Source organism: Euprymna scolopes, chromosome 44 (assembly GCF_053919585.1).
Source record: "Euprymna scolopes isolate OS-2025 chromosome 44, ASM5391958v1, whole genome shotgun sequence".
Taxonomy (NCBI): Eukaryota; Metazoa; Mollusca; class Cephalopoda; order Sepiida; family Sepiolidae; genus Euprymna; species Euprymna scolopes.
This window is the reverse complement of record NC_136525.1, coordinates 6,605,000-6,677,088: the sequence shown is the minus strand read 5'-3', so window position 1 is coordinate 6,677,088 and position 72,089 is coordinate 6,605,000. Positions and strand designations below refer to the sequence as shown.

The 72,089-nt window shown below is 34.0% G+C and overlaps 2 protein-coding genes across 4 annotated transcripts; one reads left to right on the top strand and one right to left on the bottom strand.

Annotated features, from left to right (window-relative positions):
• Positions 1–14,661: 14,661 nt before the first annotated feature.
• LOC145268661 (DNA-directed RNA polymerase I subunit RPA12-like) lies at positions 14,662–26,159 on the bottom strand. Of its 3 annotated transcripts, none has more exons than XM_080124146.1 (5): positions 26,006–26,159; positions 23,091–23,235; positions 20,023–20,123; positions 17,506–17,615; positions 14,662–14,838 (listed from the first exon to the last, which is right to left on the bottom strand). In XM_080124146.1, exons 2-5 carry the CDS (start codon positions 23,212–23,214, stop codon positions 14,814–14,816), a joined length of 360 nt encoding a protein of 119 aa, XP_079980272.1. In that variant the 5' UTR covers positions 23,215–23,235; positions 26,006–26,159; the 3' UTR covers positions 14,662–14,813. The 3 variants fall into 3 exon arrangements, with proteins under 3 accessions (XP_079980272.1, XP_079980273.1, XP_079980274.1); XM_080124147.1 differs by lacking the exon at positions 26,006–26,159 and adding an exon at positions 25,800–25,944; XM_080124148.1 differs by lacking the exon at positions 26,006–26,159 and adding an exon at positions 24,902–25,057.
• A 23,299-nt stretch (positions 26,160–49,458) lies between these two features.
• Positions 49,459–55,106, top strand: LOC145268660 (uncharacterized). Its single transcript, XM_080124145.1, has 2 exons — positions 49,459–49,617; positions 52,750–55,106. Exon 2 carries the CDS (start codon positions 52,773–52,775, stop codon positions 53,508–53,510), a length of 738 nt encoding a protein of 245 aa, XP_079980271.1. The 5' UTR covers positions 49,459–49,617; positions 52,750–52,772; the 3' UTR covers positions 53,511–55,106.
• The last annotated feature ends 16,983 nt before the right edge of the window (positions 55,107–72,089 follow it).

The window sequence follows — 72,089 nt, the reverse complement described above, 5'->3', positions numbered from 1 at the left end:
TATAATAAAGTTTTTCTAAATTGCCACAATTAAATAAGCTCAATAAAAATGGAATCGCACGTTCAGAGCACAGATATACTTGTGTATGTCGAATTTCTGGGAGAAAATTTAAAGTTTTTTTTTTTTTCGGGGGGGGGGGTCGACTTATGCGTAGGTAATGTTTTTAGAAATGTTGTTAAAGAGCGACTTGGCACTCAATCATAACAGAAAATGCTATTTTGTTTGTGTACTTGGTATATACCGGTAATCCTAGTAATTAATCGCACTCCTTCCGAACCCCACTGCAGTGTTTGCCAGCATGTAAGCACATGCGCGGTTTTTCAGTGGGAGACTTAATAATAATTGGAATAGCTCTAGCAATGTTCATTCTCTAAATGTGGCTATAGGTCTACAATTTAAGGTTGAAAAACAATAAAAAGAGTTTTTCAGTGGGAGGCTTAATAATAATTGGAATAGCTAATGACTAAAACTGCTACTTTAGCACATATTCAAACATTACCGTTGGAATGATATAATCATGGGCTTTCCTGTTGATTTAGATATGAGGGATATATATCATGGTCTCTTCGTGAACTCTTCATTACGACGTATGAGATTTTTACCATTTAACCTCGTGTGTGAGTCACAGATGACATTTTTTTTTTTTTCCGCATAAATGTTTTTTATTTACACATTTTTTTTTACATATTTTATTTTTACACGTGCTGCATTTTTCGTATTGCCATTGAAGCGTGTGGACCTCCGTTCATTACAATCAATCACAGAGGTTTTGATGACACTGGGGTTTATTTAAGCAACTAAAAGATTGCTTTTTAATTTGTCCTTGTACCTAAGTAATGGTCGGACTACTGTCTGGTGACCACTGTCAAGTTGACTGTACATCAACAATTTCTGGAAATTCTTCTTTCTTGCATACGCAACACATGACCAGAGAGAAGAGAGAGAGAGAGAAAACATCCAGCAAAATGTGCGGGGGCAGAGAAGGTAATCGAAACCGTTGAAAACGATAAATGTCGCCGAAACGATTTTAGTGTCATCGATCTCAAATGGCGCTTAACGTTGAATTTTTTATGATGATTGGTTATTGATTTTGGTTACCTGGGACAATACTTGTTCTTTTCTATTTTTGTCGATGTTAATTACTAAATAGTAGAAATAGATTATATATAATCGGTCAACGGAAATCAATTAGCACATACGTGGGTAAAATAAATAATATGAGAAAGGACTTCATACCATCAATATCACACATTGTGAAAAGGTCAGCATTTGTAATCCTATTGCTTAAGTCATGTGACCTGCTAACATCACAGAATGAAGTACAGGGTGACAGGTGACCCCCCCCCCCCAAAAAAAAGGGCCCCAACTATAATTAGGCCCCGTTTCTTAGTGTTTTGTCAGAATAAAATGAAACTTTGGTCATAACTAGTTTATTATATTCAAAACATCACATCAAAACACTAGGGTCTTTGGCCTTTTTTTTCTCCATTCTACAGCATATGTTCTAGATGGCCTCCATTTAGTTTTTTTTTTCTGGGGTGGGGGGGGGTCACCCTGTAGAAGACTACAGTAATCATTATTACGGAAATGGGTTATTTTCCAGTTTCAATTCTCAAAGAAAGTGACGACGAGAGATTCATAAAACTAATCCAAAAGATAAAGAATTATTTTACATTGCTAGTATGAAAGAGAGAGAAAGAGGCAGATAAGAGGGGAGATAGATATAGTAATAAAAAAGGGGGGGGGGCATACATATAGCAGGAGAGGAAGACAGAGTATAAGAGAAAGAGACAGAAAATACTAGAAAAGAAAAACTATATAAAAAAAAAAGGTGACAAGAAAATAAATGAAAATAAATTCAAAAACAGTGGGAGAGGAGGAGGAAGAAGAACGTGGGGTCAGGTAGGATAAGGCGGGGTATGCCACACAACCAATCTAAAGATGTAATCAGTGTAGTATATATTTTCGAGTCTAAGCTGACCCCACCCTCTTCCTATTTCATAAATTTCTGAACCTCACGCCAAGGGCAGATAATCAACATATGGTGAAACATGATGCAGTGAGAGGGGGGGGGAGATAGCGTGAATTCCTACAATCAAAAAAGATTTTTGTGAAATTTGGAAATGCTCCTAAGGAGTATAGAGAGAGTTGGAAGAGAAGCAAAGGGGAAACAAAGAGAAGGACAGAGAAGACCACAGGACTGACTATTACGGAAATGGGTTATTTTCCAGTTTCAAAGAAATTGACGAGAGTTTCATAAAACTGATCTAAGAGTGACTGTATTTTATTTTCCGAAAGATAAAGAATTATTTTACGCTACTGGCTTTGTCCAGTCGTAAAATATGTTAAATATATTTTAATTAATGCAAATTTTGTATTATTACAGAGCCAATTCTCTATTCGAGATATCTATATATATATAAAAATCTATCTATCTATCTATATATATATAAAAAACGACAATAAAAAATCTAAATTTATAAGCGATAAAAATAAACAGTAAAATTAATCCAGGATTTATGCCAAAACGGTTAAGGCACCAGACTGTGGTAAACATGGTCTGAGGTTCGATCCCTAGAAACAGTTGAACTACGCTGACGAGAGGTAACGACCTCGAAACACGCGTGTACGTAGATTACTGTTTTTAAAAATAATAAATAAGTAAAAATGTTATATACGTCCAAACAAATCAAAAAGGGCGACTTTCTAAGTAAATAAAAAAATGAGCTCCGAGGCGGAGCCAATATTAACCGTGTGTATCGCTTGAAAAAACAACAATAACAAATATATATATATATATATATATATATATATATATATATCATGGACTCTCCATGAATTTTCAATTTTGAATTATAAGATTCTTACAACTTTGTCTATTTAACTTTGTGTGCGAGTCGCAGATGATATTTCAGTCCAGCCAATGATCTACAAAGAAGTCCACAAAATGTGCAAGAGTGTGGCTTGTTGAAGTATATAGCTGGGACGACGAACAATACTTCATTACTTTCCTTAGTTTTTTAGTATTTTTTTTTTCATAATGCCATTGAAGCATATAGACTTTGTTCATTACAGTCAATCACAGAGGTTTTGAGGACACAGGTTTATTTCAGCAGCTAAGAGATTGCTTTTTAATTTGTTTTTTACTTTATTTCTTTCCCTAGTTTTTTTATTTTACACATTTTTTTATTTCACATTTTTTTTATTTTACACATTTTTTTTATTTTACACATTTTTTTTATTTTACACATTTTTTTTATTTTACACATTTTTTTATTTTTTCCAATTAAATTGTTTTATTTACACATTTATTTTTTTTCCAAATTATTTGTAAATATGTTTTACAGAAACATTTTCACAGAAAAAAAAAAAAACTATATTAAAAATCAGGTTACAAATATTTTTATTTATTATATTTAAAAATAATATTTTTTTAATGAAAAAAATTGTGTGACAATAAATTGGTACAAACAAGAAGTCATGGAAAGTAATTGGCCGAATTATCTAACGTTATCGACTTCCTTTGACGTGTAATAAGATTCAAAACAGGAAATGGCTCGAGAAAGTTAATATGCCGGTTTGCCTATATTATACACGCGCACACACACACATGTATGTGCATAATTCAATGTTATATGAGAAAAAACTCAAGTGCTCAATTACTTGTGTAAGAGCATATATATTTTTATTTCAACATACACTTGGCCCAGATCAAAGTGTAATATCTGTTCTTCGGATGCGGCACTTCCATTTCTCGTTCTTTTAGTGGAGGAGAAATCCTTCACGACTGAGGCAATTTTTATTTTTGGACCTTTTCTCCACTTTAAAAAACGACCCTGGTGTCTAACTCTATCCCGTGAGGAGGCATTGTAAACTCAGCCCGTAGGGCTAAAAAAATGACGCGCCATCAATGAAGAAAAGAGAGCCAAGGATAAAACTCTGTGTGTGTGGGGACCTCTTCAGGCGCTATTGCTTATGCAAAAGTTTATTGCCTGAAGAGATCTCTAGTTACTTGCAACTAGCTGATCAAAACATGCTCATGAATATGTAGCGATATTAATGTTTTTTTACATAAGAATTAATGTCGCTACACGTTCATGAGCATGTTTCGATAAACTTTTGTATAAGCAATATCGCCTGAAGAGGTCTCTAGTTACTTTTAACTTAATGACAGAAACATACTCATGAATGTGTAGTGACATATAAATGCTTATGTAAAATTAATAAAAAAGTATATCTTGCCCTTCTTCGGTATTGAGCACTCTTGTTTTAGCCTCATTAAAACTTCATTATTTGCTTTACCTCTGGAAAATATTAACCTGGAATTGTGTGTGTGTGAATAGCAGTATTTCAAGGTTTTATTTATATTAACGATCAGTTCTTTCAATGTATCAAAACTTTAGTACATTTTTTTACATGTTGAAAGAACTGATTACAATAAATAAAACCTTGTATCTTGGAATATACCTAGACTGTTATTCATTTATGTCTGCTCTATTGTTATATTTAACAAATATTGAGCTTCTAAACAAAAAAAGATTGGTCAAAAAGTGAAATATATTCGCAAAAAAGAATTTTCACAAAACAAGCACGCACACATACATACATACATATATATATACTAGACTACCCATGACCCGTTGGGTCAGTATGTTATATTAGCTATGGAATTCATGTATGAGCATGACACTTGTGACGTAAAGAAAATAGGTTTTTTTTTTTTTACATAACAGAAACATTTCTATGAAAGTCGTGTAAAGTTATCTATTTTTCCAAATAATCGCTCAAAAAAGCGAAAATTAAACATGATTTTCCTACGAATCGAATGCCAACGAAAGTCATTTAGCAGCGAAAATGCACATGAACCTACCGATGAGAAATATAAGAATGAAAAACCCATATTGGAATCCTGCAACCAAGTTATAGAAACTTAAAATCTAAAAAAAAAATAATTAATAAAACCTAAAGCAAAAAAATAAAACCTATATAAATAAAATAAAATAAAACTAATATTGAAACAGATTAGTAAATGTGTCAACAAATTCACCGTTCTCACACAATTATTTTGTATCTAGAAATGTAAACAAAGAAGGAAAAGGGATGGATGGAGAGTAGTAGTAGTAGTCTTGGCTTTACTACATTTGTTCTTATGTTTGTCAACGGGTTAAAGTTGTTTTGTTGTAAGGAAATAGCAACAGTATAGTTGTAATAAAGAATAGTTGCAAAACACCCACTCTTCCCATGTTAAATAATAATTTTGAAATAATAACGTTAATATTTCAGTGCGCAGGTCAAAATCTGCAAAAGAAGCGATTTGTGTTTATTTGTTTACGTTGTTATGGGTTAATTTTTATGCGCGCATGCACAATCGGATGTCGTAAGCCAGAAAGTGGGTTACAGCACTCGTTACGAGGTCATTTGAGTTTTATAATTATATAGATAATTTGTTTATTATACAAACATTGGTTACAAATGTGCATACATGTTTCAGTAGAATCACAATTCAAGGATACCACTTCATCAGACCAAAAAAAAAAGACCGATATTCAAACATATATCTGTGGAAAAAAATTTTTATTTTTAAATGTTATTTCACTTATTATTCATACGAATTCTTTAATTTATCAAGCATATAACAAATAAATGACAAAAGTCTATATTCCAAATGTTGGCCATCTTACAATTTATTCTTTTAATTTGATTTTGTGCTACAAAACAGGTGCTTTCAAGAATTGTGAATATCAACGTACTTGAAGGAATAAATTGCAAGATGGTCAACATCATGAAATTTGGAATATAGACTTTTGTCATTTATTTGTGTGTGTGTGTATATATATATATATATATATATATATATATATGTTTACTCAATACGTGAGTAGAGCTTAGTGGTAGTATGAAAATATATTTATGGCAAGGAAGCTACACAGAGGCATCCATGTTTTATTTTTGGAGTTTACTTACCACAACTATATATATATATATATTATATATATATATAATGTGTGTGTGTATTCCAGCAGATAATCTAAAGGAGTTCAGTTCAGTTTTAAGGCTAAAGAAATGTAGGAAATAAATAAATTAAAAAAAATATGGTTAGAACTGTGTTTCCGTGAAACTGACGGTACCAATGGAAGACCAAACTAATGTAGAGTATACGTTGAAATAATAAAGAAATATAAAATATTAATTTTTTTTTTTTTTGAAATGTATAAATAAAATAAACTGCATGGTTAAAATAAAATTGAGTTTTTAGTGTTTCTCTGAAACTGACAGTATTGAGGGAAGATCAGACTTATGTATATTTTCCATTGATAGATGATTTTTAACTGTTATTTGTACAGCAGCGTTGCTTTCAACCAAGCCTTTATCAGATGATGACTCTGGGTTCAGTCATGGTTTCTGGGCCGAAACATCATTACCACTATCTCAGAACGCTCCAGCAGTATCTCACGACACTACCGGACTTTGTATGGTTGCTATATCCATGTTGATACAGATACATTCTTTCTTTCTTTTTTTACAGAGAAGTCCCCACTTATCAAGGCCCAGAGGCCACTCGAGGATAAAGGTTAATGAGTGTACAGTAGTCAATGCGACAATGTCGTAGTAATCGTTAGTAGTGGAAATTTGGTAAATTTGTTAACTTAAAGGAACGGCTCATCAAGAACTTGTTTACATTGGACTTGAAGACGACCATATTGTAGTCAGCTGGAAAGCAGGCAAACGGAACAGTTCCACAGGCGTGCGGTTCTAAGAAAAAAAGCTTTGTTCATGGAATCTACGTTTAGGCTTAGGCACAGATAAAGAGCAGGGGAAATTATTGATAGTGTTTTCTGCTAGAAAAGTGTTTTCCATGGAAGTTTGGCAAGAGAGGACCGTAGATTGGAGCTCAGACGAGCACTTGCCATGAAAATGACAATTAAGCAGACAAGCTTGCAACGTCTCTTCTATGATAAAGAGGTTGCAGGGAAGAGAAAAGGGAATCACCTATTAGGTTCCGAAGTCTATTTTGAACTCTGTCAAGGCAGGATAAGCTGCTTCTAGCAGCTCCTGCCCAGATGTGGCAACAGTACTTCATCCTTGGACGTACCTGGTTTTTATATAGGCAGAGAATTGTATCAGCAGTGAGATATCTACTGAAGCGTTAGAGTAATCTCACCATTTTTCCAGCGACCTTGACAACGGATGTGACATGTGATGAGAAGTGATTCCTCTATGAGAACCAGCAACGTTCAGAACAGTGGTTGTATGCCAGAGAAGCTCCACAACACTTCCCGAAGCCGAAATTGCACCAAATAAAAGTTATGGTGACTGTTTGGTGGTCTGCGGCTGGTCTCATCCATCACAACTTCTTGAATCCAGGCAAAACGATTACAACAGAAGTATTGCCGACAAATCAACGAAATGCACCAGAAACTCCAACATATGTGCCCGAGATTGGTCAATATGAAGGGACCAATTCTCCTCCATGACAATGCTCGCCTGCATGTTGCTCAACTGACCCTACAGAAGGTGAATGAATTGGGCTACGAGACTCTGCCTCATCCGCCATATTCACCAGACCTCTCGCCCACCGATTATCACTTTTTCAAGCATCTCAACAACTTCCTCTGTGAAAAATGCTTCAAAAGCAGATATGATGCCAAATCGAAGTTCAAAGACTTCATCACTTCCAGAACTCCGGATTTCTATGTTAATGGGATAAATAAAAGTGTTTATCGTTGGCAAAAATGTATCAAGTCTAATGGTTCTTTTTTCGATTAATAAAGTTTATGAAAGGAGTTATGATCTTAAAAAACACATTTTTGCACCAAACTAATAATTTATGCAGTTTTTGTATTTATTAACACAGAGTCAATTCTCTATCGGTTTATTATATTGTACCCAATATATTGTAGTGATTTCAAATGTTTAAAAAGTAAGAATATGCCTTGGGTCCCATCAGCTAGAATCAAAACCAAAATATATAGCTTTACCATCTGAGCTAAGTCAATACACATACAAAAATAAGATAGACACCCTCGACAAACCCAACAGGCAGCTAAATCCCACCCCCACACAGTAGAGATCCCTAGATGTAAAAGATCTTTCTACTCCAGTAGTTTCTTCCCCAGAACCGCTAAACTCTGGAATTCCATTTCAGGTCGCTGCTTTCCCAACTGTACTGACATGCAGAAGTTCAAGTGTAACGTGAACCGACATCTTGCTGCCCAAATCCCAACATAGTACCCCAGTAGTTGTGGCCCCTGATAGTAGCCCCCTACACCAAAGTGGCAATGTGCCTTGTTTGGGGTGAAAATGTAAAAAAAGTATATTTGCACATGCATAGAAGTAATATGTTTAGTCGACTTATGCCTGCCTAGTTCCTTTTTTTTTTTTTTTTAAACTTGGACGCAAGTAATTAGATAACACCGTACAGAGAGGAATTTTAAGACAGTTGACCAGTTGAGAGGCTATTCGGGAAACTTGACCAGCAGAACTGTGTGAACTGAAGAGCAAGAGAAAACGTCTGATGCTTAAACGAAGGAAAAGTTATGTTAAATAAATCGAAAAATAATTTTTTTTTGTAATTCATTTTGCTTCGTAACGCTGTTCTTTTCTCTAACGGACCCAAACGTTGTATGTAGCGATAGTTGCAAAGGAAATTAGAACTTCGACACAAACTTTCGTAGTGAAAGAAAAAACTTATTTATTTTCTTCTTTACCATACCAGTCGCCGAGAATCAACACCAGTACGTTTTCTTTTTCTGAACGCCAAGTCGGTTGGCTTTCAGTACACGGCACCAGATACTGTTGATTGTCATTACGTTACAACAGACACTTCTGGCTATCATTAAACGGCACCAGACATTGCTGGTTGTTAGTTGGTCGGTTGTTTTACGGCATATCAACCCTTTTCAGGTTATTTAATGCCGAATCCAGTATTTTGAAGAACAATTTTTTAATAGAATATATTTGTTGTTTTCAAGTCGGTTTCTATTCAACCCATAGTTGGGACCCTAACAGGTACTACCACTCTGCGTCAGAGTGGACCTGGGAGCAATGGCAATTAAAAGATGGCTCCACACTCCTCAAAGCCCGCAAGCTGGGGCCTCACCATCGGATATAGTTTAAGGTCATATCCAGGACCCATTGTTGGTTGTCATTACACGGATGTTCACAACTGCAATAAATAGATGTATAAAAACATTTCCCACATACAGAAACTACACAGTTACAAATATAAAACAGAAATATTACTGCACTTACAATCAACCATACAGCTATGATTATAGATACTCTTGCAACATTGTTCTTTTCTCTAATGGATCCAAACTTATGTAGTGATAGTTGCAAAGGAAATTATAGAACTTCGACACAAACTTTCCAGGTGGAAGAAAAAATTATTTATTTTCTTTTTTACCAAACCAGTCGCTGACATGTATTTAACACCAGTATGTTCTTTTTTTTTCTGATCATTATGTCTCCTGCTTTGAATACACAGCAGAAAACATGGCTGGCTGTCAGTCAAAGGGGTAAGAGGAAGAGACGTGGCATGCTTATCGAGTGTAATTTTGCACTCCTCACACGTCTTTCTTTTTTCTTCTCCTATTCCTTCCTTTTTCCTTCTCTTCCTTCCTTTTTTATCGCCTCTTCCTTTTTTCTTCTCTTCCTCCCTTTTTCCTTCTTTTTTCTTCTCTTCCTCCCTTTTTCCTTCTTTTTTCTTCTCTTCCTTCCTTTTTCCTCTCTTCCTCGTTTTTCTTTTTCCTTCTTTTTCTTCTCTTCCTTCCTTTTTCCTCTCTCCTTCCCCTCTTTTTCTTCTCTTCACACCTGAGAGTATCCTGTACCTCTACAAGGTCAGCATTTGCCCATGCATGGAGTATTGTTGCCACATCTGGGCTGGTGCGTCTACCAGTCTCTCCATCTTAGATAAATTCCAAAAAAGAGTTGTCAATCTAATCGGTCCCACTTTGTCAACTAAGCTCCAACCCCTGTCACATCACCGCAATGTTGCATCACTGTGCCCGTTTTACAAATATTTTAATGAAATGTTTTCTGATGAACTCGTGCACTTGTACCCCCTCGACGTACATATCCCCGACAAACCCGCTTAGCAATAAGATCTCACTCCTTCACTGTTGTTGTCCCTAAATGCCAGAAAGATTTCTATTCTAATAGTTTTTTCCCTCAAACGGCTAGACTTTGGAATTCCCTTCCTGCTGCCTGCTTCCCTGGCTGTATTGATATGCAGAAGTTTAAATGTAACAAAAACAAATATCTTGTTTATCTTTCCTAGACATGACCCCAAATAGTAGCCCCTTACATCCAAGTGGCGATATGCTTTATAAGGGGTGAACAGGACTAAAAAAGAAAAAATATATATACATATAGTAATTTATAAAATATATATGGCGATTAAGCTACACTGAATATTCGGCGTTTCATCCACTCTAGGACTCCTCAGGCTTATGCGTGAATTCTGTGGTTGTTTATCGTTCGCACATAAGCCTTAGGAGTCCTAGAGTGGATGAAACGCCGAATATTCAGTGTAGCTTAATCGCCATATATATTTTATAAATTACTAACTAGCTCTACCTACGTATTGAGCACTTTTGAAGTAAATACTTAAAGTTTACGCATAAATCTATACTTTCGTATATTAATTTTATGTGAGTAAATGAAGTAGTTATATATATATATATATATATATATATACATATGATGAAAATAATGGAAATAGTATTCCGACAAAATAGAGAAAATAAAAAAGGGAGGAACAAACCGTATTATGTGTTCACCAGGTGAACACATAATACGGTTTGTTCCTTTTTTATTTTCTCTATATATACATATATATATATATATTATAAATCCATATTCCTGTTTGTTCACAATGACATCATAGAATGCTATGATGTCATGTATGACATCATATACTATATGACGTCATAGAAACTGATATCATACATGACATCATAGCAGATGACGTTTTCTTTGACATCATCTGCTATGATGTTTTTATCAGTAATCATGAAAAAAAATATCGTCTTATTAAGACTCAGAATCCAGGATAATATAAAAAAATTATCCCATCATTAATATGTATATATATTCCAGCCATATGTATTTAAATTTATACACCTACTAGCAGGCCACCTGGCACAGACCAGTTGTACAATACGCATAAACATTATATTTTAATTTATGCAGAAACTGAGACATGTGCATGAGAGTCTTATGTTTTTTCAAAACAGGTAACTTATTTTTAAAAAAAAATACTTGAGCTGAGATCGAAACCAAAACCTAAATACAGTGAGTCAAGTACGATAACCATTAGGTCAGCTTGCCAGGGTCTTTACAAGTGTTTTCAAACCCACTTATTCTGAACATGAGGTGAACAATTCGTGCGTGCATGGTCGGGAAACAGTTGACAAACAGATAAAAATCCGATGATTCCCCCACCCCACCCCCATGTACTAATTTTTTAAATTTTGACCCCCCCCTCCCTTAGCAGGCCTTTTTTTTTCAGATGAAAACTGATTAAAAAGTTTTTCCACATGTCTGAATACCTTATATATCAAATTTCAAGTCTGTAGATAAAAAATTCGTTGAGTACATAGATTGAGAATTGTCCTCACACACACACACACACACACACACTCACACACATACACACACTCACACAAACATTCTCACTTTTACAGATATATTAGCAGTCTGCCTGGTGTTGTCCAGTCGTAAACTACACATAAATATATTTTAATTCATGCAGGAACTGTTTTGTTCACTTCTTGTAAGTAAAAAGAAAATACTCAAGCTGAGATTGAAACCAAAACCCAAAGACTTTAAGTCAAGTACGATAACCATTAGGCCAGCTTGACATGAAATTTACAAAGTGTTTTCAAAAAATCTTATTCTTAACATAAAGAAGCTGCCATGTTTCTCTACCACGCATGTGCAGTTGTGAAACAGTTGACAAACATGTAAAAATCCAACGACATCCCCTACCAATTTGCTAATTTTTACCCCTTAGCAGCCCTTTGTTCCGTATGAAAACCAATTAAAATGTTTTCCATATCTCTGAATATGCTACATATTAAATTTGAATCCTGTAGATCAAAAATCAATTGAGTATGTAGGTTGAGAAGTATCCTCATGAACACACACACACACATTCTCACTTTTATATATATATATATATATATATATATATATATATATATATATATATATATATATATATAAATAAAAATTACAATTAAATTTACCAAAATGATCCAAGATGGTAAAATTAAAGTATATTATAAATATTACAGAATTAATATTTATAAAGTTATCTCTTTTTTTTTTTTTTTTTTTTTTTTTTTTTTTTTTTAAAATCATATTTCGGCAGTAGAGCGAAAAGCATATCTTATTTTTCTTTTATTAATGTTATTGGAATTTTTTCCTTTCTTCCTTGTACACATTTTTGTGAATTTTTCCATGGATTTCTGCCTTTGGATTATTATGGACCATCTTCTTCCAATTACGGGATTTTGGGATTTTACTTGTGCAAATGGAAATTCAATTAACTTTCTTGAAATTATATACTTGGATTTTACCGTCACTGGATTATTTATCTTCCACCAGACTATCCATTTTCATAAAAAAATAAGACTGAAATTAAACAAAGAACAAGTGAATTTATTGGAAGCCTAGAAAAATCATGGATTACAACAGAAAAACGTGAGCATGAAAAGTAATATGGTTAAGCTTAAACATGGAAAAGTAAAGGACTGGAAAAGAAAAGAACAAGATATTCTAGTAAAAAATATACTAAATTTATAACTTAAAATATTGCAATAGTAAGAATTTTTTTTAATTCAATTTATAGCATTATATAATCAATTCTTAATGCTGCAATATTTTAAGTTATAAATTTATTATATTTTTTACTAGAATATCTTGTTCTTTTCTTTTCCAGTTTTAACAATTAGTCCTTTACTTTTCCATGTTGAAGCTTAACGATGCTACTTTTCATGCTCACATTTTTCTGTTGTAATCCATGATTTTTCCAGGCTTCCAATAAATTCACTTGTTCTTTGTTTAATTTCAGTTTTATTTTTTTGCCCCCATAAACATAACACACACACACATATGTAAGGCACTCGTCTGCTTTCAATAAAATCCCCCCAATTATCTCCCTTTCATGCTTTCTGTTTCACTTGTTACTTCTCTTTTCGCGACAGCAGTGAATTAGTAGCAACAGTAAATATACTTTAATATTTATTTCACTGGGAACAGACGTTCAATTTGTAAAAAAAAAAAAAAAAACAAAGCTCAGTTTATTAACTGTGCAATTATTCTTGGCGCTAATGATCTGCCCTACGGGGATAAAAATAAAAACTGTAGAGAAGTATATATATTTATATATATATATATATATATATATATATATATAAAAATATCAGTAAATATATTTTAATATTCGAAAATTTGAAAAAAAAAAAACAAAAAACAAACAAAAGAAATTCAATTTTATTTTAATAAATAGTTTTGAACTCATCTGGCCTTTCAACCGTTAAATCTGAAAGTCTTAATATCGAGTGCTTTTCAAACAGTTGATTTACTAATATATATATATATATATATATATATATATATACATACATACACTTCACTTTAATATTTATTTCAATAAAATCCCCCCAATTATCTCCCTTTCATGCATTCTGTTTCACTTGTTACTTCTCTTTTCACGACAGCAGTGAATTAGCAGCAACAATAAATACACTTTAATATTTATTTCACCAGGAACAGACATTCATTTATACATATTGTACAAAATGAAAGCTCAGTTTATTTACTGTACAAGTATTTACTTATATTAATAATTTATTTATTGCGGACTATTATTTTCATCTTTATTAGTTGTTGTTTCATGGTGTTTCGGACAACTATTCCTCTGGCCTTCGTCAGGTGGTAACCGTGACGGATAGGAACTTCGAATCTCCTAACTGCATTCTCAGCAATCACTGCCATCCGTAGTTGTTGTCGTCTCACCACGTTTTGGCCAAGTAAGCCTCTGGACGGCTTTGGGTAGGATTGAAACCGCTATCTTCAGACAATGCTCATCTGGAACTGTAGAGATTCAACGTCTCTATCAACTGCACCACGGGCCCCGAAGAGGCGATCAAGGTTGGATTTTTTTTTATCTTATAAATCCACGTTTATTTATTATCTGATCTTCCATGGTCGGGTCCGTACCAAACGGTATATATATTGGCGCAGTTGATAGAGACGTTGAATGGCAGTGAGTGCTGAGAATGCAGTTAGGAGATTCAAAGTTACTATCCGTAACGGTTACCACCTGACGAAGGCCAGAGGAATAGTTGGCCGAAACGTTGTGAAACAACTAATAAAGATGAGAATAATAGTCCGCAATAAATAAATTAATATAAATAATACTCATCTCAATAATGAATTCCAATTGAAATAATACATAATAATATATATATTTAATTTTTTATGTATATTCTTAGCACTAATGAGCTGCCCTACTGGTATAAAAATAAAAACTACAGAGAAGTATATATAAAAATATCAGTACAGGCTGAAACAATTGTATGTTTATATGGTAAATAAACTGAACCTTTTTTGGACGAGTATAAAAATGAGTACATTCACAGTGAAGCAGTATAATATAAAAAAGGTTTTTATAGCTCTAGTATTGCACTATTGAGCTATTTTACATGAACTGTGTTTGTGATAATATTTATATTTGAATACAAAATTGAAAAGTTTTATTCAAGTATATATATGTATACATAAATGAAAGTTCTTTTGAAGTATCAGGAGTATTCGATTTCTTGATTTCTGAAAAAACAAAACAAAAAAAAACAAGGATTATCACAAGTTGCAGGAAATTATGTGACAAAAATATAATATGTAATTTTCTTTGTTCAAATTTTTTTATTTAATTTTTACTTTTTTTATTTATATTTTATTAAAAATTTTTTTTTTAATACTGACAAACACTAGTGTTTTATCTTTTCGGGAATCATCAGTATAGGGAGTCACGATTACTGTCGGTCGAGGGATTCAAACCCAGCCACAAAGCCATCTCTGACTTCATTGGTAAGAAACATACCCCTCAGCCAGTGTGAACCACATCAAAAATGTAGTTGAAATTCACATTTATGAAGCGTAAATATCATTCAAGTAGGTCTAGAGTGATCAAACGATTCTAACATCTCTTTTCCAAACTATATTTGTATTAAAACACTTCAGACTTCTTTACTTCAACACAGTATAACAAAAATACTTGGAAACATTATATAACAATCGGAAAACACCGAAACAATTATGCTGATCCATATATACAAAAGGCAAAATGTGTGTGTGCATTTTTTTGTATGTCTGGCAAAGGGTTTTTTTTTGGGGGGGGGCATTGATTCTTAAAACTTTTTATATGCTACCTAGACTATAATATCTTCGATTTACGAAACGAGGTCATCTCTATCTTTTATTTGAACGACTTTTACGTGGTAAAAAATTCGCGCTGTGATTTCATTTCTCTATGGCGTGATGTTTGACCCAGAAAAGTATACGTTGACGTTCGTTTAACCACCTGCTTTTTTAACCGTTTAATTTCAAATATTCTCACTTCTCACCCCTCATAGTGTCATGGTAAGTTATCAGGCTTTCTTTTCCGATTTCACCTCAAGGCGACGGGTTTGAGCCTACGAAAATTTTTTTTTTTTTCTTTTGCACCTCCAAACACCCAGACAACGTCAGGCACCCCCACTGGTCTATAATATAAATCTCACCTGTCTGTTTAAATGTATGTATGCTTGCATGTCTGCCTAAAACTTTCAACAGAAACAACGTATTTTCACAAGATCGGTATTGTTTTGAAGCACGACCCTTCGGACGACAAATATTGAAAAATTGGCTAAAAACATTAATTCCTTCACTCTCAACTGGGCACTTTTCTACAGGGAGGGGTACCTTTTTTGCTGATATTTTTGAAAGTCATCCCTTCTTTTCGATTAACCAGTGTTTATTCGTCACTTCTGATTTGGCGATGGACGCAACAGCAAAGACGTCACTTTTTTTTTTTCATGTTCTTTTCCTCTTTCATGGTACGGGTTCGAGCCTGCCTGCCTACTACCACTTTTTTTTTTTTTTGCTCAACACACACCTCCAAAAACCCAAGCAATGCCAGGCATCCAGGCTAGTTATTTTATAAACAACTAGTTGGGAGGCACCTGGGGGGATGGGGGGGGGTAGCTTTGCCGGAGCGTGAAATAAGCTTAAATATGATATTTTACTTTATCCAGATTTCATATATATTATTATATAGTCGTGATTTCAAAAGTAAAAAAAAAACATATTTAGGTGCCATCAGCTAGAATTGAAACCGAAACTCTAGCATTCAAGGTTGGTAACATTACTATTGTACCAATGTTACATGCATAAAAAGTGATTAAAAATTAAAAATAAACTAAGATGAACGTACTAAATGTTTAAAAAAAATTTTTTTTTCAATTTTGACCCATTTTTGACCCCCCCCCCTTAAAAACAATTTTAAACTGGCTAAAGACCCATAAAAGAACGATTCGTAAAAAATCCAATCATTTGAGGCCCCAAGCGCTGCTCTGCAACTTTTAGTTTCGGAGGAGATAGAGTTTGAAAATATGGAGTTAGAGAGACAGACAGACATATAGCTGTTTATATATTAGATTTCTAACAAATAAATATTCGAACCAATGTAATGTAATGTAGTTTTCATTTGTAATTTTATCCACTTATTTTCTTCTATCTATACTCCTATAAATTTCTTTTTGTTCTGTGTATTGATATTCATATTAGAAACCCTTTTTTCTATTTAGTTATTTATTTGCTTCCCCACTGAGCAAATTAGGCACAAGGCCGTTTTTTAATGTGGAGAGTGAGGGGAGAGGGACCAGTTCCCCCGAGAGGGAACTGGATAGTGACAATTGGTGTGAAGGGTTTCCCCTACATTGACCAAAACTGATTGCTCAAAAGCAATGGTCTGATATGTGGAGTTGCCCCCACATATTACTTTAATTGCAGTATCTGCCAGAACAGATACTACACTTTGATAACAGAAAAAAGATCTTGGCCCGAAGGTCAAGAAGACAAAAGGCAAACCTTTTTCTGTTTATTTAAAAAGGAAATACAGTTTTGTTATATATGGTTTGTAGAAGTTCATTCACTAGCAAAAGATCTTACTAATTTGCATATTCTTTTCAACTTTCATTTTAATTAATTTCCTATTAGTTTTTTCGGTTTTCTTATGCGATGATCATCTTTAGTTAACTATTACGTGTAATTATATTCATGCAGATATTCTACATGATTTATACTTGCGTAATATTTGCGTTAAAAGTTTACAGTAAACAAATTTTGCCTATCATCTAAGAGCTATCCGAGGAAATTTGTCTTTCGGTACATCTTTTTTTCACTTTCACTGTTCATCCCTATTCTAATAATAAATAGAAAATGGAGGGAACATACCTGCACTCGGGACACGTGTAGAAAACTGTCTGCCCTTCATCAGCTGATCGGGTTTGCTGGGTAGCAAAGATCATCTCTTCATGGCCACAGTTTGAACATTTACGATCAACCTGGAAAAAAAAAATAAAGAAATACGACTTTGAGAAACAAAATAGAATGATTGCTTGTGCATTTTACCTCTTCCCTTTTCTTTAACTGAATGTATATATACAGGGTGTCCACAAAGTCTGGCTACATTATGTAGCCAGACTTTGTGGGCGCCGTGTAGATTATGTAGCCAGACTTTGTGGGCACCGTGTAGATTATGTAGCCAGACTTTGTGGGCACCGTGTAGATTATGTAGCCAGACTTTGTGGGCACCGTGTACATTATGTAGCCAGACTTTGTGGACACCCTGTAGATTATTTAGCCAGACTTTGTGGGCACCGTGTACATTATGTAGCCAGACTTTGTGGGCACCCTGTAGATTATGTAGCCAGACTTTGTGAGCACCGTGTACATTATGTAGCCAGACTTTGTGGACACCCTGTAGATTATGTAGCCAGACTTTGTGGGCACCGTGTACATTATGTAGCCAGACTTTGTGGACACCCTGTAGATTATGTAGCCAGACTTTGTGGACACCCTGTAGATTATGTAGCCAGACTTTGTGGGCACCGTGTACATTATGCAGCCAGACTTTGTGGGCACCGTGTAGATTATGCAGTCAGACTTTGTGGGCACCGTGTAGATTATGCAGCCAGACTTTGTGGACACCCTGTATATATGAAATAAAATGGAGGTGGAAGGACCTGGATACTCAACGTTTCGCCCGATTTATGCGGGCTTCTTCAAGAGATTTCATATCGTTGGATTTAATCCAGCCCAACAATCATATATATATATATATATATATATATATATTTATATATATATTTATATATATATATAAGCGGGGAGGGGGGGGGGGCGTTGCCGGATCATAAAAAAAAAAAAACAGGACTTGGGTGCCATCAGCTAAAATCAAAAGCAACATTCTTTAAGCAAAAAAGAAAAAAAAAAAATCACGCGTGAACTCACATAACTTAGTAAGCGAACGCTTTTATCAATAGACCCCCAAAAATAAGCAAAACAAAAGAGACAAATTTTTGTCAATACTTATTGACATCCGACAAATGTGACATCTGTAAAATGTAGAATGTAAACCAGAAAGAGGAAGAAAGAAAAAACAGAAAAAGAGAAATAAAAATAAAATGAGAGAGAGAGAGAGAGGAAGAAAGAAAGGGAAATAAAATCCTTGCCCCTTACTCTTACCCCCAATTTCCCAATTGCTCTCTCTCCTGAATTTTCCAACTTTCTCCTTCTGAACTGCCCTATCTGCCCCCTACCCATTCTACCTATAATACCCATTCCATCATGAATGACCAAGTTAACATTTCCCGAGAGAGGCAAGAAAAAAAGAAAGGTAAAGTGAGAGAGAAAGAGAAATCAAATCCGGCCTTAAAAAAATAAGGAGGTAAGGTCCTAGCAGATTTCAACCAAAAAATGGAAACACTCTAGTGTTGGGATGATTAATCAAAATCGAAAAAAATCAGGACTTTTGGGGGTATCGGAATCAGAATGCATATTTTCCGATGCCAAAAACGATTCTTTTAATTATCTTTTTTATTTGATTTTGTGTAAGACAAAACTTTCCATCCAGCCAGCCAGCCAGCCAGCCAGCACGGCCACAGCCAAGATTGAACTTACTACATGAATTTGTAGTGCAATTGAAATCTTGTTGGTAGCTGAATACTTGATGCTTCGCCAAGGATATTTTTTATCGTGACGCCATCACTAGATGAGTTGCCTACTACGGCTTAAGAAGTTCCCATCTAGCCTCAAGAGAAGGATAGACCGCGCTAGTTTCTCAACCTGGTATTTTACTTTGCAGTACATAAAGCACCTCGCCTTCCCAAATGGTCACCCATCTGGTACTGGCCAGGCTCAACGTTGCTTAACCTCGGTGATCTGGCGAGAACCGATGTGTCAACGTGATTGTGCCATAAAATTTCTGTAGCAAGTAACAATAATGAAATAATAAATATTTGTGATTTAAAATGACCAGTAAAACTAAAATCTATAGATGACCCCCCACCCCCACCCCCCACCCACACAAATTTGTTTTTTACGCTTGAGAAAATTTATGCACATTTAATATGTGCCTTTTACGGTGATTGAGAAAAAAAATAACTTTGTAATAAAATATTTAAGAGATTTTTTTTTTAAATATCGGAATCAGAATTCTATCATGGATTTAATATGGAATCGGTAATTGTATCGGAATAAGAACAAAAAATGCTGAAATCATTCCATCACTAAAAGACTCACATTTATCAAATAAGAAATGAAAATCAATTTTTCTGGGGGGGGAAAAAAAAAAAAAAAAAAAAAAAAAAAAATAGAATTCTGCTTAACAACAAAGAACTCACACGGCCTATATATATGTGTATGTGTGTGTGCGTTTTTGTTTTTGTTTTTTTTGTTTTTTTTACTTACCTTTGGACCAGACATATCCTTGGCTTGTGCAGATTTTGTGGTGGGCACTGTGTCTTCCTCATGAAATATGTGCCATGAATGACTTTCTATTCCATCAAATGCTAAAAGAACACAAAAAAAATGTAAGAAATTTTTAAAGATATTATCGTAGAAGAAGGCCGCTGAAAAAATGGTGGGATCTTTCTATGGATTCGGTAGATATCTCACTGCTGATGCAATTCTCTATCTATAATCTATATAAGAGCCAGGTACGTTCAAGGATGGAATACTGTTGCCACATCTGGGCAGGAGCTGCTAGAAAGGACTTGTCCTGCCTTGATAGAGTTCAAAATAGACTTCGTAGCCTCATAGGAGATGTCTTTTTCTTTTCCTTGCAACTTTTTATTTTGTTTTGTTCATTTGTCATTTTGCTTTGTACATCTAAAAACATTTAATTACAACCAGAATGTGGCAAACGGTACCAAGGCTTAACAAAACACAAACGCTGAAACATAAAAAGTTATAATTAGGGCAACCCAAAAATTGCATTTATTAATCAAGTTGAATAATTAAACAAAGAAATTATATAAATAAATTTCATAAAGTTTTCTTTCCTTGGTGATTGGAGCACAGGGAGCTGCAGGTGCTAGTATCATTGCAAACAAAAAGTAAGTCCAGGGAACTTCTGCCATTACTGATCAAGGGAAGTGTTTATCAGGCGTGTGTATATATCTTGTTTGTTTTCAGTACGATTCACACTGAAGAGGGATGGGCACCGCCAGGCTATTCTTGCCAAAGACATGCTGCATGAAATAATTCAGCATCCCCCCCCCGACCCCGGAGGGTTAAGGGGCACGTCCTTGTCCACACTAGAAGTCCAGCTAACGTCAAGAAAATAAATTTTTTTTTTTTTTTTTACATGAAGATCACCACTTATCAAGGCCCGGAAGCCACTCGAGGTATAAGGGTTAAATTAACACATAATCATGCTTTTCATTTTACACATAGACAAAACCAAGCTTCTCTCTTCATATCATCAACATTCTGATCCACATCTGGCATCAATTGAAATGAATGGCTCTCGTCTTCAGGAGGCCTCAAGTTTTGACAAGCTTCTTGGCTTGACCATTACTCCTGATCTTAAATGGAACACGTACATCAAATCTGTTGCCAAGGCCGCTGGAAAAATGGTGGGATCTTTCTATCGATCCGGTAGATATCTCACTGCTGATGCTATTCTCTATCTATATAAGAGCCAGGTACGTCCAAGGATGGAATACTGTTGCCACATCTGGGCAGGAGCTGCTAGAAAGGACTTGTCCTGCCTTGATAGAGTTAAAAATAGACTTCGTAGCCTCGTAGGAGATGTCCTTTTCTCTTCCTTGCAACCTCTATCTCACAGAAGAGATGTTGCGAGTTTGTCTCTAATGTATCGTTATTTTCATGGAAAGTGTTCGACTGAGTTTCAGTCTATGGTCCCCCGTCGCCAAACTTTCACAAGAAACACTCGTCTAGCTGAAAACTATCAATAATTCCCCCCACTCTTTATCTGTGCCTAAACCTAAACGTAGATTCCATGAACAAAGCTTCTTTCTTAGAACTGCACGCCTGTGGAATTGTCTTCCGTTTTCCTGCTTTCCGGCTGACTACAATATGGTTGTCTTCAAGTCTAACGTAAATAAGTTCTTGATGAGCCGTTCCATATAAGTTATCAAATTTACCGAATTTTCATTACTAATGATTACTATATTTTCCAATTTCTACTGTACACTCTTTAACCCTTATCCTTGAGTGGCCTCTTGGCCTTGATAATGTGGTGATGCCTGCGTAAAAAAAAAAAAAAAGCTAAAATAGCAGGGAGGTGACTGTTATTAGATATTCAGGAGTTATTCCCCTTCGACTGCTCATACTAGTCTACTCACACTACTCCTCTTATAGCAATCTTCCACAATGTAAGATACATTAGGCACTACTATCCATACATTAACTTAACTTTCAACGTCATTAGAGGACGCCCGTATCTCTCAACTGAGGCATGGAAGCACAAAATAGAAACAATACCCTCGCTTTTCTTCAAAATTGCTTACTTTATATATTTGGGAAAAATATTAAGATATTTTGTGTTAACATATTTGTTTTAAAATATGTTTATTAACAGAAACAATGAATGTGTCGCGAAATATGGTTTTTAATATGTAAACTTTTTTCATCAATTTTAATAAAATATTTAAAAAAAAAAAAAAAAATTAAATGACTATACAGAATTTTTTTTTTTTTTACCCCACAATTCTCTCATGCCATAATTTAATACTTTGTTGAATTTTTTTTAAACATATTGTAGTGAGTTTGAGGTAGTAGTGCTTAGTTCCTGTTTAAAAGTAGATGGGATGAACCCTAACCCCTCCCTGCACTCCATAAATTTAGTAAAATCAATTTTATTTACTAGAAACTAGTCCTGGGACGATTAATTGGAATCGGAATTGGAAATCAGAAAAATTATTTTGACGATTCAGAACCAGTATCATAAGAATTTGTGCCAAAACGATTCTTTTGATTATTTTTTTGGTCCCCCGACAAAAGGAGTGTGTACCTATAAATTCACCCTTCTCCATTCGTCCATTCGTCAGTCCGCAATTTTCTCAATAACTACGCCTTGGAATTTTTGTGAAATTTTGCACAAACATTAAACATGATATGAGTAAAAAAAGTAACAGAACGGATTTTTCGGGAAAACTCCAGTCCTTCCCCTAGGGGTGCATTTCGGGTTAAAATGGACACTTTTGTGCTTATTAATAAAAAAATTGATGCCTTGGATTTTTAAAAAGTTTCTGAAAAGTTATAACTAACTGATTTCTATATAATTTTATTTGTCTATACTTTGCAATAACTCTTGGGTGTTCCCTAGAATAGCTAGACTTTGGAATTCCTTTCCTGATACCTGCTTCCCAAACTGTACTGATATGCAGAAGTTCAAATGCAACTTAAACCAACATTTTAATCTTTCTTAGGCATGGTGCCAATTAGTAGCCTCTTACGTCCAAGTGGTAATATGCCATGTTTGGGGTAGAAGGTGAATAAAAAAAACTTACCTGTAGCATTTATTTTAAACTGACAACGTTTACAAGCTACTTCATAACCCAAACCAGGGAGGGGTAGCACGGTGCCACAATTTGGGCAAAAATCTGGTTCACACTTGAAAAATTTTTCAGACATTGTCTTGCAATTATTGATAATCTGAAAAGAGAAAATTTTGTGTTAGACATGGGTATTATTACAGAAATTCTAATTGTTATTGGTCATACTGGAATAAACCATATAAATGTTTTAAAAAAAAAAAAAAAAAAAAAAAAAAAAAGAAGAAAGAAAGGTACTTATCCAAAACCTAACCAAAGTTTGTGTCTGTATTTTCCCTGCATGGTTACGTAAGCAACCAAAAAAAAAAAACTGACGCAAAGACTACCGGAGACGATAAAATTAAAACACTGACCACAAAACTGCAAGAAACTAAATAATTGTACAAAATACTGTTAGAAACTCACTACTCAATATATGTTACCGTGATATAGGCCGACATATATTCGGTGGGTTTCTAACAGTATTTTGTATAATTTGTTTGTTTTAACTCATTTTCCAAAACTGTGTTCTACAGCAAGCATACCGCCATTTTTCTTTTCAAACTATATCGATAAACACTGTATGATCTTCGAACCGATTACACATAATTTTCCCAGATAGGTAGAAGAGTAATTTATTTTGCCTTTGATAACATTTATTTGTTACATATTTGATTTTTTGACAACTTTTTCGAATCTATATGTATAGTAACACGAACCCCAAAAAGGTATAAACAATAACAAATAAATGTTACCAAAGGCAAGATAAGTTATTCTTCCACCTAATTGAACAAGTTTTTATTTGTGCAGAGAAAGTACCGTACTGTTTTTTAGATAGTATTTTTCAAGTTAAAGTTAAGTTATATGGTATCTTTCGGGTGCTAGTGCACTTACTGATCACTGGAACTCTCTGCCGCTTGCCTGTTTCCCACCTGACTACAACTTGGACGTCTTCAAGTCCAACATAAACAAACTCCTGACAAACCGCCCCCTTAAGTAACACACTCTATCAAAAAACCCATTACTACAATACTATCTCATTGATTACTGTACACGCAATAACCCTTATCCATGAGTGGCCTTCGGGCCTTGATAAGTGGTGTCCCCCATGTAAAAAAAGAAAAAAAAAAAAAATTGTATTTCCAAGTTTAATATGTTTTTTTACTCAATTGTAAGGTTAAAGTATAGAATAGGTGAAAAACACCTCCCCATGTTAAGAATGGCTTTTTAAATAATAACATTATTTCAGCACGGATCAATAAGTGAACTAGTACCATCTTTTGTTTATTAAATTGTTAGATGAAAGTACAAAATAGTTACAAAACACCTTCTCTTCCCCTTAAGAATCGGTTTCTAGATAATGTCATTATTTCAGCACAGTACATTCTCTGCATAAATACTTTTATTTTAAAGTATTTATTTTCTTTCGTAAACATGTACTGTTAAGACTTAAGTTAGAACAGGCAAAAAAAAAAAAAAAAAAAAAAAATGGCTGACATGAGATGGTCATCTGGAGAGGGGGTCCCGATAATCGCTCCAAAATCTAAAATTTAACAATTGATGCTTCCATTCAGTCTTGAAAGACAAAGGACCCCCCCCCCTGTAGGGGCAGCTGTGCGTGTAATTGCGAGGCAACGGTTGCCCAATAATCACCATCCACACCTCTCCTGAATCGGTTTGAGTCCAGTGGCAAGGAGAAGTGCAGGATGACTGGAAACAATGCCGAGATAAGCGGAGAGCATATACAACACCTGGAAGTTCCAAATAGTCACCAATTTAGTACTGACTGGGTTCAACGTTGCTTAACTTCGATAATCTAACGGGAACCGGTATGTCAACGTGATTATGCCGTATTAAACAATGCTCTGAAAGAAAAGTATTTTTGAGAGGGTTGTATTACTGTACACATAGATTCGAAAAAGTTGTCACAAAACAAATATATGACAAATAAATGTTATCAAAGGCAAGATAAGTTACTTTTTCTACCCAACTGGATATGTTTTTAGTGTTTTTATTCAATGTCACATGTTTATTCAGCTCGAAAAACATATGGTTTACCGATGTATTGGAAAATTTAAAATGGCGCCCGACTCTCTCTTTGACACGGTAAGTTTGAGAAAAGGAGTTAAAAATAAAAAATATGCAAAACACTGTTAAAATCCCACCGAATATATGTCAGCCTATGTCACAGTAACATATTGAGCGAGTTTCTAATCGTATTTTGTCTAATTTTTTATTTATACCTCTTTTCCCCAAACTTACCGTGTCAAAGAGAGAGTCGGGCGCGGGCGCCATTTTAAATGTTCCATTGTATGTTTTTCGAGCTGAATAAACATGTTACATTGAATAAAAACACGAAAAATATATCCAGTTAGGTAGAAAAGTAACTTATCTTGCCTTTGATAACATTTATTTGTTATATATTTGTTTTTTGACAACTTTTTCGAATCTATGTGTACAGTAATACAAACCTGTTTTTTTTTTTTTTTAACGACCTGATCCAGCGCCAGCGTAGTATCAACACCTACAACCTCCCCATGTTAAGATGGCTTTCAGTATAAACACCCCAAACCTCGAAAGCCGTTCTTAACATGGAGTGTTTATTCCGAACGCCGTTCTTAACATGGGGAGGTGTTGATACTACGTTGGGGTCGGTCGTAAAAAAAAAAAAAAAACTTTTCTCGCCTTATTATCTGTACTGGATAATGCCCTTCCCCTTGATTTGCTTTTGCAAACTGCCCCCTCTTGTGTTATTAACTGTGGCGAAATAATCAAATGCGTCAGAAATCACACTCGTCCGTTTAAACACGTGTGTTAGTTTTTCAATTTGCATTTCGCTGTAAGCAATTCAATTAAAAATCGGAAACAAAGTTTTTTGTTTTTTTACTTACTTATTTCTTCTTAATGGTAGAAAGAGATTTTATTCTCTCAGTAATTTTCAAATTTTAAAAGATTTTCATTTGTGAAACTAAACTTAAAACGAAAATATAAATTAAAAAAAAGGAGGACAAATTTTTATTGACACCGGATTTTGTTTGCAGCGACATCTATACACAAACAGAACAAAAAATTCCATAAAGGGAGATAACTCGTTTTTTTTTTTTTTTTTTTTTTAAAGTTCCCCCTAACCTGACTATATTTTGCATACTAATTTTTCATTTTTTTTGTAAAATAAAAAGATATATATATAATGTTAAAAGTCCACGTATGCTTCTAGGATAGTGATTTAAAGGTTATGAGGGGTTTTTGAAGCATGAAAAACGATGTTACTTTTTGTATTTAATATTTTTATGATTTTTTATATTTCAAGCGGACCTCATCCTTCAAAAAACCCTCATAACCTTTATATATATATATATATATATATATATATATATATATATATATATATATATATGTGTGTGTGTGTGTGTGTACACATATATATTTATGCATACGTCTATGTATATGTATGTACTTTTGGAAATACACATGTATTTTTATAATTTATCATTTCGGGTTTGTATTACTGTACACATAGATTCGAAAAAGTTGTCAAAAAACAAATATATAACAAATAAATAGTGTTTACCGATGTATTGGAAAATTCAAGATGGCGCCTGACTCTCTTTAACACGGTAAGTTTGGGAAACGGTGTTATAAATAAAAAAAACTAGACAAAATACTGTTAAAAGTCCACCGAATATATGTCAACCCATGTCACGGTAACATATATTGAGCGAGTTTTTAACAGTATTTTGTCTAGTTTTTTATTTATAACACTTTTTCCAAACTTACCGTGTTAAAGAGAGAGTCAGGCGCCATCTTGAATTTTCCAATACATCGGTAAACACTATGCTTTTCGAGCTGAATAAACATGTTATATTGAATGAAAACACGAAAAATATATCCAGTTTGGTAGAAAAGTAACTTATTTTGCCTTTGATAACATTTATTTGTTATATATTTGTTTTTTGACAACTTTTTCGAATCTATGTGTACAGTAATACAAACCCAATGTTTCTTTTCTGTGTCTTACGTTATACATTAGTACATTAGGGGTCATTTCGAGTTAAAAGTTTATTTACTGCACTCATCTGGACTAGAGAAAATCATGATTTAAATGTGTATGTCTCGTCTAAATAACTAACGATAAATATCCAATATGGCCGACCAGACGGGTGATCAAAAAGTCAGATCGACGTACCGGAAAAAGAAAAGAGACCAAATTGACAACTTTACGCTTTTCGGATTATTTTATGTTTTATTTTCTTGGTGGATATTTTTTGGTCGGTTTTTTATGGGGGGTGGGGGTGGAGAGGAGGGTTTTTTTTTTTGTTTTGCCAGAGATTATAGTTATAGGTAAAAACATTAGAAACACTTCAAACATTTGAGAAGGCACTTAAACCATAAAAAATAACGGTAAATAAGTATCAAAATTATTTTTGTTTTGCTTTGTTCTAAGTTCAAGCCAAATTGAAATTTGTATTTGTTACGTTTGAATAAAAAATAATTATTAAAGCAAAAACAGTCGCGTTCTCGTTGAGTAAGCTTGTTTTTTTTATTCAAGAAAATAAAAGAGACTCATTTTTGTTTAGAAGTTGTCAATTTCATTTCGTTTTCTGGTACGCTCGATCTGACTTTTTGATCACCCGTCTGGTCGGCCATATTAGATATTCACCGTTAGTTATAGACGAGACATACACATTTAAATCATGATTTTCTCTAGTCCAGATGAGTGCAGTAAATAAACTTTTAACTCGAAATGACCCCTAATGTACTAATGTATAACGTAAGACACAGAAAATAAACATTTATAATGCGTACACAGCTTTATTTTCTCATAGAACCTCAATACGCTCTCAAGGGATTTTACCAATCGGATGCATTTAGTTTTTACTTTTACTTATTTTATAGTTTTTCATCACTATTTTGCTTCCATACGAATTACTCTATATTTTATCTTTGATTTTGTTATTCTAATTATATTTATTTATTTTAATCTAATTCTATTTCCATACTTGTTGATTTTCTATCTCGCATTTGGTATACATTTTTTATTACTTTCCAAATATTTATCATTTTATTTTTAATTGGAATTCATTGAGGGTGAGTATTATTTATTAATCTTATTTATTGCGGACTATTATCCTCATTTTTATTAGTTGTATCACAACGTTTCGGCCAACTATTCTTCTTGTCTTCGTGTCGCAGTTGATAAAGACGTTGAATCTCTACAGTTCCAGGTGAGAATTGTCTGAAGATAGCGGTTTCAATCCTACTGAAAGCCGGCCAGAGGCTTACTTGGCCAAAAACGTGGTGGGACGACAACAACTACGGAAGACAGTAATTGCAGTGAATGCAGTCAGGAGACTCATAGTTCCTATCCGTTGCGGTTACCACCTGACGAAGGCCAGAGGAATAGTTGACCGAAACATCGTGAAACAACTAATTAAAAATGAGGATAATTGTCCACAATAAATAAAAATCAATAAATAAAAATTAATAAATAAAATTAATAAATAATACTCATCTCAATAAATTCCAATTAAATAATATAAGAAATTCACTGTTTGAAAATAATTCGTTGAAAGGCCAGACGAGTGAAAATAAATGATTTTTAATAAATATTTCGTGAGGCAACAAATAAAAGATGCGGATAATCGTCCGCAATAAATAAAAATTGATTCATCATTTTTGGTGCTTCTACACTTTATCGCCGAAACTGGAGACACCATTTTATTTCGAGCACCTGTCGATTAGAATCAGAGGGAGAAATCAGTATTTTAGACTATAACCAAAGTTGTAAATAAATAACAAAAAAATTAAACTAGATAAACTTCCGGAAAGAACTATGAAAAAAAAACGTAAGTAAAGTGAAAGAGAACATATATCCATAATTGTTTAATTGGAAATGTTTCGATTTGATTAATGAAAACGGGAAAGTTTTTCATTTAATTTTAAGTTAATTTATTCTTTCCGGAAGCAATCGTTCTCCAGTTTATTTATTTATTTATTTATTTATTTTGTTATTTATTTATTTTGTTATTTATTTATTTATTTATTTCATGCTTCGGCCATAGTTTAAAATATTGATTTCTCCCTCTGATTTTAACGGCAGCTGCTCGAAATAAAATGGCATCTCCAGTTTCGGCGATAAAGTGTAGAAGTACCTCATTTTTTTTTTTATAAACTTTTTTTTTTTTTTTTTTTTTACATGGAGGTCATCACTTATCAAGGCCCAGGAGCCACTCGGGGATAAGGGTTATTGTGTGTACAGTAATCAATGGGATAGTATCGTAGTAATAGTTAGTATTGGGGGTTTGATAAGGTGTCATTACTTAAGGGACGGTTCCTCAGGAATTTGTTTGTGTTGGACTTGAAGACATCCAAGTTGAATTCGGCTCGGGGGGGGGGGGAAACAGGCAAGCGGCAGAGAGTTCCACCGGCATGCAGTTCTAAGAAAGAAGCTTTGTTCATGGAATCTACGTTTTGATTTAGGCGCAGTTAAAGAGTGGAGAAAATTATTTACAGTGGTTTCAGCTAGTCGGGTGTTTTTCGTTTTACTATGACTTTACTATTTGAGTATTTTATTTTTTAATCGGGGTGTTACATGATAAGGGCTGTCCCCTTTTCATGTAAGTATAAAAATGGAGAATTTAGTTTAAAATGAAAATGAAATAGCATAGGCGGAATTCGAACCTCGTAATCTAGGTGTAGAAATAGATTACGTGTGAGAATTTAAAAATGTAAAACAAACATTTGTTTAGAATATAGATAAATATTTCAAGGAAAGAATGTTAACTATCAAGTTTGTTATGAAATTTTAAATTGAATGAATGCAGCTTATAAGATAATGTTTTTAACATATTGAATATAGGTTAAAATTCCTTTTGTAGAAATAGGAAAAGTTTTGGACACGTATGTCCAGGACACGTGGAAGAATGCACATGTTTTAACATGTGTATGACGTCACGGAAAATAGAAAGTTCTAGGAATAGAGAAAAAACTTTAGAGTTAGTCAGTCAGTGAAGAAACTCGGAGAGAGACAGTCAGGCGTCTAGGAGCGAGACGTCACTTCAAGGAAAAATGTGAGACTTTGAATTCTTGGTGATGGAACACGGCCGTGTGACGAAATAAACCATCAAGTGTTTTTTGTAAAGCTCGTCTTGTGTCTTATGATTCTTACGAAAAGGTAAAGTCCAATTTGTATTATATATTTGTGTTATATGTCTTTACATACACGTCTCAATATCATCATGTCCGAACTGTCTGAACACTCAAAGAGCTTTCTTCTTCTTCCATTCAACACAATTAAGGAATGAACTTTTAATATATAAGAATCTCTCCTAACATGAACAATCTATCTAAAAGTCTCTACAACAACATCTCTCTCTCTCTCTCTCTCTCTCTCTCTCTCTCTCTCTCTCTCTCTCTCTCTCTCTGAGTCCTTACAACACATCTCTCACTAAGAAAAAGCATCACTTCTAATAAGACTCTCTCAATGAAACCCCGATATGCAACAGGAGTTCCTGTTTTTTGTTTTTTTACAAATGGAAAAATAAAAATGAATAAATAAGGAAAGACGCTTCTGAAGAAGAAAGTATACAATGTAAATATCGAAGAAAGGAAGACATTTTTATTTGGATTTAATTATTCATGTTTCATTGTGTGAACTTTTTTGTTTTTTTTCTTCTTGCTTTCTTTTATTGCCTCAGGCAGATTTAATTAAAATCTTGTAAAGAATTGTTTTGGGGAGAAAGGGAAGGTATGTAACAGTGCATATGAGTGCGTGGGAAAGTATCAGCGGCAGCGAAAAATGACTGACTTGCGAAGAAATTAGCAGACGCACCAGTAGCTGAAAAATGCGCGTATGCAAATTAGGAAGTGCCTTCGCAAGAAGAAAAAGAAGAAAAAAAAAGGAGAAAATATGCACCACATGGGTGGGAGAAGCACGGTGATACATCGGAGAAAATGGATGTGTAAAGTCGAGGACAAGAATGGGCCGGCTGTGCCCAGCATGTGGTCGGAAGAAAGAGCAACACCTGCCAGGCTAAAATGGACATGTGGCAGCCAGTGACTTTTTAAGTGGTGCTGAAAGTAATGGAAATAAAAACGTTTTGTTTAAAAAAAAAAAAAAAAATAGCCAATCCGGATTTTAATTTATTTCCTTTGTTTGTATGCAACGGCAACGTTACAGTTCTGGTGACTAAAGAAGGTAGTTTTCGGATCAAAATGTTGCAGAAAACTACGAACAATGCTTTAATAATCTAAAAGAAAAAAGTTATAAATCAACCACGGTGATATGTTCAAGTAATAAATATTGACATTAAAATAAATTACAATGTTTAAAAATGTCCATTTCTACAAATTAGCAAAACGCTTTGACACCGGCTTGGTAAACATCAAAATCTAATCTAGAAATCTCACACCTAATAATTCTTCGTCAATTCGAGAAATGGATTAAAATGATGTTTTAAAAATACACAGGAAATAAAAATTTCCAGGCTTTCTCGTATGAGCACTTTTATTGCTAGTGCACACAGGAAACTTACAGTCTCCTTCAAAGTAAGCTCCTCCTGTTGCAACACACTTGTAGTGCCGTCCCAACAACACGTGAGTGTGTCAATGACCCTGGTCACAGCTTCCTTCATCTTCTCAATTGTCATAACAGGTTTTCCTTGAGCTTGGGGAATAACCAATAACATCGCAGCCTCTTTCCTCTTCTCAATTGTCTCATAATGACAGCCTCTAATGCTTTCCTTGAGCTTAGGGAATAATGAAAAGTCACAGGGAGCAAGTTCTGGATTATAGGGAGGGTGAGGAACTTTCTTGATGCACATCTAGGTTTAATAGTCTGTGATATTCTCCGAGCACCCTTGGGATAAACTTTGAACAAATCTTTCACATTTATAGTTCCTCACGAATAATTGTGTGTACAGTTCCCACACTGACATCAAACTGTACACTTATTGTCTCTACAGACACACGAGGGTCCTTATCCATGAAATTCTTTATTTGGCCAATCATCTCTAGTGTTCTGACTTCCTTATTCCTCTCATACTTCTCATCATCCCTCTCAAACTCCCTGCCTTCCTTGAATCTTTTATGCCACTCAAAAACCGATACTCGATTCGTGCAAGATGGTCCAAAAGCAGTCTGAAGCATTCCATATGTTTCTATTGCATTTTTTCCATATTTTAAACAGTTCAGGGAATAACCAAAAGTCACAGGGAGCAAGGTATGGGCTATAAGGCGGGTGAGGAACTGTCTTTATGTCCATCTTGGTCAAGTAGTCTGTGACAAGCAAGTATGGAGCACCCTTGGGGCAAACTTCCTCAAAAAATATTTGTGTGTACATTTCCCACGCTGACACCAAACTGTGCACTTATGGTCTCCATAGACACATGACAGACGGAGGAAGAAAAAAGTGTACACCAGGCGAGATGGACGATGGCAAGAGACTTTTAAGTGATGCGGAGACGGGGAAAGTAACAGTAATAAGAACTTTTATTAAAAAGGAAAAAAAAAAAAAAAATGGGTTATGTTTTTTTTTGTTTTGTTTTTTTTACATGGTAGCCACCACTTATCAAGGCCCAGAAGCCACTCAGGGATAAGAGTTATTGCGTGTACAGTAATCAATGGGATAATATCGTTAGTGATGGAGATTTGATAACGTGCCTTACTTAAGGGAGCCGTTTATCAGGAATTTGTTTATGTTGGACTTGAAGACATCCAAGTTGTAGTCAGGTGGGAAACAGGCAAATGGAAGAGAATTCCACAGGCGTGCACTTCTAAGAAAGAAGCTTAGTTCATGGAATCTACGTTTTGATTTAGGCACAAATAAAGATTGGGGAAAATTATTGACAGTGGTTTCAGCTAGACAGGTGTTTTTCGTGAAAGATTGGCGAGGCGGGACCAGAGATTGGAGCTCAGACGAGCACTTGCTATGGAAATAACGATAAAACAAAGACAGGCTCGCAACGTCTCTTCTGTGGGAGAGAGGCTGCAGGGAAGAGAAAAGGGCATCCCCCACTAAGCCACGAATAAAATAGTGAATAAAAGGAGAAAGGAAGTTTTAAACACACCGGAAGTTGGCACAAGTAGCTATGGAAGCACAAAATCGATACAATTTTCAATTATATTTTATGTTTATTTTTTTTTTTTTTTATCTCCTTATAATAAAAATATGTAAAAATACGTAAACTTTTTTTATCAATTATTTTTTTTATTCTTTAATCACATAAAAAATTTAAAAAAATAAAAAAGATATGTGATTAAATTTTTTTTTTAAAAATGGATAAAAAAGTGCATGTATTTTTTATATATTTTTATGAATTTTATAAATTTTTTGTTAATATATTTTATCAAACATATTTAAGTTTTGTGTTTGTGGTTTTTTTTGGGTTTTTTGTTTTTAAATGTATTTTATTATTTAAACCTGTGTAATCTTTTACGATCTTTGCTGCCAAGTATGTTCTATCTGTAACCCCTGCCAAAACAAGAGATGCAATGTGTAGGGGAAAAGAAGTTTGGCGTTCTGACGATAACAGAGATCACCATGAGTAAACCTTGGTGAACCAATATCGCCATCAATGAAGTGCCACGGAAATTCAAGCTGGATTCTGGGGCAGGTGACTGTGATTCCAAGTTAAGAAGAGACCTACCAGATTTCTCGGATACCCATAAAATTCTTCATGGTCCAAGACATATTCCACTCAAAGTGACTGGAGTGGTTACTGCAACTGTCTCGCATTAAGAGCTTTCAACAGAACAGCGGATATTTATTATCCCCAATCTCGAGGAGCCATTGTTAGGAAGGCCAGCCATCAAAGCACTTAAGCTCGTAAATGTCCACCCAGACTTGCATACTGCCAGCAGCCAGAAATGACCATTCGACCCAAAAAAAGAAATGCCAGACCTATTCACAAAATAATAAAAAAAAGGAATAAAACAAAATGACACCTCCTTCTTGTTTAAAATGCACCGCATTTATTTTTCAACAAAAATAAGATGAACAAGCAAAGATCCGATGGGTAAAAGTTCTTGAGAAATAAATCATTATGATTAGAATGTTAGATGAAAGTCCTTTGTTGAATTAATAAGGTTAGAAGGTGAAAGTCTTGTGTGAAAATAATGTCCTTATTTCAAGGTTTGTGTTTTAACTGGCAAAGTTTGCCTTATTCAAAAGTCCCATGAGGAAAGTAGTCCGTTGTTATTAATTCTTATAGAAAATGTACGGAATGGGTGCATGCGTGCATAAGTGTGTTTTTGGAGTGCCCGCGTGGCGTGTGTAATTGTGGTTTCGATAGCTTGAAAGCGATGACGAAATGAAAACGAGAGGTATGTTCTCGTATCACGTCGGAGCGAGAAGAAAAGAAGAAGGAAGCGAAAAAGGAGGGAAGAAAGAATGTTTGATGCGTTTAAATACTTTTTGGACCGGCTCCAAAACAAGATTACTACTGCTGATATTTTGGTTTTTGGAAAAGCGTTAAACAGACAATCTTCTAAATTTTCTCATTGATCGCTTGTGTCATGTGATACTGTCGTCAACTACGTCCGCCAGAAATATGTCCATTTTACTTTAGTTGTTGTGAGAAAAGTGTGTGGGCATATTTGAAATTATGTCGTTGCTGGAAGAACTTATTTTTTGTGCAAAATGCGCAGGGAAATTGAAATGAATAAACGTTCATTTATTTGCACGCGAGCATGTGTGTGTGTGTGTGTGTGTGTGTGTGTGTGTGTGTGTGTGTGTGTGTGAGAGTGTGAGTGTGAGTGACTGCACAAATGAAAATGTTGGCGTGGAAAAGATATGCGATTAAAAGATTTTAAAAATTGATAAAAAGATATGCGATTAAAAAAAAAATTGATAAAAGAAAGGTCGTTACACAGGTTTAAATAAAAAAAACTAACTACATTTGAAAAAAAAAACAAACAAACAAAAAACAAAACTTCATCGCACATCTTTGTAAATAACTACGTTTAATTAAGTTAAAAAAAAAATGAACATAAAATATAATTGAAAATTATATCAATTCTGTGCTTCCATACTTAAATTGAGAAACGTGTGTGCCAACTTCCATTGTGTTTAAAACTTCCTGTCTCCTTTTATTCACCTTAACCAAAAAATGCAGACCTGGATTTTATTTTATTTTTTTTTATCCTTTTATTTTTATGGAACGACAATGTTACAAGTGTGCCTGCCCCACCCCTGGAAAGTGCTGACTTTTCGATCCTACTTTCTGATTCTTGTGTAATACAAGAACCCAAGTTTGCCTAGGTGTGCAAACTTGGGTTCTTGTACCGGAAAATATCCAGTAAATAAAACGTTATTTAGTAAATCATTATTTGGGTTTGTATTACTGTACACATAGATTCGAAAAAGTTGTCAAAAAACAAATATATAACAAATAAATGTTATCAAAGGCAAGATAAGTTACTTTTCTACCAAACTGGATATATTTTTTGTGTTTTTATTCAATGTAACATATTTATTCAGCTCGAAAAGCATACAGTGTTTACCAATGTATTCGAAAATTCAAGATGGCGTCTCACACCCTCTTTAACACCGTAAGTATGGAAAAAGGTGTTATAAATAAAAAAAACTATACAAAATACTATTAAAAACCTGCCGAATATATGTCAACCTATGTCACGGTAACATATATTGAGCGAGTTTTTAACAGTATTTTATCCGGTTTTTTATTTATAACATCTTTTCCCACACTTACCGTGTTAAAGAGAGAATAAGACGCCATCTTGAATTTTCAAATACATCGGTAAACACTGTATGTTTTTCGAGCTAAATAAATATGTTACATTGAATAAAAACACAAAAAATATATCCAGTTAGGTAGAAAAGTAACTTATCTTGCCTTTGATAACATTTATTTGTTATATATTTGTTTTTTGACAACTTTTTCGAATCTATGTGTACAGTAATACAAACCCCATTATTTTTTTGCATTTCCATACACCACACATGGATATAAATATCACTAAAACATCCACTGTGTCATAAGCTTTATTTCGGTATCTAACTTGCCTGGGTGGGTTGCCTGTAGGTTGAGATAAACCGCGTCACACATACAGACAGACAGACAGACAAACAGTAGGAAAATTTATAAGATTTCTCACTGTGGTAGAGAAATAAATACACCATCTAGGTAGAAAAGTAGCTGAGGCCAAGATCACAGTGTGGTATCTGTTCTGATGCTACACTTCACCTTTTCTGTCCTCAGTTAGTGGAGGAAAAATCCTTTATGACCGGGACAATTTTTATTTTTGTTCCTATCCAGCGTGCCCGTTTTTGGGAGCTGGGTTTTCGCCATATTAAAAACCGAACTGTTGTCTAACTCTGCCCTCGTGCGGAGGCAAAAAATAGGAACATTTATTGGATTTGTTTTACAATCGACAGATATTCAAAAAAGGCAAGATAAGTGATGAGCCGTTCCATATAAGTTATCAAATTTAACAAATTTTCATTACTAATGATTATTATATTGTCCAATTTCTACTGTACACTCTTTAACCCTTATCCTTGAGTGGCCTCTTGGCCTTGATAATGAGTTGATACCTATGAAAAAAAAAAAAGAAAAAGTCCAATGTGAACAAGTTCTAATTGAATCGTCCCCCTAAGTAATCCAAGTTTCAAAATTCCCACTGTTTACTATGCTAAAATCACAATGACTAATGTATACCTATTAACTCTTATCCTCGAGTGGCCTCTGGGCCTTGATAAGTGGTGACACCCTTGTAAAAAAAAAAAAAAAAAAAGTTATTCTTCTATCTAACTGGATAAGTTTTTACTGGTTTTTATTTAATGTAAAATGTTTATTTGGTTCGAAAAGCAAGTAGTGTCGAGCGTTACACGAGCACAAGAAAAAAATGGCCACATAATATCTCTTATATCTAGGTACATGCAAAATGAATGCTGATGCTCAAAAAAGTATAAACATTTTGACTCCTTCCTTTACTTAAAAATTCACCAAAAATCAGGAAAATAACCAATTTTAATGAAATTTTCAGTATTTATGAAATAATGATCACGGAATATAATGGACCCATAATTTTTATTTGACTGTTGTAGTAATGCACTAAACACATTACCTCCCTTTGGATAGGCCCGGATGTAATCTTACCGGCCTAGCTCTCATGCTAAATAAACGTTGATTTACTCGCTCCTCTGTTCGGCTCTATTTCCTATAAATAGCACTCCAATAAATAACACTTCATGGTGGCTAGCAGTGGGATTAAATAGCCATAAATAAATATATACAGAAAGAACAGCACTACAACGGTAAGGCAGGACATATGGGAAAAGTTTTGATCACATAGATACCGGCAGTGATGAGAATGTTTACCTATAGCACTTCCACTCCATTGCCATCAGTTCAAAATGCATGGACAGCATCATTAACAGATGTAGGGATGAGGCCTACATAACCCTGAACATCGAGCCACCCCACCTAAAGTATAGAACACACCACACCTTACAAATGAAAATCGACCCCGGGGCATCAGGCAACACTCTGCCATTGCAAACTTTCCAGACGATGTATGACAAATCTCAAGAAGCCCTGCCCATCTTAAAACCCTGTCCACACGTTAAACTGACCTTATACGGAGGCGAGCGCATCCGATGCCTGGGAACTATTAGCTTCTCATGTCACCACAAGGACTCGGAATGGACGAACACATTGTTCTACGTTGTAGAAGTACAAGGACTGCAGTCGTGGGGCTCCCAACATGTGAAAGGCTGAGGCTTATCACAATTCATGTTCACACCCTCAAAAGATGCCCAGCTGCACCCATCATGTCCATCACCCAATTTATGTCCAATTTCCCAAATCAGTTTGACAGGAAAGGAATTTTTAGTGGGACTGCCAAACTCCTACTGGAGGAAGGTGCCGAGCCTTTCATTGACCCTCCACAGAAATGCAGCATCCACCTTAAGGAGGAAATCAATAGGCTCATTGAGGAAGAGGTACTCATGAAGGTCGAAGAACACACAGATTGGTGCTCCAGCCTCGTGTACAGCACAAAGAAATATGGGTCGCTCTGAATATGCATGGATCCACAGAAGCTTAACACAAATCTCAAGAGATGCCCACACAAAATACCCACCATGGAAGAACTGAACCCAGCTTTTTCGAAGACCAAAGTATTCAGCAAACTCGATGCCAAGGCTGGATACTGGTTGATACACTTGGATGAAGAGGCACAGCTCTTGACAACCTGCAGGATACCTTTCGGATGGGTATGTTGGAAACGCTAACCATTTGGCCTTAACGTCCCCCAGGAGATTTTCCAAGCAAAAATGGACCAAATTCTAGAAGGCACAGATGGTGTGGCCAGTATTGCTGACGATGTAGCAGTATTTGGTCAGAACGACAACCACCACAGCATCAATCTACGCAAACTCATGACCCGAGCAGCTGAAACGGGTCTCGTCTTTAACAGCCAGAAATGCTTTATAAAACAGCCCACCATACCTTTTTTGGAGAACGTCTACACCCCTGATGGAATAAAGCCAGATCCAGACAAGGTACATGATATAAAGAAGATGCCAACCCCACAAAACAAGGGGGAACTGCAACGCTTCTTGGGTATGTTGAACTACCTGTCCCCATACATTCCCAACTATGCTGAGAAGGCACACCCACTATGCGGTCTTCTTAAATCCCAAGCACCATGGATTTGGGACCTTGGACACTAAAGGTGCTACGATCAGCTTAAAGAGATGATCTCCCAGGACACATGCCTGTCATACTACAACCAGACCAAGCCTATAATGCTCAAGGTGGACGCTTCGCAGAAGGGCCTGGGAGTAGCCCTGATCCAAAATGGCAAACCGATTGCATTTGGATTGAAGACACTTACCGAGGCCCAAACCTGGTGCAGCAACATTGAACGTGAAATGTTGGCCGTGGTGCATGGTATTCAACGGTACCATCCATACCTTCACGGAAAAGCCTTTTCTATCATCACAGACCATAAGCCACTCATAACAATCTGCGCCAAGCCACTGCATTCAGCCCCACACCAGTTACAGCGCATGCTGCTAAAGATCCAGGGGTACAGCTACAATATTATGTATGGACCGGGCAGTGAAGTGATCCTCTCTGACACCTTAAGCTAGCTACCCAACCCTGACAACAATTGAGCTGAATGAGAGGGTTTACAACCTAAACACAGAGGTCAACAAAGACCAAACCATCTCAACCATCAAATTCTCACAGGAAAAGCAGATGCTACGGATGGAAACTATCAGAGACCCAATGATGAATCTAATCAAGGTCATACACCAAGGATGGCCTGACAACATCTATGATTTACCTATAGGGATCCGCCCATACGGGTCTTTCCACAATGCACTTGCTGTCGAATCGGGAATTTTATTTAAAGGCAGACAAGTTCTCATCCCAGAAACCATGAGAGAAGACATTCTCCACCAGCTCCACCAAGCCCACCAAGGCATTGAAAAACCATGCTGATTTGCCAGAGAATGCGTGTACTGGATCAATATCAATAAGGACATTGAAAGGATGTGCAGGTCGTGCACACTATGCCAAGAGTACCAGGATGCACACAGGCATGAACCACTGCTCCCACACGACATTCCATCCTAGCCTTGGAAGATCATCGCATCCGACATATTTAAAATTGATGGACAACAATACCTACTCACTATCGACAGATACTCTAAATATCCCATCGTCGATGAAATGACATTGCCTATAATCAGCAAGGCAGTGGCAGACAAAATCAAATATTATGCCTCACTTTTTGGTCGCTCGGATGAAATTATGACCGACAATGGCCCCTCAGTACTCTGGACATACCTTCCAAAACTTCATTAGATCCTGGGGCATTAGACATGTGACACGCTCACCCCACTATGCCAGAAGCAATGGCTTTGTGGAAAGACATGTGAGACATACCAAGTCGATCATAAAGAAGTGCAAAAGGGAGAGAACCGACATCCACCTCGCTCTGCTTCAGGCCAGGCCAACACCAATAGATAGCAAACTCTCTTTGCCAGCCGAAATGCTGTTTGGCAGGCCAATACCTACCACTCTACCCAGCCGGTCAGAACCAGGCAGAGAAGACCACCGCGACCAACTACAGGCAAGGTCGTCAAACATGAAGACCCACCATCATCAGCACAGTGGAGCCAGACTGCTACCACCACTATATCCAGGCCAATGTGTGCGGATACTCAACAGGACGGCTCACACATGGCACCCAGGGACCATTCTCAAAAATGATGAGGGACCCAGTAGTTATATAGTCGAAATGCCTAATGGCGCAAGACACCGTTGCAGCTGAACCCACCTGCGTGCCATACCTTCCCCAGCAACTAAGAAAGTATGTTTTCAAATCGCTGAACATAATATCCCACATGATATGACCAAGCCAGAGGAAACAAAGGCTTAGGACAAAACCAACGAAACCAACAGTAACACACCCTTACAGGGCAAAAGCAGGTATGGCCCACTCCAAACCAAATGAGGCAGAACTATAAGAACACCCTCATGATACAAAGACTGACCCCACTCAACAAACCAATGATATGAACTGTCACAAAAACAAAACAAAACAAAAAAACACACACACGTATACAAATATACACAATGAACTAAACAGGGGGGAGGGGAGGGTTGTAGTAATGCACTAAATTACCTCCCCTTGTATAGGCCGGATGTAACCTTACCGGCCTAGCTCTCATCTATCTATATATATAAAAGCGAAAATGTGTGTGTGTTTGTGTGTTCGCTTTTTGTGTATGTCCAAGAAAGGCTTTTTTCAGAGAAGCGGTCGGTCGCCTAACAACTTTTTAAAACTTTTTATATCACATGTAAATCGTAATATCTCAGAGTTAACAACGGAGCTTGCCTGTCTATTTAATTTGCTCGACTTCGGCAAGATAAATATTCAACAGTTTTTGCTCACTGCATGTGGGTTAGGCCTTTTCCTATAATAAAAGCGACACTAATTGTCTAGGTATTTTTCCGGGATCGCCAGAAATGTCCGAAAGCAATGAGCTTTGATCAATGTGGAAATATTATTTCCTTATATCAGACAATTGCTATTCAATTTGGACAAGTGGAGCTGTTTCCCCCATCCTCAACATCTTGGAAAAAAAAAAAAAGAAAAGCGTTCCGCACTAAATGATACCCCGCAGTCAAAAGTTGACTTCATTAAGTCATTAAAACGTGCACCTGCTAATTTAAGTAGCATCTCGTGGTGGCCCAATGGTTAACGTTGCACTCTTTTTTTTTCACACTTTAATTTCCAACTTTGCCTCAAGGGTTCGGGTTCGATCCTCATACTTACCTACCGAAACATTTTTTTTTTTATTTTACCCCCCTCCCCAGAGTTTTGATTTACCCAAAACCACACACACCTCAAAACACCTGGGCAACGCTGGGTACCCCTCGCTGGTGCTAAATAAACGTCGATTTACTCGCTCCTCTGTTCAGCTCTATTTCCTATAAATAGCACTCCAATAAGTAACACTTCAGTGGGGATGTATTGCTGCGTTTAAATAAAAAAAACATTTTTATTAAAGTTATGGTTTTCAGTAGTAAAAAAAAAAAAAAAGCCTCTAAAGTCCGTATTAATGTATTCGATATAACTCGAAGAAAAATTAATTTCTCAAACTACTGATATTATCATTGAATTAACCATTGTTTATTTAATATTTTCAATAAAAAAAAAAAAAAACAAGAACTTGTTTACATTGGATTTGAAGGATACTATGCTGTATTCAACTGGGAAGCAGGCCAGTGGAACAGTGTTCCACAGGCAGGCAGTTTGGGGACAAAGCTGCATTTAGATTAAGGCACAGATTATGGGAGGTTTGTGAAAGGAAAAACTCGACTTTTTTTTTTTTTTTTTTTAAACTTAGGAATCAGTACTTATCAATGTCCGTTTGAGGATACGGGTTAATGGATGTAAGGTGGTAGTTTAGTAATTGTTAATGGTGTAAATTGAGCAGAATTTGATTATTTTGTTTTTATATGGACAGATATCCAAGGAAATGGCAGAAACACTAGAGGATGACCTCCAATCTGTAGTGGAATGGGGACAAAAATGGATGGTCACATTCAATGCTGCTAAGACTAAGCTTGTTTCCTTCAATAACTACAAGAAACCTTCTCTACCACCAATAGCAATGGCCAAGAACACATTGCCTGAAAGTACTTCTTTTAAACTCCTCGACCTAACGTTTACAGGAAATATGAACTGTAATAGATACATTGAGAGCATTGCCAAGGCTGCTGCAAGGAAGGTTGGCTCCCTCTACCGTGCTAGAAAACTACTTACGCCTGACAGTATCCTGTACCTTTATAAGGCCACCATCCGCCCATGTATGGAGTACTGTTGTCACATCTGGGCTGGTGCATCTGCTGCTTGTCTCTCGCTCCTGGACAGGGTTCAAAAGAGAGTCGCCAACCTGATAGGTCCTGAACTGTCATCTAGGCTTCAGCCTCTGTCCCATCGACGAGATGTTGCATCCCTCTGCCTGTTCTACAAATACTTTAATGGTGAATGCTCTGAGGAACTGCAAACACTTGTACCTCCCCGACGTAACTACCCCCGACAAGTTACTAAGTCTCATCCCTTTACAGTAGAGATCTCTAGGTGCAAGAAAGCCTTTTACTCCAATAGTTTCTTCCCCAAAACTGCGGGTCTTTGGAACTCCCTTCCGGGATTCTGCTTTCCCAACTGCACTGATATGCAAAAGTTCAAGTGTAATGTTAACAAACATCTTTCTACTCATCTCCCTTCATAATGACCCTGCTAATTAAGCCCCTGATAGTAGCCCCCTGCTTCAAAGTGGCACTGTGCCTTGTTTGGGGTGAAAATTGAATAAAAAAAAATAAAAAAAGTCCGTATTAATGTATTCAATATAACTCGAAGAAAAATTAATTTCTCAAACTACTGATATTATCATTGAATTAAGCATTGTTTATTCAATATTTTCAAACAAAAAATTATAATTGCAAAAAATATTCCTACATTTTGTTTTAGATTACATGTTTCACAAAATTTTAATGTGTAAGATTCTAATATTTTCCTTGCTTGCATGAACGTCAAACTTTCAGCGTAACATAATTTTTATATAATCTTTAAAAATAATTTTTTTTTTAATTTAAAGCCGGAACACAGAAAAATAATTAAATTAAAAAATGGTAAAAATTATACAAACGTCCATGAGAAGAATGTACGGATGCACGGCTGGTGTTGGAAAAAAGAAAGAAAACCAGCAGCCCCCTACCTCCGTTTAACTACCCCATGTCATTTTCAGAGTCTTTTGATTTTCTGACATTTTGGGCTTCCATAGAATCATCGCTTACACGACTTTGTTTATTTACACTTTAATGAAGATAGAATTTTTCGCTTTTGTGGTCTAATGCAGCTATTTTTTTTTTTTTTTTTTTACTGATTACCTTTGAAATAGACCCAGAAAACTCATATTTATCTTTCAAAGGATTTTTACAATGAATTTATTTAACTTAGCTGAATTTGTTAGCTCGCTGTGAAAACATTTTTCATTATAATTTTTGTTTTTTTAAATTTTTTTTCACTTGTATAAACATTTTTTTTTCCTTTTGGAAATTAACTGGTAATCTGGAAGAAAGAGACAGCCTGTTTCCTCCGTTTGACTATAGGTGGCGTTACTGTCTGTTCATCCAGTTACGGAAGCACAAAATGTATATAATGGCACCCTTGAAATAAAAATAAATGTTTTTGTTATATTTTAATTTTAAACATGTTTTTTTTTGTTTTTTTTGCAAACATATTTAAGTTTTATTTTTCCAAACATTTACGTTTTGTTGCTTGTTTATTTTTAAACATTTACGTTTTTTTTTTTGTTTTTACGTTTTTTTTTGTTTTTACATATTTTTTGGTTTTTACGTTTTTTTTTTTGAAAAAATAAAACTTAAATATGTTTGCAAAAACAAAAAAAAAATGTAAATATGTTTAAAAAATAAAACTTAAATATGTTTGCAAAAAAAAATGTAAATATGTTTAAAAAAAAAATGTAAATATGTTTGCAAAAAAACAAAACAAAAAAAAACATGTTTAAAATTAAAATATAACAAAAACATTTGAAGGGGACTAGGATATATAAATCCTAATCCCGTTACAAAAGAAATAATGAAACGAATGGAATTGAAGGAAACAACAACTCAATTGATGGATAAAATAAACGTGTTGTTTATTTACTGTTGAAAGAATGAATGTTTTAGATATAACATGTGTTCATGTTCGCGCGGGTGTAACCATCGTTCATTGCGGGACTGGTGTTGTAGAAAGAAAAGGAAATGTGTGTTCATCTCAAGTTTGGGTCACTATCGTTTGTTCGCGCGTGGGAAGAGAAGTGAGTAATGTAATAGAACGAGAAATTGCAGTCCATCGTGTAGACAAAGAAAAAGGATAGAGGGTTGACGTCAGTTAGCAGTCAGCTATGCGGAGGTGTTCTCAGGGACCAGTAGTAGATAGAGAGAGAAAGAGTGAGAATGTGTACGTACGACGGTCTGTTAACTTTTTGCCCCACATAGTAGCAAGTGGTGTGAAGCACGCGGTCGGTCCGTAGACCGACCAGCTCGAAAGCTGGCCCTAAAAGGAAGAAGCCGCTTATTGCTCTTTCTTTTATACTTGTTCCCGGTGGTCTTTTGCGCATGTGTGGATTTCCTTTGAAAGCGGAAGTAACGTTGTCCTTGTGTGCATACGTGTGCGCGTGTGTAAGCACATGTGTCTACGTTAGCGTGTGTGTATATACACGTGAATGTTAGTGTATGTACGCGAACGTGAATGTATGTACGTGTGTGGACGTGGGCGCGTATGTATGTGACAAGTCATATAGCTTGAAATGTGAATGTGTTTTTGTGTGAGACTAGAAAAGGCTCGCACACATTTATTTTTGTTTCAAGGGTGCCATTATATACATTTTGTGCTTCCATAACTGGGTGGACAGACAGTAACGCCACCTATAGTTAAACGGAGGAAACAGGCTCTCTCTTTCTTCCAGATTACCAATTAACTTTAGGTTTTAATCTTTCAAATATAATAAAAAAGTAGTCAGAAACCTACAAAAAAAAAAAAATGATGATAAACTGGCTTTTTTAAAATTTTTTAATTTTTTTTTTTTATTACATTTTCACCCCAAACAAGGCAAATTGCCACTTTGGTGTAGGGGGCTACTATCAGGGGCAACAACTACTGGGGTATTATGTAGGGATTTGGGCAGCAAGATGTCGGTTCACGTTACACTTGAACTTCTGAACGTCAGTACTGTTGGGGAAGCAGGGACCTGGAATGGAATTCCAGAGTCTAGCGGTTCTGGGGAAGAAACTATTGGAGTAAAAAGATCTTTTACATCTAGGGATCTCTACAGTGTGGGGGTGGGATTTAGCAGCCTGTCAGGTTTGTCGAGGGTGCTCACGTCGTGGGGGCACAAGTGATTGCAGTTCGTCAGAGCATTCACCACTTAAATACTTGTAGAAAAGGCAGAGGGATGCAACATTTCGTCGATATTATTCTCCTATTTTTTCCACCACTTTTGTCTGGACCCACTTATATCTTTGAATTCTCAACAATGAGTTAAAAATTATAAAATATACAAAATACTGTTAAAAACCCACAAATTAAATGGAAACAGTTATTCGCTGGGTTTCTAATGGTATTTTGCATAGTTTTTAAGTCTTTGTTGAAATGTCAAAGACATGAGATACGACACGGTCATTTTTCTTGTGTTCGTGTAACGCTCGACACTACTTGTTTTTTTTTAAGCGAATAAACATTTTACATTAAATAAAAACACTAAAAACGAGTTTATTTTATTATACACATAGGTACAAAAAAGTTGTCAGAAAACAAATATATAACAAACAAATGTTATCAAAGGCAAGATAAGTTACTTTTCTACCTAACCGGATAATTTTTTTGGCGTTTTTATTTATTCAGCTCAAAAAACATTCAGTCTTTATCGCTATATGTGAAAAAGACAAACGGTGGCGTGCTCGCTGTTGTATACGTTAAGTTTGGGAAAATGAGTTCAAACTAAAAACTATACAAAATACTGTGAGAAACTCACTCAATATATGCCAGCCTATGTCACGGTAACATATATTGAGTGAGTTCTGTAGTGGACTGGTGGATATATTATACATATCCCCCAGTCGTACAAAATAGGAGAAACGATTTGAATTGGGAAAGGAAAAATGAATTGCTTTGAGGAAGGAACGAACAACGCGTTTACTTGAATTAAACGAACTAGGATTTATTTTGTGAAGAAACAAATGAAAAAGAAGGGTACAACACATGTTCAGATTTGATGAAGTGTTTACTTAAGGGGGCGGTTCATTAGGAATTTGTTAACATTGGACTTGAGTCATAGGGAGAGAAAGGGAGAAAGTCAGTCCAGTTTGGTGTGTGTCTCTCGCTGTTAGCTGGTGAGAAGGAAAGTCTGTTGTAGTATAGAGAGAGAATGAGAAAAAGTCAATCCAGGCCATGGAGAGAGAAAGCATATAAAGTGTACATACTGTCTGTTAGCTCGTGCCTCATACATAGTCGCAGGGGACGTGACATGCGTGGGCGCCCCGAAAGGGGGGCAAATGGTCCGACGACCGCTCAGCTCGAGAGCTAAGTCGAAAAGGGCTGGAAACAGCTTGTCTCTTGCTTTTATAATTGTTTCCGGTGGTCTTTTGCGCATATGTGGATTTTCCTTGAAAGGGGAAGTGACGTCGTCCATGTGTGCATACGTGTGCGCGTATATGTGGGTACATGTGTGTACGTTAGCGTGTGTGTGTATACACGTGAATTTTGTTTTTTGTATCTAAAATATTTACCTTTCACAATGTTTAAGCCAACAAAGATTGTTTCAGACACACAAAGCAATTTTTAATGTCTAAACATAATTTATTGATCTATCTTGCGTTTCCTGATAAATATAATAAAGTGCTTCTCTGAGCTTCAATCTATGGTTCCCTCCCAGCCAAACTTTCATAAAAAGCACTCATCTAACTACAACCACTGTAACGTGGTCGTTTCTTTTTAATTGTTTTGTTACACTTCACACCTCTCGGACCCACACGCTGTCTGGTACCAACACAAAGGAACAAACAAATTATATAGGAGAAAAATAAAAATTGTAGTGGACTGGTGGATATATTATACATATCCCCCAGTCATATAAGATAGGAGAAATGATTTGAATTGGGAAAGGAAAAATGAATTGCTTTGAGGAAGGAACGAACAATATGTTTACTTGAATTAAATGAACTAGGATTTATTTCGTGAAGAAACAAATGAAAGAAAAGAGTACAACATGTGTTCATGTCCGCATTCGTCTCTTGCTGTTTACTGGTGAGAAGGAAAGTCTATTGTCATAGAGAGAGAAAGGGAGAAAGTCAATCCAGTTTGGTGTGTGTCTCTCGCTGTTAGCTGGTGAGAAGGAAAGTCTGTTGTAGTATAGAGAGAGAGAATGAGAAAAAGTCAATCCAGGCCATGGAGAGAGAAAGCATATAAAGTGTACATACTGTCTGTTAGCTCGTGCCTCATACATAGTCGCAGGGGACGTGACATGCGCGGGCGCCCCGAAAGGGGGGCAAATGGTCCGACGACCGCTCAGCTCGAGAGCTAAGTCAAAAAGGACTGGAAACAGCTTGTCTCTTGCTTTTATAATTGTTTCCGGTGGTCTTTTGCGCATGTGTGGATTTCCTTTGAAAGGGGAAGTGATGTTGTCCATCTGTGCGTACATGTGCGTGCGTTAGCGTGTGTGTGTGTATACGCGTGAATGTGAGTGTATGTACTCGAACGTTAATATATTTACTTGTGTGTACATGTGCGCGCATGTTTGTGTGTGCGCATGCATATGACAAGTAATATAGCTTGAGATGTGAACGCGTGTTAAGTCTCACACAAAAACACGCGTTCACATCTCAAGCTAAGGCTCGCGCATCTTTAACACCATTTTATATATCTTTTTAGTTTGAACTCATTTTCCCAAAACTTAACGTATACAACAGCGAGCACGCCACCGTTTGTCCTTTCCACATATACCGATAAATACTATATTGGGTTTGTATTACTGTGCACATAGATTCGAAAAAGTTATCAAAAAATAATATATATATATATATATATATATATATATATATATATATATATATATAACAAATAAATGTTATCAAAGGCAAGATAAGTTACTTTTCTACCTAACTGGATATGTTTTTAGTGTTTTTATTTAATGTAACATGTTTATTCAGCTCTAAAAACATAGTGTCTACCGATGTATTAAAAAATTAAAAATGGCGCCTGACTTTCTCTTTGGTACGGTAAGTTTGGGAAAAGGAGTTAAAAATAAAAAAAAAACTAGACAAAATACTGTTAAAAACCCACCGAATATGTGTCAGCCTATGTCACGATAACATATATTGAGCGAGTTTCTAACAGTATTTTGTCTAGCTTTTTTATTTATAACTCCTTTTCCCAAACTTACCGTGTCAAAAGAGAGAGTCGGGCGCCATTTTTAACTTTCCAATACATCGGTAAACACTGTATGTTTTTCGAGCTGAATAAACATGTTACATTAAATAAAAACACTAAAAACTTATCCAGTTAGGTAGAAAAGTAACTTATCTTGCCTTTTGATAACATTTGTTTGTTATATTTTTGTTTTTTGACAACTTTTTCGAATCTATGTGTACAGTAAAACACACCCCTAAAAACTATCCAGCTAGGTAGAAGAGTAATTTATCTTGCCTTTGATGACATTTTTAGTTATCACGTATTAGTTTTTTGACCTCGTTTTCGAATCTCTATGGATTGTAAAACAACCCCCATTTATTCATTAAATATTTGTTTTTGACCATTTTTTTTTTGTGTGTGTGATACAAAATGTCCAAATTAGGTAGTTTTATTTGCGACAGTCATAAATAAATATAATCTTTTTCTCTCTCTTTAAAAGATTAGTCATAAATAACAATAGTGAATTCGACCTTTGTTCAAGGTTAAAATTCACTTCAAAACCTTCCTTTTTTTTATTTTTTTATTCTGAGTCACGCGCATTTTTTTCTTATGACGTCAATCGCTGATAAACACCTACGATCAACAATTTTAACTTTCCGCGAACGTACCTAACCTAATTCCTTTAACCTAAACGAAAATAAAACCCAAAGTAAGAAATTAACTTATAATATTGTATTTATTCAATATATATATAATATATATACAAAAAATTAAATATTTCATGCTTATATATATATTTAAAGGTGTTGGTTATAAGGTACTATATCTTGAGCAGTGGCGTATGAATACCGTGAATAGTCTGCAACGCAGAAAAAATTTGATTTCGCCATTTTTAACGTCGCCATTTTAGTTGCTGCCTTTGACGACTGGAGACCATACAGATTCTTCTTCTCTTTTTGTTTGTCTTATGTAATTTAAAAAAAAAAAAAAAAAAGGTTTGCCAAAAAGTTCCTTCTGGGTTATTCGATTTTGTAATACAGTAAGTCAAGTTTGAAAAAGAAATCGTTTTTGGTTTATAATTTGCTTCTTTTTTTTTTTTTTAATTTTATCTCACTGAATTTTTCGATGTAATTTTTGGTAAAATTTTATCACCTTTTCTTTCGGTATTGTAAAAAAAAAGTTATTTGTTCTCATTTATTGTGATTTTTGACAATTATTCTTTGAGATTCTTTTAAAACTTTTCTAGTATTTTTTTAATCCGTAATTCCTATCTTGCCCACTTCGCCCCCCCCCCCTTCATATTTGACGACACAAAATCGGTTAAGTAGTCTGAAAGGCGATCACACAAAATTAAACCCAGGTCCATAAAATTTATTTTTATATTGTTGCGGTTTTGTTTTTAAAGCCTTTTGTGACAATATAAAATCTAAAATTGAAAAAAATCGGTCTATGTGCGCTGCTTGTCCGACCGAATACATGTCGTTTAAAATGGCGTCTTTTAAGGAGAAAAAAAAACTATAATTGAAGAACATCTCCTCCAGAAAATAAAAAAATTCAAAATTTTTTTTTCTTGGATTTTGATTCGTTGAAGGAATTTAATAAATTTTTTTTGTTTATGCACTTATTGAACCACGCTATTTTTAAATAGTATTTTCAAATTTTACGATGACTTTATGAAATTATTAGGTGAAAATACAGAATAGTTACAAAACGCGCCCCGCGCTCTCTCTCTCTCTCTCTCTCTTTCTCTCCAATGTTAAGAATGGCTTTCTAAATGTTTCAGCGTAGTGCATAAGACCAATTGTTTTGTTTGTTTTTAGAATTGCCCCCCCCCCCGATCTTTTGTGAGAATTTTAAATTGTTTGACTTGGGTGGGGAAGCCGAAATAAGTAAAATACTGCAGGAGTACCACTTAAAGTAACCCTCCCGATTTTTTTTACTTTTAATAGTATCCGCCCCTGGTTTTTTTTTTTTTTTTTTTTTTTTTGTATTATAGAAGTACTCCCCACGAAACCAAAAAGAAAATGAATACGAATATTGAAACTTCATGTGACGGTTTGTGCCATGAATTATTTCGAAACGATCGGAATTTATCAGAAACGAAAAAAGGAGCCGAGAATTTCTCCGGAAACAGTTTTACCGCAATTTGTGTCTTGCCCCGTCTGCAAGAATCCGTGTTCTTTCCGCGAGGAGAAGCATTTGTAGCGATGCACGAATTTCCAAACGATGAAGAGAACCAAAAAAAGAAAATACTGCCACTTCAATGTCAGCGAAAACAACGGGACATTTTTATCACGAATCTCAGCCTGGAAGGTCGTGTTCTTCGCAAATCATTTTGTTAGCCATCTTTTGGGACCTGTGCGAGAATGTCTGCACATGTCGAACCACTCCACCGCCACCGTGGATTGGAAGTCTTTTTGTTCGGAAGTATGCGAACACTGGCTGGAAAATCGAGATCCCATCGGTGGGGAAAATGTGGCTGTCGAGATTGGCGAAACGTTGATAATACGACGAAAACTCGAGCGAGGAGGAAGAATGTTCAGCCAAGTTTTATTTGGCGGAATCGAGCAGGTTTCAAAACGAAGATTCGTCGTTGGCTTAACTGGACCAAACGACAGGAGAGACGAACAAACGTTGCTTCCTTTAAATAAAGATTTCGTTTTACCGGGATCGATAATATACAGTGATTGGTGGAAAGCCTACGAAAACCTGTCCAGTTTATACGTGCATCATCATCATGACACAGTAAACTTTGTGGATGGGCAAGATGCAAGTGTACACACTCAAAATATCCAGCGGTTGTGGTTGGATATAAAACAGTGGGTGAGAGAAGGCCTGGCATTCGTGCGACACGTATGCACCAATATTTGGCCAGGTATCTTTTTGTGAAAAGCGAGTGACACGACCAAGTTGTTACACAAATTTTTTGTGCAGGCCAGCTTGCTCTATCGCCATATTGCTGAACTGGAGACGGAAAAAGCCCCTGACATGGAAAGTGAAACCCCCGACCTGGAGATGGTAAAACCTGACATGGGAAGTTAAACACCCCCCCCCCCCTTATTTGGAGACGGTAAAACCCTCTGAGATGGAAGGTTAATCCCCCCCCTCTTATATTGAGACGGTAAAACCCCCTGACATAAAAAGTTTACCAAAACATTTTGGCTGAAAAGTGATGTAATTAAATTTTAGTTTCTCATCCAAAATGGCGGACGAGTGTGACGTCACTGCAAATCCAGTTTAAAAAAAAAAAATAAATAAATAAACCTGTGCATTTTTTTTTCACTAGATTTCGATTGGACATTAAACCTAACATTATGAAATACACAAGTTCATTATTTAAATTTTTTTTTTTCTAGTAGAACGTCCTAGGAAATAGATCCTCCCCCTTTTTTTTTTTTTTCATGTTGAAACCAGTCGACGTCTAAACACAACTATTAAAATGGCGAAATTCTATAAATTTTCATTTTTTTTATAGTCGTTTGTTCTGAAAATGTAGACTAGCAGATTCTTTATTTTTGGTACCAGTTTCTCCGAAAATGGACTTTTTTTTTTTTTTGTGTACACTTATACTATTCTTCGGTTTCGTTCCGTTAAGATTTGATCATCGGCGACACTCGGCAAAGTCCGGTGATTGACGTCATGTTCCGGATAAAGCCGAGCGGACACTTAATAACGCCCTGTTCAAAATCTTCCCAAGTTTTTTTTTTTTTTTACATTATTGAAATCGACAGTCTTGCGTTGAAAAAAAATGTACCAAATGTTTCAAAAAACAAACAAAAGGGAAGTAAAAAAAAAAAAAAAAAAATGGGGGATCGATTTACTATAACGTTGTAACTAAAAAGTGAGCACCCCTTTCAAATGTCGATTAAGTTTTATAAATATAATCTGGTATATTAGTGTCCAATAATAATGGACTGAAAAATTACAGAAATTTATAGGGTAAATTTTTACGTGCTCCAACGACAGTATAAGCACCTCAACCTCCCCATGTTAAGAACGGCTTTCGGAATGCTCCCTCCCCACACACACTTCGAAAGCCGTTCATAACATGAGGGGGGGAAGTTGGGTGTTTATACTAGGTCGTAAAAAAAATAAAATATAGTGGGGGGGTGACGCTCGTACAGGTTCGCCAAAATATTTAAGAGGTTTCTAACCTGTTTTCTATTTACAGGTAAATTCGAGTCATAACCGCAAATGGTTCGGAATTACAAGCCCCGTCACGGCACAGCGAGGGAGAAGCCGTACACAGATGAGGCTTTTCAAGAGGCACTAAGGAGGGTGTCTGATGGCGAGTCGGTCAACAAAGTTTGCCATAAACTGGGCATCCCCAGGAGATCATTACGTGACAGGATTAGTGGTGCTCGGCCGAGCAACGTGACGGGAAGACCACGAGCGTTGCTTGCAGAGGAAGAGGATTGTATAGCAAGCCATGTTGCTGCCCTTGGTGACTTTGGTTATGCTTTTAACAAGACTGAATTACGCTATTTTGTTAAATCTTATTTGGATAAGTCTGGTAGGAATGTAGTTCAATTTACACACAATTTGCCTGGAATGGATTGGGTGGATGCATTTCTGAAAAGAAATGTCCAACTGACAAATGGTGTTTGTCTGAATATTGGAAGGAAGCGAACATCAGTGAATGTTAGTGAAATGGACAACTTTTTTGATCATCTTTGTGCGGCGCACGGGGGTATCATCCCACCTGAAAACTTTGTCAGTTGTGATGAAACTAATTTGCATGATAACCCGAAGGGGGGAAAACCACAAAGAGCAAAAGACAAGGGGATCCAGGTAGAGCCAGACAAAAATGCCGTCGTTGCTGACCTGCAAGCATCAACTTCTGGGGCATCCTCGCGGAAGATGCCTGCCAAGAAAATTAAACTTGCTTTGCAGAGATTTGTGAACGAATCATCTGACAGTGACGTTGGATGATCCTTCGGTCAGATAATGTCGGACCCTCTTTCCATAATTAAACCAGTAAATTTTTAAGACGTGCCCCAGCGTATTAATTACAGACACCCCAACTTCCCAATGTGAAGAACGGCTTTCGGAATAAATCCCCCACCCCCACCTCAAAAGCCGTTTTTGACATGGAATGATTGGTCGTTAAAAAATAGCATGAAATCAGTCGACGTTTGAAGGCCAAACTGCGTTAAAAATGGCAAAATTCTGTAAATGTTTTTTATTTTAGTCGTTTGTTCTTAAAACGTGGACTAAACTTATTCGTTTTGTTTAGATTTAATCATCGGCAAGGTTCGGCCATTGACGTCATTTTCCGGATAAAGCCGAGCGGAAGCTTAGATACGTCCAGTTGAGAATCTTCCAATTTTCAATTAAAAGCAAAATTAATATTGGTATTTTTTTTTTTTTGCAGAAATTGACTCTAATCATCGTGATTTTCCGTCAATCACGAATTAAGCCGAGAGTTGTTGAAATGTTAAATTTATTTAAAAAAAAAAAAAAAAAAGGTTATTTTGGCAATCCGGCATATTTCTCCAGGCTAGATTGGTAAAAAAAAAAACAAAAAAAAAACGTCATACTGCACTTTTTTTTTTTTTTTTTTTGTATGTGCTCATGCTGTGGTGATGAGGGAGAGATTGATGACATGGCAGGTTTCGGTGTCCGTGATTGTTTTTTGGGGGGCGGGGCAACCACTACAAAATTATTTATCCGTAAGAAAATATTCCCTAGAAACGGGTCTTAAAAACGGAACGGTAAATTTGCAAATGCCAGATTCGTTTTCAGCGACTTCAAAAACCCCTGAAATCAAACTAGAATGGTTGCTGTTACATTTAAAACTGAAAAGTAATATTTACCCTTTTTGCTTTTGTATATTAAACACCCCCCCTCCCTATCTCCTGACCTAGTGACCTCTACAGATTTTTTAATTTTTTTATCTATGTTTTGTAGTTTTTTTTTTTATTAACTCTTCAAAACATTTTATAAATCTCCACTTTATATTAAATTAGTTCCTATTTTTCATTATACGAGAAGGGTAGAAAGGTAATTTTGATACTTCTTAAAGTTTTACAACTTGGACATGGACGCCATATTTCAACAAATCTAATTAACGGATACTAGTCAATATTTTTTTTTTTTTTAAATTATTAAAAGAAAAGGTGACACTTTTATTCCAGAAAAATTAAATTTTTTTTTACTAAAATTTGGAACTTTTTGGTAAATATTTTTTCTCATTTTTTTCATTTTTTTTTATTTGTATTTTTCTGGTAAGATTGTAATCCGATTTTGTTTTTTAAATAAAAATTCCAATATTAATGAAATTTAAAACTAATTGTTTTAATCTTTTTCTTTCACAAGTTTTGCTCTTTTTCGCAGCTTTGAAACTGGTCGTTGAATGCCGAACTCTATCCTCCTCCTCCTCAGAAGGTTTTAGAAAAAAAAAAAGCACAAAAAACGTGACTTTTTAGCCATTTTCTTTGTTCCAATACTTTTTATAGAATCAGCGGTAAGACTACGCACACATTTTTCAACAAAATCTTAAGTAAAATAAAAAAAATTTCTATTTGCTTTGCCAGTTTTTGTCCCTTTATTTAAATTAATGGCCGCCTTTTTTTTTTTTTTTTTTTAGTTTTTGTTTTTATAGGTTTTTCCATCCCCAATAAAAAATGGCTTTAAAAAAGCATTTAAAAAGAATTAAGTATTTAAATAAAATTGTTTAAGAAAAAAAAAATCTCGTAAATATGAATAAAAGTTTTCTTTATCACAAATTTTTATACAAAAAATGACTTAAAGTTTTAAAATATTACGTGGAATAACTTCTGTAAGGGTAAATAATTCTAGTTTTGACTTGAACTCCTTGAAATGGTTACCTGTTTTGCGTTTCTGTCCGTTTAAACTTTTCTTTTCAGTTATTGAAAATGGCTGACTTGTGTTCGCTTTTCATGCCTCCTCATAGGAACCCGCAGGTTTTTATCTTATCACCCAAGAAAGGTAGAAAATGTTTAGATTTTTTCATCTATATATCATTATATATTACACATCTTTTGAAATGACACAAAGTAATATCCGCTCGTAAAAATGATTTTTTTTTTTATATATAAGAATCGATTTGCGCAATCACTTGAATAAAAATAAATTTTGCAGAAACTTATCTTTATTTGTCTTTCATCAAGTTTTTGTCAACTAATTCCGCAACTTGGCAGATTTTGAAAAAGTGAAAAATGTCCAAATTAGTGTAAATCGCCATTTGTTTTAAATTTGAATTCACATCCGCAATTAAATAAAACTATTAAAATTTAGAATTGACATTCTGAAAAACCTTAAGAGTTTTTATAATTTTTACGTTTTTATATGATAGATTTTTATTAGTGATTCTTGAGTAAAAATAAATGAGTGAATTTTTCTTGATTTTAGTTAAATAGAAATTGTTTTGGTTTATTAAAACTGATTTCTTAATTGTTGACAATGTTTTGTTAACATAAATTATTAGTTTCCAGAATTGCTAATACAAGGCCGTAAGGTGTGCTCCGTTCAATCCATAAAGGTTCTAATTTGCTGCTATGGCAACGTGCAAAAAGGTAGGCATCTATTACTTTCTGTGAGTGTCCCTTTTTTATCGTTTTTTTTTTTTAAATCGTCTTTCCAATTTAAAAGATTTTAGTTAAAAACAAAATCATTTGAAGTTTTTTTATTGGATCATTTCCAAAAATCTTTTAAGCCAAGCAAAATTTGTATCTTTCTGTCCATTTCAACTTTTCCTTTCAGTTAACTGAAAATGGCTGATTTGTGTTGGGTCTTTAATGCCTCCTAATCACGTCGTCTTATAGGAATCCACAGGTTGGCTTTTCATTGCCTTATTTTATTCTGAAAGCTAGAAAATGTTGGTTGTAAAAAGTATGAAAATTTTTTGACATCGACCAAAAAAAATATTTTTTCCCCTATGTTGCACAAAATCTTATTAGTTGCTCATTATTTGCAATAAAATCCTTTGCTTCTACAAAATTTAAGACATATGGTACCTACATATTTAGCATATCACAAACTAACTTGTCTAAAAATTGACAAATGAAGTAGAAAATTAATTATTCATGAAAAATGGGGGGGGGGTACTTCAATAGTGTCACAAGCTGAGGCGGACATTGGGACACGTGACATAAGGGAAGTAATTCAGTTGATTTCAGAAAAAAAAAAATCGATTTTATATAACTTTTTTTAAAAAAATTTTGGCATTAGATTTTAAGACGTTGAACACTTAATTACCTCTCCTGTTAATTCTCCAATTTGAAACAAGAATTGCTATATTTTACAAATGTCTCCGTGATTAATTTTTACTTTATTCCTTAATTTTGGGATATGTTACTATTTGCAACCTGACAATTACATGGGTTCCATTTTTTTTTTTTTTTTTTTTTTTTTTTTTTTTTTTAAATATAGAAACACCAATCATCCTTTTCACATTTTGGTGTGAAGTAATCTGCTCTAAGCATAATTTTTCGGTGCAAAATGGTTTTACTTCGATACTATTTTCTTCCCATAGAATTGTTTTTCTAGCAAATTTTTGCTCATGAATTCAAATGGACACTGAAACCATTTTTTTTCATTGGCTGATGGGGTGGAAGGGAGATTTGTGGATCAATTAGTACAACATACTTTAAGACGTTGCCTGTTATTTCTCAATATTTTAAAATTATTTTGCAGAGAAATCTACTAAAACTTATAAATCCCAAACAATTTTTTGGCGTAATACTGAAATCGATTTAATTTTATTTTGCTTGATTTTTTTTTTGTCTTGGTCGTGAAAAGCAAAACTCTTAGATTTAATTCTCATCTAAAATCTCCATATTTATCCAAATTGTTTGTATTGAGTTTTTGCTGTTTTCTTTTGGTGTATTGTAAACCCCTTTTATTTTTTGACAGTTTTGTGAGCCAATTCTCCAAGTTGTAGAAAAGGTTGTATTCTACTCTGTGGACGATACAGGTTAGCCTTGTTCAAATCGAAACGGATCAAAGGGGGTATCACATTTTCTGCATTATTTTATCAACTTTAAATATCCATTTTGATTTGTTAGCGTGAAAAAATGTTCAAATAATTTTTAAACTTAAAATCTTGTATATCATAAGGACACAAAGTTGATTTGCTATCATCAAATTCCAGTCTGCAGTTGAAACTGGTGAGATTTAGGCTTTTTTTTTTTTTTTTTTTTTTTTTTTTTTTTTTTATTTTATTTTATTATTTAAAGAATTCCTGTATGGTTTTGTTCACCTGAATCTTTTCAGAAATGTTTAGTTTATTGCTAGTTGCTTGAGACTACAAGAGAATGCTGCTTGAACATTTTTTTTTTTTTTTTTAAATCCCACTTGCTCTGAGAGTCACATTTTTCTGCCGTGGAAGAGCAATAAATAAAAGCTCTGCAGATCTTGATTACAAACAAATTGTGTCCGTTTAAGAAAAAAAAAAAGTTGTCAATATAACTATATTCCTTGAGCTGCATACCTAATAAAAATGTTGATTTTTATAAACGTTAATGAAATGTCCAAAGTAGTGCAATTCTCGTTTTGTAAGGATTTTTGAGATGAAAGAAAATGAAACCATGACACCCGGATTACTAGAAGAATTTGAACAGTAACCACCCCCTCCCCCTTTACTCAGTTCTTGCTCATTTCTCTAATGAAATTATCCGTTAAATTGTCCCTTTTGTGGTTTTTGTTTTTAAGAGAAAACCCTTCATTTGAATAGCGAGATGCAGACAACTTGAAAATGCAGTATTTTTCTGAGAGGAACCTCTGACGACAACCGAAGTGGACGTTTGGAAGGGACGAAACTTAAAGATTTGCGTACAATATTTTTTTTCACTTTCTTTATTAGATTCTAGTAATTCTAAGCCAAAATAACTTTACAAGCATAAGATGTTATCTTATTTCCATTCTGCATGGCTATTTTTAGAAAACTATTTAAATATTTTGATAAGATTGGAATTTAATGGAAATTTTAACTTTGCTTTCTTAAACAAAAAAACTAAGCATCTCTTTGTAATTGACAATGTTTTGCTTATATAAAATTATTAGTTTCCAGAATTGATTCCTAATACGAAACTGCCAGGCTTGGTCCCCTCACCCCTGCAAGGGTTCTAATTTGCTGCTATGGCAACATGCAAATAAGGTAGGCATTTACTGTGCGTGTGTCCCTTTTTATCATTTTTTAAATGAATTCTTTGTTAAAGAATTTTCCAAGCTTAAAATTTTTATTTTATAACCTTTGTGTTGGATCTGTTCCCTACCAAATCTATGCTCTCCCTCCTTAAGTGTTTAACTGCTCCCCCTTTAAAGAAAAAAGGGTAGTGCAGTTGGCACATTTTTGTGATGGCAATATTTTAGTTATTCTTCAACAGCAAACCTCATAAGAATCTTGCCTTCATCAACCCTGGATTTTTGCAAGGAAGCTGGACATCAACATCTTTTTCAGGGAAACCTTGGTAAACATTGACCTTCCTCTTCACATTTCTTTTAGTAAACAAATTTTTGCACAAATGCAATCTTTTCCTCATTTCAAATTTAATTTTTTATTAGTATGAGGGAAAGATTGTTTGTATAACATTAGTCTCTTTCCCATCAGTTCTTTAAATGTGAAAGCACTCGAGTATAATTTGCGTAAAATTAATTTGATCAAATTTTGAAACAATTCTTTCACCTGGTTTTACGTAAAATGTTAAATTTTGCACCTACAATAATAATTTAAATAAAATGGCAACATTTAAAAATGGTAAAATTTCAAAGGAAATGAGTTAATAACATTTAATGTTTTCCTTTGATTTTTTTTTTTTTTTTATAAAATAATTTCATGCAAATAAGTTTCCATAAAGAATTTTCTTAATTCTTTACAAGGTTTTTAAAGTAAAGAGATGCAAGTTGGCAGACATTTTCATCCACATATGAAAGCTATCACAAAAAATTACCTGATTTTTGACAAATTAGGGTAAGTACAGAACGGATGCTAAAAATAACTTTTATTTTCATATAACTTCCATTAGAACTTAATCCGAAAATTTGGTTTTCCACAAGTTTGTGATTAGTTTGCAAAAGATTTTTAGGGTTGATCTATCGTAAAATGAATCCTCCTAATCGAGTGTTTAGAATGAAATTTTTGAAAACTTAACTTCTAATTTCAAATGTAGAAAACTTCAATTTAATTAGTAATCTTAGGCTTTTCTTACTGAAATGCAAAAGCAGGTTTTCTTTTTGTTTTTGTTTTTTTAGCTTGAGTTTGTTCCAAGTGCACATGTTCGAAACAAAAGGTCTATTTGTTTTTTCAGTTGAAGACTTTTCTAAAATCTGGTGAGGAAAAGGGTGAACTGTTGGAGATATTGTAAGTTATGTCTTCTGTGCTTTAACTTAAAGCAACATAGGGAGAAAATTTTATAGAATCACCTAAAAAAAATTGTCACCTATTTCTAAAGAATGTAATGCCAGGCGTGTACATTGCACCTTTTTAGAAATATATATATATATTTTTTTTTTTTTTTTTTTTTTTTTCAAAGAAACAATTGTATAAGAATTTAAAGTCTTTCATCATTGTATAATTATCACAAAAGAATTTGTTTTTCTGATAACTGAAATAATTAACAAGTTCTCTTCTAAACAAACTCTAGTTTTGCTTTTAAAGTTTTTCTCATTTTTAACATCTCAAATTCTCTTTTGAAAAAAAAAAATCTTAAGTTCTTTCCATCATGAGTGGCCAAATTGATTTTCCTGTTAATACAAAGTTATTTTTTATTATATTGATCATGATTTATTAGTTTTATTGTGAAACTCTTAATATCAAAATCAAATTTTAAAACATGAACCAACTTTTCTAAGGGCAGATAACTCAAGTTGTTTTAATTTGGCTTTACTTTAATCAGGATTTTAATACAATGAAAGTTTTAACAAAAACAATTTGCCTGTAAATAAAATTCCTAATACTTGTATTGAGAATACTTGAATCAGTGAATGGCTTGTTGGGTCTTATTCATCTTATAGGAATCCACAGGTGGCCTCTTCATTGCCATTTTTATCTTGCATCCAGAAAGGTAGAAAATATTTAATACAATCCGACTAGTAGGGAAATCGGCCAACATTTTTTTTTTTTTTCTTATAGGTTGAGTCACAAGTTATTCAATTTGATGGACCTCATACTTTATCATAGAAGTTATGAGTAGACATTTAAAAAAAAAAAAAAGGGTACTTGTACAGGTTAATCAATACACTAAAAAATGAAAACATTGAAAAAGGTTATATTGTTTATATTTGTTTTGGATTGAAGATCTCCGGGGCGAAAAAAATCATTTTTATTTTTTATTTATTTTATTTTTTTTTTAAGCAGAAAAACGTTTTTATGCCAGTGCGTTGAAGGTAGCCATCTTTGAATTTTTTGAACACACCACATGGAGATAACTAAAGTGCCGACACTACCTCCCCATTTTTAATACTAGCTTTTCCTAAAAATCAAACCTTTTTGCTCGGTATCAGAAGTTTTTTTTTTTTTTTTTTTTTCGCTGTAAAAAAGAAAAAAATTTGATATAATTAAGTGAAAAAAAAAAACTTTTTCTTGGAGAACTTCATTCCATAACAATTACGTACGTACAATAAAACCTTTTTTGATATTTTAATTTTTTAATGTCTTGATTAAACTGTACAAGTACCAAAAAAATATCTCAAACAAGTTTTTAAACTAATGTCATTGTAACCTATTTCTCCTGACAGAAGTTAATAGAATTATTTTATAAAATAAGACTTAGATCTCCTCTACAATTTCAATATTTTCCAAATGTTTGTACTGAGTTTTTACCGTTTCCTTTTTGGTGCATTGTAAACCCTTTTTATTTTTGACAGTTTTGTGAGCCAATTCCACAAGTTGTAAAAGGGGTTGTAGTCTACAGACGATACAGGTTAGACTTGTCCAATTCAAGCAGGATCTCAAACTTGGCTTTCTCTTCCAATAAGGGGTATCACATTTTCTTCAATATTTTATCTTTTTTTTGCTGGTCGTCAGAAACTTGTATACCCTCTCTTTATGCACATTTTCTTTTTTTTTTTTTTTTTTTTTTTTTTTAATGTTAGCATGAAACTTAATTTTAAAAATGTCTCTAAAACATAATTTTGTATGTTAAATCTTTTTTGGCGGAAACAATAAGCAAACTAGCAATTTGTATGGCACAGGAACATAATTTCCTGAGATGCATCTACTGACAATTTTTGTTAGACCAGAATGCTCTTCCTCGTGCTGACTTTTCAAATGCTTTTTTTTTTTTTTTTTTTTTTTTTTTTTTTTTTTTTTTTTTTTTTACTGTCTAATCTTCTCATAAGGATGAAAATATCTGCAGATCTTTGATATGGTGGAATTGCACCTATTTGGCATTATCAGAACCAAGATTGTGTATGAAAATATAAAATCTGGCAGCGTTCCTTTTGTTCTACCTAATAAAGATGGATGGTCTAAGTTTCTCAAGTTTTAGTTGACTGCATATCATGATTCATGGTTTAAAAAATGTTCCATAGTTTAAGCTTTTTTTTTTTTCTTGTTTGGAAAGACTTCTTACATATTTAAACGTTTTGGTTATAGTCAGCTAACATACTTCCTAACTTCTGGCATAGCAATACCGGGAGTGCTGACAGAGCAAATCAGTTCCCTCACTTTTATTTATTGAAATAAAAGCAAATCAAACGTATACAGAGAAAAAATTTTTTTTTTTACTCTTAATAAAATGTAAAAGTTGATTTTAATTTAAAATTTTATGAAAGTATAAAAATCAATAATTTCAAACAAATCCCAAGAAGTTTTCTCAATTTTTTAAAGAATAAACAGATTTCAATGATCTATATATCTATAAAAGTGAAATTGTCCGTGTACATTTCCCTACCAAACTACTCTGCCAATTTTTAGTCTAGACTTAAGATTTAGGAAAATCTTCAATTGGTTTTTGGCCAAAGATTTTACTGTCAAAGTTCAACGATTTGACCTTTTTGAAAACTACCAAAGTCCTCTGCCATTTTTTGGTTTAAACACATAATTTTATATGTAGGTTATTTGGACATGGAGCAAACCTTTTAACTTGATTTGAGCCCCCCCCCTAAAAAAAACGTTACGGGGTCAGTTAAACAAAAAAATTGACCTTTGCGGTCTCTAGCAAACTATTAAGCCAATTTTGGGTCTTAAACATTTGAAATTTTACGTAAGGGGTATTCAGACATGCAAGCTTTTTAAATCATTTTTTGGGGGGCGAAAATTTGGCTGCCAAGAGGTCAAAGTTAAAAGAGCTGACATTGCAGACTCTACAAAACTCCTCTACCAATTTTGTGTCTAAGCACTTGAAATTTTAGATGTAGGTTACCTGGACAGGAGTCAAACTTTTGAATATACAAATGCACATACAATTATGAACTGTACATAGGGCCTGAAAGACCGAAAAGTTTTAATGATTATTAAATTGGCAAAACGTGAAAGTACATGCACAGGGAAGAGATAAGCATAAGAAAATAAGCGAAGGAACTGATTGGCTGTGTCACTGTTTCCCGTAGCAGAAGTTAGGAAGTGTTAGCTGATTATAACTTTCAACATTTTAATGAAATGTTCCAGCTTAGGTAGGTTCTTGCCTAATTAATGAGATTATGATTTTCTGTTCAATCTGAATCCAGTGGAATATTAATTCTGAAAGAAAATATTAGAAATTTTCATAATTGGCTTATAAGGAAGGAAGCTTTCAATTCTGCATGGATAGTTTTAGAAAATTAAATATTTTAAGTTTTAATTACATGAAGTTTTCTTGCTTTCTTAAAAACTGCATATTCCATTTTGATTTCTTAGTTGTTGACAATGTTTTGTTAACATTAGTTTCCAGAATAGAGGCTAATACAAGGCTGCCAGGTGTGGTCCCCTCACCTCTACCAGGGTTCTAATTTGCTGCTACGGCAACATGAAAGAAAGGTAGGCATCTATATTACTATTGCTGTGTTCCCTTTATCTTATTAGTGTTAAATTTTTTTTTTTTTTTTTTTTTTTTTTTTTCCATTAAGTGTCAAGAACCCCAGAAAAATATGCAAAAGTGTTTACATTTGTTGACTGTAATACGCAAACCATGTGCGTAAAAAAAAAAAAAAAAAAAAAAAAAAAAAAAAAAAAAAAATCATAAACCTGAGGTATTTGGCTTTTCATGACAAGATTACAAGGTAAATTTTTAATATGGGAAAAACTTTTTTCTTTTAAGTCCTTGAATTCATTTTAACGTCTGAAGTTGAATATATTAAGTTTCAATCCTGTTAAATCCATTCTCCAGAATTTATCTCCTCCCATCCTCTTAAAGTGTCTAACTGCTCCCCCTTTTTTACAAAAAGGGTAGTGTGGTTTGCATGAATTGTGATGGCAATAATTTGGTTGTTCTTCAACAGCAAGCCTAAGGATCTCATCTTTCATCAACCCTGGAATCATGAAAATCTTTTTCCTTAACCATGGATTTTGGACTCTCAAAGGAGCTGCACACACACACCAATCTTTTTTTAGAGAAAAATTGGTAAACACTAAATTTTTTTTTTTTTAACAGTCAAATTATTGAATATGAAGTTTCACTTGAAAAAAAAAAAAATGCATAAAATTGTCGGATTTTGAGATACAAAATCGGATATTTCTATCACAAATTTAAAAAAAAAACAAAAACTGAATTGTTTTTTTTGTTTTTTTTCTAATTTAATTTTTGTAACTACATTCACAAATGAAAAATAAAATTTGAATATTAATGGTTATAAAAATTTAGAAGTCATGAATTTTGAGATCAGATTTTTACATTTATTTTTAAAACTTTCTTAGAATGCATTTCCATGAATTTTCCTAATTCTTTACAAGGTTTATAAAGTCATAGATGCAAGTTGGCAGACATTTTTATGCACATACACAAGTCCTCAAACGAACACCCAAATAGATTGTATCAAAGCAGGGTAAGTAGAGAACTTGATTGCTCGCAAGAATATTTTATGTCAAAACTGTTACTGTAAATTGATTTTTGTATGAAGGATAATTAGTTTGGATATTACTTAGGATTGATGTTTTTGTATAATCAATTGTCCATTGGCCGAGATCAGTGTAGTATCTGTTCTTCAGATACTGCATTTCCATTTCTTGTTCTGTCGGAGAAGTCCTTCACGACCGACTGAGACAATTTTTAATTGTTGTACCTTTTTCTCCACCTTAAAAAACGACCCTGGTGTCTAACTCTGTCCCGTGGGGAGGCATTGTAAATAGGAACCAATGGTTTGTTTGAAATTTAGGAAAAAATTTTAGTTTCAATCCAGAAATTTTCCATTCAAGATTTATAATCTTGAAGTTTAAAAGTTTAATTTTTAAAATATTTCGTTATTTAATTTTTTTGTGAATAGATCTTAAACTTCGATTTTATTAGTTCAAAAAATCACTCTTACATTTAATTTAAAAATTATTTTTCTTTATGCTATAAATAAAAAAATTAAAAAAATTAAAATTTAAGTTTGTTTAAATATGGTTTCTCTGTTAGTTACATCAATTAAATGAAATATTTGATGTCCAATAACTGAAATTATGACAAAATAGAAAGATTAAAATATGAAAAAAAATTTTTTTTTTTTTTTTTTTTTTTTTTTTTTTTTTTTTTTTAAAGTAGCCTGGATTCCCAGCATTGCCCAGGTGTTTGGAGGTCTGTATTAAGCCCCCCCCCCCAAAAAAAAACTGGTAATAGGCAGGCAGGCTTGAACCCATAAATAAAGTGATGTCTTTTCTGTTGCATCCATTGCCAAACCGGAAGTGGCGAAGGTTCAAATTAAGGCTAGTCATTCGAAAAGTGATGACTTTAGAAAATGCTCACCAAAATAAAAGTGACCTCCCCTCCCTGACAAAAAGTGCTCAGTGGAGGGAGAAGGAATTAACGTTTTAGCCAGTTTTTCGATATTTGTCGTCTGAAGGGTCGCGTTTCAAAGCGATACCGATCTTGTAAAAATCTGTCGCTTCTGTCAAAAGTCTTAGGCAGACATATAAACATACATTGAAGCAGTCAGGTTAGGTTTATAGTATAGATTTTTCTCTATTTTGTCATAGTTTCATGAGACGTTAAACATTTTATTTAATATAAAATTTTGTAAGTTGCAATTTCAAAGACAAACCATTTACATTACATGGTCTCATTACATAGTTTTCAGTTTTGTTAGTGATATAGATGCTGGAGAGAACAGATCTTGTTCTGCACGTTGTGATTTATTGCTTTATTTACTAGTTTTTTTGTTATCTTGTGCCAACATAAATGCAATAAAATATTTAATGTCCAATAACTGAAAATATTCTATTAGTACATAGCTAAAATAAAAGAAAACAATGCAGTTTTCATATTGATATCTTGGTATCATTTTACCCTGCCATCTTTCTAATTTTTCTACCAAATGGTCAGTTCACACCAACCTTCCACAACCGGATTCTTCATGTCAGCCTCGTCAAAGATGAGCTTATCGTTTAAATATCATCGACCGAATTAACAAGATCAAGAAAAACAGCTGCTGGAATAATAGCTCAACATTTTTATTGAAAGGTACAGAAACCGTTTGGATTTTTCTTTTTATATTACCCCTTTTATGTGTAATGTTCAAAGCTATACCACATAAATGTCATGGCGAAAATAGTAATATGTACAAAAATTATGAAAATCCATAAAGTAAAACTTTTTTTTTTTTTTTTTTTTTTTTACACTCAAATATGTCAAATGTCAGCCATTAAAGGGGGCAAAAAAGGAGATAAGTATGTCCCCTGTATTTGCAACTGGAAGGTGTTCACATCTAGGGAAAATGCAATACTATAATTTCCTATTCAATGAAATAATTTTTTTGCTATATATTACTATTTTCAACATGACTAAGTCTTGCTGTGTTTTGCTTAGAATATATTTTAAAAAAATCGATCTGTCAACCCAAGAACATAAATTTTGTGGAATTATAACAAAGGGTTGATATTCTCTTAAACACATCATCTCTGTCAGATATTGGACCATTTAATTTATTGTATATATAAATGTTATTTTTGAATCACATATCATTTTAAAGTATTTGGATAAGATTCCACTTAAAGCGGTTTATCATATCAATTGTTGTGGCCTTAAAAAACTGAAAAGACGACAAGGAGGTAATTAACAATAGTATGTATTTACAAAAGTAATTTGTTGCCAAAGATGTCTTCTGGATTAATCCTGGTGACCTCTCTGTTGGCAACATTCTTTTTTTTTTTTTTTTTTTTTTTTTTTTTTCCCCCCCCCCCACCCAGGAATGGATTACCTGAATGTTTCAAAATTTTTCACAAACAAAGGATAAGTTTTTGACTCTCGAGTATATATCCGACACAGTTAATCAACCGAAAACCACATCACTCTATATAAAAGCATATACGATATCAATGGATGGATACACTCGAGAGTCAAAACAATGAAAAGAATATGCTGTTGTCCTAGCCCTAGTAATCATTTTTCATAATGTAATCATGGTTTTTTTTTTGTGCCCCCCCCCCTCTACCAGTATCCTATTTCTTTTGCAAAATGTCTTTTTTTCAGATGTGAAACGTTCAACCAAGATTTTAAAAAAAAAAAAAAAAAAAAAACTTCACATTCTATTATGACTTTTTCAAACAATCCCCCCTCTGGAAAAGGGTTGTGAAAACTTCAAATGGATAAGGAGATGACTTCTTTAAAAATGTGTTCACACTTCATTCCATGTCGATGGGTTTATCTACTTTTTTCCACAGCAAAGTCTGATTCTAACAGAGAAACCGGTTACCACAAAAAAAAAAAAAGTGAAATATCTGATTAACCTTCTCACATTAGTATTTTCTGGTGAGGTTGTTTCCCCTGTGTCAGTTGTGACTTTCCCAAAAGAGAAAGCTAATGCCTGAGATGACCTTCTACAACTGACCAGAATAAAATACTAACTGAATTTCCCCCACTCTATATCTGTGCCTAAATCAAAACGCGGATTCCATGAACAAAGCTTCTTTCTTAGAACTGCACGCCTGTGGAACTCTGTTCCATCTGCCTGCTTCCCTCCGTACTACAACTTGGATGTCTTCAAGTCCAATGTTAACAAATTCCTAATGAACCGCCCCCTTAAGTAAACACTTCATCAAAGCTCCACACTAAGGTAATGTACTTGCAATAACCCTTATCCCTGAGTGGCTTCCGGGCCTTGATAAGTGGTGATCAATGTGTAAAAAAAAAAAAAAAAAAAAAACTGTAGAAAAGAAATTTTTTACAATTTTCTTTTTTTTTTTTTTCTCTGTCAACACAAAATGAAAATAATTACATAGCTCGGGTATTTTTATTAATTTGACTTCTTAAAAGTGCATTGTTTTTCAGAATGAATAACATACTCGTGTGTGTGTGTGTGCAAAAGGAAAAGGACACCTATTGCCTTTTTAGAAAATTCTCAAGTATTTCGTCCCCATTTTTTTTTGGGGGGGGGGGTACTTCCTCAGGAGAATAAGGATGATTGAGGAAAATAAAATATACCAAAATGGGGACCAAAAGTAGAGAATTTTCTAAAAAAAAAAATGGTCACGGGTTATCTTTGTTTTTTTTTTTTTTTGTTTTTTTTTTTCATAATGTTATATCATACCTTTTATTTTCATGTATATGTAATTATATATAAATATATGTAATGTATGTATGTATATGGTGTCCCGAAAAGATGTGTACACAGTTCAACTGTCCTTGCACTACAACAGCATTTCCATGCTCATAGTAGCATTTTAGAATAGCCTTTTTGTTTCTACAAAGGTTAGCCTGGCTGCCATCATTAAGCTCTGAGTTTAACCTGTAAAGAAAAAAACAAACATCTGGTTTAAAATTGTGTATACATCTTTTTGTGACACCCTATGTATGTGTGTGTGTGTGTGTGTGTGTGTGTATATATATATATATATATATATATATATGAGAAAGAAAATTAAAACTAAGTTGAACTTTACAATCAAAATTTATTGTTCGACTGAATACTCCAAAAAACAATTTACAAAGTCCTTATTCCGCAGAGTTTACAAGAATGCTATTCTTGTTATTCTTCTCATCAGAGGACATAAAGAAATCAGCAAATTATATTTGTAGCAATGCTAGAATTTGCTAGTTAAGGCATTAAGTGAAACATATACATATATATATATCTAAGATGACAAACAAATTAAAAAATAATTGCAACTCATTTTCCAATTTTCGGATTTTGTCATCATGACTATAACCATATTTCTTTTTCTTTTAACGTTGATGCGTTCCTTATCTTCTGATGAGTTAAGGGTGAAATAATTAAAAATTGACAGAACACGAATGATTCTTTTATTGATAGTGCACACGTTTAAATCTAGTCCCTTTTAGAAGTAATCTCCTCCGGCTGCAATGCACTTCTTATACCATTCCAACAACTTTTGGAAGGCTCCATGAACGTTCTCTTCTGTGAGCATGTCAATGACCCTTGTCGCAGCCTCTTAAATCTCAATTGTTAGCTTTGTTTTACTTTGCCAACCCTGTTTTTTACGAGACTGTGAACCTGGTGGCATATGCAAAAATCCTCCGTAATGTTTTAAGTCAAACGTCAATTTAATTGAAAATTTTTTTTAATTAAAAGAAACCTCGTTTTTTTTTTGTTTTTTTTTTTTTTTTATGAATAAATTAAAAAAAAAATATTTTTTTATAAATAAATTCAAAAAAAATTTTTTTTTTTATAAAATTATTTATTAAAAAAAATTTTTTTCATAAATAAATTCAAAAAAAATTTTTTTTTATAAAATTATTTATTAAAAAATATAAATGAATATAAATTCAAAAAAAAATTTTTTTTTATAAAATTATTTATTAAAGAAAATTTTTTTTTCATAAATTAAAAAAAAATTTTTTTTTTATAAAATTATTTATTAAAAAATTTTTTTTTTTTTAAATTATTTATTAAAAAAAATTTTTTTTTCATAAATACATTCAAAAAAAATTTTTTTTTATAAAATTATTTATTAAAAAAAATTTTTTTTTCATAAATAAATTCAAAAAAATTTTTTCATAAATAAAAAAAAAATTTTTTTTTACATTACCAGCTTCATTCGAACTTTTTGAACTTTTTAACATACTTAAAAATAGACTTTTATATAATTTTTTTTAATTTATTGAACAAAAAGATTTTTTTTTTTTTTTTTTACATTTCTCATGTATTTTAATCAAGCATTTTTTTTTAATATGATAAAAAAAAAAAATTTTTAAAACGTATTCAATACATGAGTGGCAAAGTGAAAAATTCTCATTTCCAAAAATGCTGATTGAAAAAATTTCATTCCCCAAAAAAAAAAAAAAACAATTGGAAAAATCTTTTCAAAAATAACTTGGGACGATTTTTCATCATATATTTTGGTTAACTAGATTAAAAAAAATTATATTCTAAAAGGTGTATAAAGTCTATTTCTTATGTTTTTTAAAAGTTTGTTAAAGCGTTCAAATAAAGTTGGTAAAGTGAAGTTAAAAAAAAACAAAAAAAATCTTGTATTATTTTTAATAAAAAAAAAAAAAAATGTTGACGTTTGACTTAAAATGCCCCGGGGACAAATTTTTTTCGCATACACCGTCATGTTCAGTCTCATAGAACAACGGGAATGCCAAAGTAAAACAAAGCCAAATTGTCTCATAAAAAACAGCCTCTAAGGTTTCCTTTGAGCTTAGGGAATAAACAAAAATCTGAGAGCAAGCTCTGGACTATGGGGAGGTTGAAGAACAGTCTTGATGCTCATTTTGGTCAAATAGTCTGTGAGAAGGATGAAGTTATGGACTGGTGTATTGTCCTGGTGGAAATGTCACTGACCCGATTTGACAAGTGCTGGCTTCTTCAAATAAGAATCTCTTCCTAAACTCGTTTAAAACCTCAACATAGTATTCCTTGTTGACTGTCCAGTGGGATTCCAGCGCATGTAGATCATATCTATGCTATTAAAAAAAAAAGGGATGAACATAAGTTTCTTGGTGGATTTGCTCTGTCCGGCTTGGTTCTAGGAGAGCCAGCATCCTTCCACTGGAGTGTCATAGCAGTAGATTCAGCTTTTGTCACTGGTCACCAGAGCATGGAGAACTACAGAATCCGAATTAATAAGCTCGGCTATCTCCATGATGTCATGACAACATCCTTCTCTCTGAGCACCATTGGGACAAACTTTACACAAATCTTGCATCTTGAATTCCTCTCAAAGAACTGTGTACAATTACTACACTGACATGAAACTGTGCTATTGTCTCATGAAATTCTTTATTTGGCCAATCAACTCTGGTATTCTGACTTGCTTAACCTCCCTCACAGACTCCCCGCCGATCTTAAATCTCTAATGCGGCTCAAAAAATGATGTTAGATTTTTGCAAGATGGTTCAAAAGCAGTTTGAAGGATTCCTTAGGTTTCTGTAGGATTTTTTTCCAAGTTAGAAAAGTGTTCTAACGTCCAGCTTGCATTTTGGAAATTCACCAGCTGTAAACATCAAACATTTAGTAGGGTGTATTCCAATTCCTGCTGTGGCTGTTCATTTGAACATGAAATGATAAAAATTGGTAAGTCATCTTGTAAGATGTATAGCAATATAATACTGAAAGCTGATTAAATGGACCTAATCGTTGTATTCAGATCTTAAAAGTTTTAAACTAAATTTTAAATTTGCTGTATTATATGTGAATATTTTATGGACTGAATAAAATTACTAAGCTAAATTATAAAATTTTTAGATATTTAAAATATATCAATCAAAATAGTAAACTTGCCGTGTTAAATGTGAATGCTTTCAGAAAAACTAGAATTACTAAGGTAAAGTATATTATTTTGAGATCTTTAGAATATCAATAAAAATTGTAAATTTGATGGTTGCTCTGTTCTGTGTAAATTGTTTGTCGCGTTAAATGTAATTAATTATGGAATGAATAGAATGAACAAGCTAACGTATACAGTTTAAAATATGGAATTCGAAATTGTAAATGTGCTGGTCGATGTGTTGAATGTAAATAATTACAAAATAAACTTTTATTTTATTTTTGTGCCTAAACCTAAACAGATTCCATGATCAAAGCTTCTCTCTTAGAACTGCACGCCTGTGGAATTGTCTTCCGTTTTCCTGCTTTCCAGCTGTCTATAATATGGTTGTCTTCAAGTCCAACGTGAACAAGTTTCTGATGAGCCGTTCCACTTAAGTTAACAAATTTACCGAACTTCCATTACTATCGATTACTATATTGTCCTTTTGACTACTCTACACTCTTTAACCCTTATCCTTGAGTGGCCTATGTGTAAAAAAAAAAAAAAAAAAAAAAAAAAAAAAAAAAAAACTTACAGAGCTAAGGTATATAACTTGAAGATATTTAAACGATAATCAAAATTGTAAATTTAATGGTTGCTGTTTAAATGTGAATATTTTATGAATGAAAAGAATTACAGAGCTAAGGTATAGAATTTTCAGATATGTTAAATGCGTTAATTAAATTGCAAATTTTATATTTATGTAAAATGTGAATACTTTCAGA

Bases quoted from the DNA above. Each gene is read 5' to 3' on its own strand.
- LOC145268661 (XM_080124146.1), bottom strand. From the start codon at position 23,214: ATGTCTGAAAAATTTTTCAAGTGTGAACCAGATTTTTGCCCAAATTGT. The intron at 17,616-20,022 runs GTAAGTAAAAAA...TTTTTTTTCCAG, and splicing joins AGGATATGTCTGGTCCAAAG to GTTGATCGTAAATGTTCAAA. The intron at 14,839-17,505 runs GTATGTTCCCTC...TTGTTTTTTCAG, and splicing joins TACACGTGTCCCGAGTGCAG to AAATCAAGAAATCGAATACT.
- LOC145268660 (XM_080124145.1), top strand. From the start codon at position 52,773: ATGGTTCGGAATTACAAGCCCCGTCACGGCACAGCGAGGGAGAAGCCG.